We start from the raw sequence: 59,560 nt of genomic DNA, 5'->3' as shown, positions 1-59,560 counted from the left end.
TCTTTCTTTCTTTCTTTCTTTCTTTCTTTCTTCTTTCTTTCTTTCTAATGTCACTCTAAGACATTTGGATATCAACGGCCTTTCAAAAATGGCTTTATTGAGATATAATTCACATACCATACATTTCACCCATGTAAAGTATACAATAAAATGGTTTTTGCTATAGTCACAGAATTGTGTAACATCACCACAACCTAACTTTAGGACATTTTTGATCTATGTTTTTGCATAATAAATTATCAACTCTTTTTTTTTCAATTATTACATTCTAATTGCCTTTTTAGAATTCTTCCTACAGTCCCTATAAAGGTTATGTTGACCAATAGAAGAAACCACTTTATTAATGGAACCACTTGTATTTTTTTGAGTTGGCGAGGTACACACACTTTAATTAATGTGAGGACAGTACTGGATGAATTCTGTCTTCCTGGCTGTGTCACAAAAGACCTAAGATCCTAAGATTAGGCTGGTAGGAAAGAGAAAAGCAATGGCCTAATTATCTTTTTCAATAGTTGGCTTGTAAGCTGGACTTGTGCCCTGAGAATGAAATGAATTCCCTTACCCAAGTATACATTGTATTTTTAAAGGGCTTGGGGAAGGGGACATTGCAAACCTGCACTTTTAAGTGGCAGAGAGAGTAGTAATAAAGTGTCACATGATGGGGGATCATAAATGTCTTTAAAATTCTGAGATCTGAAGGACAATGCTAGATAAAGTACCTTCTGAGGGGGAGAGGCAATATTGTTTATTTCATCACTTGGCAAAGCCCAGATGGACTAGGACCAGCTACTCATGACTGGACATCTGAGGGACAGAGCTCTGTTTAGTATTAGCTTGCACAGGGCACAGACTGTGAGTATACCTGGGCAAGAAATTAAACTCTAGCGATGGTATTCCAGAGTCATGGTTCTGAAATTGAGGTGAGATGGACTGAAAATGAGGTTCAAATGGCAAATGAAGAAAAACTGGAATCACTTCACAAACTTGCCTTGGTCCAGCTCAGTTCAAAACACCCACAAACACACATCAGTCTGTATTCAGATGCCTTGGTTCATACACACATATTGGACTTTGGATTTTTTTAAACAAGTCAGTAGGCTCAGAAAAAGCTGAACATGTATATCACTGCCAGTCCCCAGAAGTTTCCTGGATTAGTCCAGGCAACAGCTGCATAAATATTTCTTACATTGGCTGCCTGCCTTACTCCATTTCTTTGTGGGAAAGACCTTTGCAAAAAGACCTTTTTTTTGGCAAATCAGTTTACTACTTGTATCTTATGTGGATTGACTAAAGAACATTATTTCTAGAACTAGGAGTGTTCCAAGCATAATTATGACTCCTGGAAGCTAAAGAGACACGACCAATCTTTCTCTTTCTCGGTCTGGCTTACTCCTATTCATCCTCCAAGAATTAGCTCAAAATATTCAGTATCAAGAAATGAGAAGAACCTAAAAAATAAAACCATAAACATTTATTATGTGATAGAAGGAAACACTTGAAGGAAACACTCAAATAAATGGAAAGACATACCTATTTAACGGAAAGAAAAATTCAAAATTATGAAGAAATCAATTTTTCCCAATAGTATATATTCTCTAAAATGACAATCAAAATCTCAATGAACTTGTTAGGAATTGACAGAATGACTCTAAAGTTTTTCTAGAAAAATAAAAATGCTAGAAGAATTAGGAAAATTCTGAAAAAGAATGAGAGAACTTGTTCACAGGTATGTTATAGTTAGAATTGGTACTGACCAATGAACGTCTAGACTCCAGTGAGTTTAACAGAATAGGGTCTAGAAACAATCCCACATGACATATGAATTTGGCACCCAATAATAGTTACTATTTTGTGCGCTCTCATAATGTGCCATGTAGTCTCCTAATCCCTGTACATGTACTAATGTATGTAGTCCTGACAACTCTAAGAGATAGATATTTAACCCCATTTTATGTATGAGAAATCAGGCCCAGTTTGTAAGCAGTGGAAGTTGGACCCAGACAGCCTACCTCCAAGACCCATTCTCTTAATCACTACTCTACATAGTATTTTAAATCAACAAGGAAAAAATATCACTCGAGACAGGTGGCTAACTGAAACCCTACCTCAGTTTTTATATCCAGCTTATTTTAGATGGCTTAAATATTTAAATATAAAAATAAAACCATAAGAGTTACTGAAGAAAATATGGGCTTTTAGAAATCTTGATGTGGAGAGGCCTTTTTACCACCCACACAAAAGTCAAAATCAAAATAAAAAAGACTGATAGGCCTGATTCAAACATTTTAAAAACATAAAGTCAGGCGAAGAGGTGAAATAATAATCGTAGTACATATGACAAGCAAACATTAACATCCCTAGTATCAGAAGATCTTTTACAAATCAACCAGATGGTGATAGACATCCAACGAAAACATAAATAATTCAGAAAAGTCTTAAAAAGAGACAAAAACATGTGAAAAGATGTTTAAACTTACTAATGGTTAAAGAAATGCACACTGGAATAAAGAAAATTTTCATGTATCAGACTGGCAAAGACATGACATAAAATCCCATGTTGACAAAAGCACAGGAAAACATGGGAACTTGAATTGGTGCTTTTCTGGAGAGAAGTTTGGCATTTGTAAATCAAAATTTCAGATGTGTGTCATTTATAGTGTAGCAATTCTTCCAGAGACTTATCTATAGAGATCGCTGCCTGAGTAACCAAAGATATATATACAATGATAGTAAGTACAGAATTATTTAACACAGCAATAAGAGGGAAAACAACCTAACTGTACTTTGATATGAGACTAGCTAAATAAAGGTACAAAATATAGGGTAGTATTCTATAGCTGTGAAAAGCGATGGAATTTCTAATTCATTGATATGGAACAATCCAGGATATATTCTTGAGTGTAAAAAAAAATCAAGATACAGAATAACATGTGGAGCATAGCCGCATTTATATAAAATTTCATCTATTCACACACATACATGCACTTGCCTAGAGGGGTATTCACCAAAATAGCAAACTGTGACCATCTCTGCATGAAGAGATTTGGGGTGAATTTTACTCTTTTGTTTATAGTTTCATGTATTACTTGGAATTTTTAAATAAGCAAACAAATACCACTGGACAAAGGAACAGAAAAGATAGAACTGAAGCATTGCCTTTTTAGGAAGACTTCCATAACTCCAGGCTGCACTAAGAGCTGTTCTCTGAACTCCCATAGCACCCTATGCACATCTCAACCACAGCAAAACCATATTACAATGTAAAGATATCATTTCCCATGAAATCGTCAGCTTTTGAATATCCCTGATATCCTATGTGTTTTGTTTTTCTTGTGTGAAGATCAGAGACTTAGCACATACCGGCATTCCATGACTCAAACTATCTGGGAACTCAAAAACATCCTATAACTGTGATAGATCGTAAGAAATGTAGGTGTCAGTTTTATTTGATTAAGATGTGATTTTTTCAACAGTTTTAATGAGATAAATAAATTGTGGGAAAAATGCAAACTAATGGCCTTTTTTTTTTTTTAATGGCTCTCTCTCCCTTCGAGCAAGATTCAGGGTCTCAGTAAATTAACATTCTTCAGAATATTTTGGGTACTTCTGTTTAAGTCTTGACAATGGCCAACATTGATTTATGACTGGGAACACGTCTACTTTTCTGAAACTCTCAGTTTCTGCATCTGCAAACTTGAAATGGGAGGATTTCACCCAGCAACAGGCATCTAACCTCCAATGAGGGGTGATGAGGAATAGCTAAGAGTATTTGCTCGAGGGCTCTGCTTTTGGCCTGCTTTATTTCAGCTCCAAATTTTCCAGTGAACTCTGTCTCTATTTTGACATTGAAAACAATGTTTCAGCACTGAGGGACACTCAAAAATGTTTCACAATAAACTCCTCTTATCTGTTTGTTGACTTCATCATGTGAGGTTTTCCCTTAGCCAGATCACGAATTATATTCCAGGGTTAGTGCTTTTGAACTATAACCACAGATATGAATTGAAAGTAGAAAACGGTCTCTAGTAGATATTATTAGATATTCCCATGAAATATAAAATACATGAAAAGGGGAGTAGGTAACAAATCAGATAAGCCCAAGAGTAAAAAGGAGCCCTCTAACTGAAATTAGTTAAAAATTGAAAGACCTATACTTCATATCCAAACTATTAATGTATTTTTTTTAATTTTTTATTGTTATGTTAATCACCATACATTACATCATTAGTTTTGGATGTAGTGTTCCATGATTCATTGTTTGTGCATAACACCCAGTGCTCCACGCAGAACGTACCCTCTTTAATACCCTTCACCAGGCTAACCCATCCCCCCACCCCCTCCCCTCTAGAACCCTCAGTTTGTTTTTCAGAGTCCATCGTCTCTCATGGTTGGTCTCCCCCTCCGATTTCCCCCCCTTCATTCTTCCCTGTTAATGTATTTTTAAACCTATGCTAGAGGACGGTGTCGGTTTTGTGATGTTAATGGTGCTATTGCTACTTAAATTCAAACAGGACAGAATGGTAGTAAATGAAAAGTTACAGCTTTACCCCTCATTACACCAACTAGAGAGAATGCCTTCTCATTATTCTTAGGTTTTCAGGTAGTTACCTCATCATTAGGCTTGTTTCACTGTGTTGAGGCGGGTGTGATTTTCACATGCTCCTCCAGCCAATGAAAGCACCAGCTTTTAATGATCATGTGAAATCTGTGACTCTTATTTTATAAATATTGACACTTCTAGGTCAGTCAGTGTCTTTCTGAGTGTTTATTAATTTTTTGTCAATTAAGCTTAGAGTTTCTACAACGTGTTACTTTAAGCTTGTGTCATCGTTTTGAATTTAACATATTACATAACACTGTTTATAAGACATGTATGCCTGGCTAAGCATTTATTTACTTAAAATCAATGGACCAAAAGTTTTAAGAAATGTAAAACACTGGTGAATATGAATGAAATACTGTCAGGAAAAAGAAGGATGGGGGAGAATTAAAAGATGATCAGGAATTAGAAGAATGAAAAAAGAAGTACCAGATGCAAATAACCTATAAGCTATAGTCAAAACAATTGCATATGATGTAAATAGTAAAACATAAACCATTATGACATGTGATAACTATTTGATAAATACTGTAATTAACTTAGATATAGTTCCGAGACCACACAGTCTTTTCCTCCCACTTTACGCAAATATAGTTTTCACTTTCAAAGTAAGGCAATCTGTTATACATTTAATCAAATCAATGACCACTGAGACTTTTTTGAAAAACTCTGCTCACGCCCTCCTAAACTTGAATTTCCAAATGAGCAGGATAAGTTTGTTTTGTTTTGTTTTGTTTTTTTGATAATTCAATCACTGGGCTCCTTAATTAAGAATTGTATTTGAGAAGAATGAGTTGATAATATAGATAAGAGACTTAGGTAACTGTTAGAATCTGCTAGAGTGGCTCACGTAAGCCAGCTATATCAAATTTTCAATACTACTGATACCTATTTCTTGATTTAATAATCTGAGACATTATCTCTCAGTGATGTATTATAACAGATAAGGAATTAATTTCACATTATGTCCTGCTTTCTCTTGCTTTCAAATGATGCAATTTATATAATTTCATATAACATGCTTAACGTTACTTTATTGTCATCATTTTTAGATAGTGTCTTAATTCCCTCTCTATAAAATGAGGACATAAGAACCCTCCACTATCTTTCACCTCTTTTCTACCACCAACTCCTAGCTTTTGTCAACTACACCAAGACTTTTAACTTATAAGAATTTATAACATTTACATTTACAGCCACACTGTCCTTGTCTTAAAGCTTTATTAAAAAGCTTCTGAGTTTTGCTTAGTGGTTAATTCTAAAAATTAAAAGCAAATGACATATTATTATATCACCACTCGAAGAAAATGATCTAAGAATCAAAGTGAAATTAATTATCTTATTCATTTATTTGAGAGAGAGAGAGAGCATGCATAAGCAGGAGCAGGGGGGAGGGGAAGAAGCAGAGGGAGAAGCAGGCTCCCCGCTGAGCAGGGAGCCCAACATGGGACTCCATCCTAGGGCCCTGGGATCATGACCTGAACTGAAGGCAGATGCTTAACCAACTGAGCCACCCAGGCGCCCCTAAAATTAATTATCCTTTCTTTTACTCCAACAATTCCTCAGAATCTTGCCACAGTTGACTTTGTGTCACATATGGAAATGACTCTCTTGTACAAGTTTTTGGGGCTTTTTTTTGAATTTTCTAGTTACCTTTTTTTTTCTCTTGGACAAGAAACATATGAACCCTCATCATATCATTAAGTAATCCAACTCCTTCTCTTTCCTCTCTCCCCATTCATCTCCTCCATTTTTTTGCTTGGTTTGTCAGTAGAAAGATATTTGACATCCCTGACATCCATCTTTAAGGTCACTTATTTTTCTCTTATACTTTATTTTTGTCTCTTTGCTCTACTTTTAAATTCATCTTTTTATTGAATTTTGGGGAGAGTCATATTTTTAATTTCCAGTAATTTCCTCCTGTTCTCTTTTTGCATAAAACTTTGTACTTACTTTATAGATAGCATTCCTTTTTTAATCTCTCTGAGGATATTAACTAGAATTGAAAAAAGCTATTTTCTTTCCTAAATTATCTCTGGGTTTTCTTGGTTCATCACTTTTTTTATTCATCTTAGTCCCATTATTTGGAGTTGTTGGTTTTTCCCAGGTGTCTTGTCATCATTGATTATCTGTTCATACACATGAAAGGCAGGCTAGGTTGATGTATTGAAGTAGCTTATGTAGATTTCCTCTACTGTTGAGTAGGTTGTTTTTTCTCAATAGATGCCACTCTGGGAAGATTTCTGAGTAAGTGGGCAAGTCATGTCAAGGGCTAGGCTTCTTTAAGACACAGGCAGAGAGCACAAAGACAATCAGGGTTTCACTTCCAGTATCAGAACAGGTGGGCTTCTCTACGGGGTCCACACCTTCACTAGAAGCATTAACCCTCTCCAGAACTAATTGTTCACTTTGCAAATGTCCTCATGTCATTAGCACTGCATACATGCTCTCCATAGGTGGAAAGGAGCAGCTGTTTTGTATTCAGTCCTTCTGCCCACTTTCCTCACTGGCTCCCTATACCTGTCAAGACAAGCTAGTCCAGGAAAGGTAGCTCACACCTGCGCTACAGTCTTTTGCACCAGGGTTTAGATGTCAATATGTTCTCACCTGCTTAGCTCTTTATACCAGAAATGTACCTTTTATCCGCTGGAGATTCTACTCTAGGTTGAGAACAAGCCAAGGAAAAAGCTGAAGGTTTTTAGAACTCATTTCCTGTCATTTCAATGACATCTGAGGAAGAAGAGTAGATAAACATACAGACTCTGTTGACTGTCCCTAAGAACTTGCGTTGTGAATTCCCTTCCCATTCTCCCCAGTATCTTACCCTCTTTCCTTTCATCTGTCTTCTCTTCATCCTGCTAGTCTTCTGTCCCCCTCTCCTTCTAGCCACAGAGAAGTGCCTAGAAGTTTAGGAAATATTATAATTAAAAACTGTGATGAGAATTTTCCTGTTTTTAAAAATAGATGTTCTTTCTGATGTCCACAAAAGAAATCTCAGCCAATTGTTTTCCAAAGATCTAAAACTAAATGTAAATTCAGTGTACTTTTCTTCTAGACAGATCTGCTTATAGACTTCCGCTGTCAAAGGGAATATGCTACATTTGAAGAAAAAAAATGAACAGGTAAAATTAACTGGTATATTTGACTGAATAGTCCATCCAACATGACACACTTACTTAAGAGTAATTCAGGTAAAAATAAATGATATTGAAACAAAGAATATCCTTAATTCTTTCTCACGTGAATTTGGGAAACACTTTACTGGGGGCTTTATATCAGGTATTGGGCTAAAAATGCTGATCCCATATGAGATAGGTATTAATATTCCCATTGTGCAAACAAAGGTTCAGGGAAGCTAAACAATTTACCTAGGAGCACAGAAGCTGGTAAATGACAAGGCCAGAATTTAAACTCAGAGCTCTGTGCTGCTCCTAATCATTTTTCTATTCCACCTCATAGAGCTGTTAGGAAATATAGCTTATATATAAGAAATATACCTTATATACCTAATATACCTTAGTCATACATCCCACAGTATTGTAAATACCGCACAAGGACCAACCAAGACGTTTTAAATGGGTGTGGTGGCTATGAATTGGAAAAACTTTAGCTTCCTGGAAATGCAATTCCAATTAGAAATCCTCTTGTTCAGTGAGTCAGTTAATAAAGTTATACCCATTTCCCTGTGTAAATTAAAATATGTTTGCCATAAAGAAATAGACCCCTGAGGGACATTAAGGATTTTCTGGCACTTCCCACTAGAAAAAGCCCATGCTAGGGTTGTATGGCATGGAGAAAAGATGATAGCTTTTGTTATAGACAGAAATGGTTTTAGATTCTACCACTTCTTGCTGTGCAAGCATATGACACTTAATTCTAAGACTCAGTTTCCTCATCTATAAAACACAGATAATAATATCTTCTTCACTGAGTTATGGTGAGGATTAAATAAACAAAGTACTGACAAATAACAGATGTTAAAATGTTAGTTCCTTTCCATTGTACTGTCTTTTATTTAAACACTTTATAATTAGCAGATAAGATATCTGTCTGTACTTGGTCAAATACATAGTAGCAAATAAAAAACAAACCTATCCATGGATAACCATTCTTTCTAGACTATATATGTATATGTTAGGTTCAAATATTCCTTTCGGTATGAGTTGTTATGTGACTATGTCTTGCTTATTAGGGATTATCTTGTAAGAAAATCAGTTCTTCAAACATATATTTATCCTGAAGTGTTTTAATTACCATAAAACATTTATCCTCTCACATTGTCAATCAATTTAATTAGATTAGAATTTGTAATCGCCACTACAACTGCCTACATGAGTTGAGGACCACCTCTTTCTCAGACAGTTTAGAACATAACTACTTCAGTGTACTTTTCTCCCAGTAAAAGGCAATAAGGAAAATGTTCAAATAGAAAAATATATACTAATTCGCATCAAGGCCAGGGTGAAGAATGTGGAAAAAAAGCACTTACTTGTACTTTGATCTCTCATTTGTCCGTCCTTTAGATAAAATATTTGCTCCCTTTTGGACTTGGAAAATGTAAACAAGTCTCCATATAAGGAAAAAAGTCACTTAACTTTTAAAGTGTGACTTATATGTAGCCGGTTCAAACTTGTTTGAGATGAATGTGTATGTGTTGTCACAAGGTTCTTCTAACATTTCAACTCTACTCTTGAATTGCTATGTTGTAAAACAAAAATGTTCTGATAGCAAAGATTACTCTGAAAGGTGGATCGAGACGGGGAAAAAGGAGATGGGAGAGCAGTAATGTTTAACTGAAGTAATAAAGAGTTTCAAGTAAGTGTCATTTGGGGGGAAAAGGTAAAACTCTGTGGCCTTTTGTCTTGGCTGAAAGGAATCTCAGACTGAATTTATTTCTCAGGCATTATAAATATATTTGACTAGAGATTTGTATACCTACTTCTATGTTTTTAAAGTTTTTAATCTGTTTTATGTTTTAAAAATTTTTTAATTGCTATATCAACAGCCTTAATGCAAACATGACTTTAATTCAATTTGGGGGAAACAGATACACTTATAAATCAATGAAGGGATATAGATAGAGATCAACATAATCTTAGTGAAGCAACCAAATGATGATATAAAGAGTTATTTTTTAAACTTCCTTACAAAAAAATTATCTGTAAGGATATACCCTAAACTGTTCACAGTGAGCATCCTGAGGACTTAGGGAGTGCGATGGGAAAAGGTACCTTTTGTCAATATAAAATTCTGTGCTTACTTTTTCTTTTTCAAAACAGGAGCACAATATATAATTCAGAAAAACTTTAAATTTTTTTTTTTTTAATCATCATTATCCTTTAATCCAACAGTGTAAAAAACAACACATAGAACAAAGAACTTTGGGGCAAAATGGTCACTGACATCAATATGGCAGGTAATAAATGCATAGATTATCTGACCTTAAATGATCTCCAATAAAGGATGTCTTCTGCCCAGTTCTTTCTTGTCCTCTGTACTCCACAATTTTTGTATATATACCTGCTCTCCTTACACTTTATTCAAATACCATTCTCTTGTTCACAAACCATCCTCTTAGAGAAAAACTCAAAACATGGCAGCCCATGGTGGCTCATGGGTAGCCCATAGGTAGAGATTGTTCGGCAAGAAAGATGTTTTAGCACTTTTAAATTATTTGCCACTATTTACGAATTTGGAGATTTCACACAAAATTCCAGATTCCCAGCTTCTCTGGAAGGATGCAAAGATGTTAACACAGGGCCCACGTACCTGCCCGGCAACAGGAATTGCTCCCAGCTGCCCCTTTAGCTCACCAGAGCCTCACCACACCATTGCCTCCCAACAGCACTTCCGGGGCTATGTTCCATTTAGTGCGCCTCTTGCATTGCTTTTGTCTTACGGTAAAAAGGAAAGAAATTTCTTATACCCTATCTTTCTTTTCCGGGGCGGAGGGAGGTGGGGAGTAATGCAAGGAATATCAAGCAAGCCAGATGTTTCAGGAAATAAATGGAAGAAGGCATTATTTCTTTACGGGAAGGAAGACGGACGGCTTTCTGCTTTTAGTCCGCAAAGAATGCCTACGTTGAAAGAACGAACTGAATAACCACATATGAAGCCCTTATGGAACAAAGCATGAAATTTGTTTTTGACTGGGAACAAAATGATTCTTTTATGAAATGTAATTACAAGTTAAATGAAAGACAATTTCTTCTATCCAGGCCAATTCACTCATTTGTGTGACCTAAGTGACCGCTCAAGTGTTTGAGTTTGTCCCCCTACTTAGAAACACACCCAGACGCAGGACTTGTCATCCGCCCCCGGGGCCCTACTTCGGATGCCTGGGGTGGTAAACAGTAGAGGTTGCCAGGCCCACAGTGACGCCCCTCCCCTCCTCTTCCTGCTCTCAACAGCACTCGGCAAAGATAAGGGAGGCCGCTGTAAAAATTCCTATCGATCCTCCAACTCCATGCTCCTTCCTCCTACACAGGCCTCTCTCACCCCAGACCCGCAATTTGGCAAAATGCCCACATGACGAGCCTTGACCTTCCTTTGCTAACATGCTTCTATTTCATTTTACAAGGTCACAGGCCTTGCATTACAGCAGCAAACACTAGGGCCAGAACTCCAACCCCAGCTCAACCCACCCCCTGGGGGAGGGAGCAGAGGAAGTGTTCAACACAGCCGCCAAACCTTACAGACACATCGACTCTCTGTTTAAAGGTCACGAGCAGATCATAGCTCGGGGGTGACATCAAAAGTTCTCAAGTTCCCAGTGTCAGGGGAAAGGAAAGGAGCCTCTCATCAACCACGTCTGAGTCCAATCTGCACCCCAGGACGCCTCAGTCTGGGGTAGAGAGAGTCTTCAGTACACATTGGCTGAGTATGGGATGTGGCTCTCCTCTGGGGACTACAGCAGGAATCTAGCTTTAACTGTCATCAGTTAGGCCCAGCTCCTGGTCCTAACACCACCTGGTCTGAGAGGCACAAAGTGCTTCCACGCGACCTTCTCTGATTTGACTTGGTCAGGAAAGCTGTGAGGAGGGTAGAGTTGGCTTTATAGTAGCATCTCCACTTGATAGAACAAATAATAGAACTCAGGGCACCTGGGTGGCTCAGTTGGTTAAGCAACTGCCTTCAGTTCAGGTCATGATCCTGGAGTCCCAGGATCGAGCCCCGCATCGGGCTCCCTGCTCAGCAGGGAGTCTGCTTCTCCCTCTGACCCTCCCCCCTCTCATGTGCTCTCTCTCTCAAATAAATAAAATCTTTAAGAAAAAAGAAATAATAGAACTCAGTTCAATGGAACTTCAAGGGCAAGGAATGAGGGCTGGGCTTCACGGTTACTGTATTTTCATCAAAGCTACCATAAACTGTACATACGAACAGTAGGGTAACACTACAAATTATAGTGTTATATCCTTTATAGTTATAGAGAGGAAAAAAATACCTTATCCAAAACCGATGTTCTGTAACAAAAACAGTATTAAAGAATTGGGGAGCGCAACTCAGGAAAAAGGAATCAAGATTTTAAAAATGTTTTTATGTAGAAATATTTTACAAAGATTTTACAACCGGAAATCATTATGTCATAGATAGAAGGAAGAAGATTAAACCTCAAGGATAAAGAAAGTGCTCATAGCAACGTATTGCAGTCTCCATGAAAGTGCATAAACGGTTAAGGCAAAGTACCGTGTTGGTACTGGCATGTCGCAAAATGACTTGTAAAACAGTTTTTTTTTTTAAATACATACAAAAGTGTTTCTTTTTCTCCATTCTTCTCAAAGACATTTGAAAGGGATACACTGATGAACAGTCTTGCTCTACAACTGTGTAAAAATAACTCCAGGGTACAAAACAGTGAAAGTAAAAATGCTCTACCCGAGCACATTTTGAAGTAAATCAGATGATTTTAAAAAACAAAACCTTCCCACATGTGAGCTTGCTTTCTACATTTCATTTACCAGGCTGGAAGCTTACTCCCTCATATTCTAAGACAGAGATCATAAATGACAGTGGTGTGAGTTCAGTTCAGATCTTGCCCTTCTGTGTGACTTTTAGCTTCTAGTTTCTATGGCCAAACTATCAGTGTATTTGAAGTTCTTATGCGTTTTACTGTGTTATAAATCTACAGCTTTGCTTCTACCTGCAGCTTATGTGATAGCCATTGATGAAGTGCTACATATGCTTAATACAATATTTCACCATGATAATAAAAATACAAAGGTGCTCTCTAAAGTTACAACCATAAATCCTATTTGGGAATTCTAGTTAAGGATTTCATTTTTCCATATAAATGTAAATTCCTTATAGTCAATAGGATCCATAAGAGTAATACTGGTTCTCAAACTCTCATCTTCATACGTGAAGCAGAATTTGTTTTTTATAATGTGAATAAGATGCTAAAAGAAAGTAAATTAGCTAGACCGGGACATGAATGAGTTTTAGGGAAAAATGATGTATCTGAATTCTTGCACAGATAATAAATATCTGCCAAAGAATAAGTTAAATCCCATGACTAACCGCTCTTCATGTAAAATTTTATCTACTCATGAGAAATAGGGAAAATCAGTGCTACCATTCTACTCTCTACGGTTAAACTGAGTTTTTTTTTTCCGAATTTTTTTTTTCCATCCTTAAATGTAAGGGAAATTAACCAGCTCACTTCCTCTGACCTAAGTTTCCTAAATAGCTTTTAGCCCTCACAATACAACTGGGGTAAAACCAGAGAGAAACACCTAGCCATTTCTTGGGATGCTGAAGTACAAAATAAGCATACGTGCTCTATATAACCTAGTAACAAGGGCAGCAACAGCTCAACTGTCTCACACCACAGATGTATTCGTTTGATTTTCATTCGCGATTTCTTCTTCATCAGTACCACAGGCAAAAAGCTTGCTGCCCAGAGTCTTCTGGGCAAATCGAAAATACATGATGTGGCCCATCGCCACAAAGGAGACTGAAATCAATACAAGCAAGCCAAATGCTTCAGGATTCGGAGCCAGGATGACCATGATGAAATGCAGAAGATCAAGAAGATAGTTCATGGAGTTCTGTACACCATTTATAATGCCTCGTTCAGATTCAATTACATTTTCTTGCAGCAACTGTGTCACAGTTAAATCAAAGGACCAAAGACCTATTAATAAAAGATAATTGGTAAAGACTGAATTTTAATTTATAGCTTTACATTTCAGATTTACAGTTTAAAAATGTTGACATGTGCAAAATATACATTTATCCCTAGTACCTTAAAGTCACTGTGTATATATATATTCCTCATAGCCTTGTCTTTGAGAATTCTTTTTCATCAGTAAATACTGGTGTGTGAAGGAAGTATTGAATCACTAAATTCTATACCTGAAACTACTATTACACTGTATGTTAGTTAACTGGAATTTAAATAAAAACTTGAAAAATAAAAAATAAAATAAGATACAGAATACTGGTTTACTAATGGCTTTAAGAAATGATTTTTATAGCTACCACACCATCCAAAAATAAGTCTAATCTACAAACTTAATTCTATTTTTCTGTGATTATTTGTACAAAAGCAAAACTCTGAAATCAGAGACAATAAATCTCAAGTTTAGAAGGCTTAAAGTGAATGTATTAATATAGTCTTATGGTTAAAGTTTAAGGAAACTTTAAACCATTATTACATTTACTGCTTGGGTTCTAAAGCTGCTACAATAAAGCTGTCTTGCTTGAATATTAATTGTCTTTGATAAATTAATGAATTGCTTTGTATCACAAGATAAATATGGTTTCATTTCAAGAACAAATTCAGGTAGAGATAATTCATCAGTACTCTATTAATAATTACTTAAATTTTGCCTTGTAAGAAGTCTTTATAGTGTGTTTCCTTCCAGAGCTATAAAATCCATTTGTTTGGCAAAGTATACTATAAACACACATAAGCTAGAGAGACTTTTTGAGGGATTTTTTTTTCCAGCTACTGTGTCCTTTTTTTGAAACCAAAACACTATCTTTTTTACTTTGTCCTATACAAATAATCCCTAATTATAATAGTCCTTTTGGCAGAGTTATAGCAATATAAAGATTCCAAATGACTAAATGGCATTATAATTATTATAGCTCCTATCTTTTTGAAAATTAAATTACAATAGGAGTAATACTTAAGATGTTCATTTATTAAAAAAAAATTTCAAGCCCTAACAAGTACCTATATACACACTATATTTTAAACTATAAAATAAAAATTTCATAATTAAAGACTGGATCATACCTAAGGATAAATAATGGATTTTGCTTAAATTAACACTCAGGGAATATTCCAGGTCATTTATTGTAGAATTTTCTGAACCTGCATTGCAGAAAGACACTTTAGCTCTTCAACACACAGAGAGAGGACTTACCGATTCTAGCAGCAATGACACCTGCAAACAGCAGACTGACAGAGATTATGGGCACAGATTTAGGATTCATCTCTGGGACAATATTAGCAGGGTCAGACCCATTTGACATGTACATTTCAGTTGTCAAGGTGACTTCAGGTATTTTTGTAGGGGTCATCGTGGACAGTGGTTCTGCTTGAATGAACCTAGAACGGATATCTTCAAAGGGAGAAACAGACAAGTCCAAGGGGCTTCCAGGCATGAACACAGAGATGACACACAAGATCAGACAGGAAAGCTGTGCAAATCCTGAGATCAGACCGGTCCGAACCAGGCCACATTTTCTCCTGAGCCAAGTAAAAGCCACGGTTCCCATTATTCCAGTGACAGCTGATGCTCCCATCAAAATACTGAGGATAGACCCGCTCAGCCCCTGAGTGTAGGCGTACCCTGTGGTGATACAATCAAAGCCCAGGACAGTCATATAGAGGAAAGCAAGACCCATGCCCGCCAGAAACACCGGCTGGTTGTAATAGGAGACCCATCCATCTCGGAAGGTGCGGAAGGGCTCAGCCATCTGGGAGGCGCAGCTCAGCTCTTGCTCAACTTCAAGCTCATGGACATTAGGGCCTTTCTCACCCATTAGATGAGTTCCCTCCAGGGATTTTGGCTCAGTTTCTATTAATAAAAGACATCATTATATATATCAATATAATATGTATTTTCTTTTACTAATCTAAGAATTTCAGCCAAGGAACAATCTCCAAGTAGCATTTATGTTAAATAAACATACTATTGATAGCCCTCTCTCCTATGGTCTGCCTCCCTTTCCCCACTGACCCCCTTAGAAATTATACTCCCACCTAAAAAAAAAAAAAAAAGAAAGAAATTATACTCCCACCAAAGTAAGTAACAGGAAAACCCATCAAATAAAAATATAGTAATTGTCTGGAAAACCACAGCATCTTATTTTCTGGGGCCCTGTTAAGATTCTATTTGCCCAGAAGCCCAATTTCCTCTCTCTTTGTGGGAAATGCCCACCTTCATGTCCGCACTCCCTTCTACTGTTCTGCAAATAGTCATGTAACTCCCCTTCACAGACTCTTATGAATTCTCTTATTCCCTTTTCCCCCCATTGTTTTTCCTATTCCTATGGCTCAATTTTTCCCAGCCATCCAATTAATTTCCTTTCCATGTCTACTGCTCACATTAAGGAAAAGGGTCAGGGGTCCCATTCCAACTCCCTGAGATTCAACCCAGAGTTGCTCCTCAGGCCGTGAAAAGCCTGGGTTTGGTTCATATATTTAACTCCTTCAGCAGTAATAATCCGGACATAAATTCAAAGTAGTTTTCGTCTTCATCAACATTTAAGGTCTGAACATCAGAATAAAAGGAACTGACCATTGTGTTGAGCTTACCTTTATGTAAATTCAGCTGTTTCAATTCAGCTTCCTCTACTTTAAGAGCAGCTTTCACAGCTAGAGCAGGTGTTTTCTGATAAACCTTCCAGAGCAGAAAATATTCCACACACATGGACACCAAATTCCACCCCGAAATGAAGCCACAGCCAATGACTGCAGAGCCAAACGTCATAATCTGGCCAACAGCCATGGGGGCCAAGATGTTGGTTAACTGGTCAATTCTTCGTATTGTAGCATTCATATCTACAGAGGTAGGTAAAAGAGGTAGATAAGTGTGCAAACCTATCAAAGAGAGACTGCCCACTTATATAATACAAACTCATAATCCAAGTATATAGATTCCTAAAATGCAAATTTCCAAAAGAATTCCAAGCAAACCATTCTGTTTGCAAATAATCTAATGTTTGGAACAAGTCATATTAAATTTGCCTCAAAAATCATGAATCCCTTGGGATTGCATGAATTAGTCTAACATCAGCTTTTAAAATGAATAGTGATTCTTTATTCATTTTTTCAACAAAAATTTATTAAATGCCCATTATGAGCAGGGCACCAATTCTGTCACTATAAGGAACATGAAGAGTATTCTGCCCTGTCTTCACTGAGTTTACCTTCCCATGGGAAAAGAAAGAGTAAATCAACAAGCATATACATATACAGCATGTCAGATGTTAATTAAATATCAGGGTGAACAATAAAGCACAAAAAGGGCATAGAAAGTGCTCAGGGGAAAAGAGAAATTTCAGTTTTAAATATGGCAAGGTCAGGAGAGGACTCACTGAAGAAAAGAGCATCATAGCAAAGACATGAAGCAGGAGGAGGAAAAAGAGCCAGTCATGTGGATATTAGTAAAAAGAGGATTCCAGACCAAGGAGGGTACAAAAGACCTGGGGCAGGAGGAGCTGCCTACAGTGTTAGAGGAACAACAAGGAGGCTGGTAGGGCTGGAGAACAGTGAGAAAGAGATGAGGTCAGAGAGGGAGGGCAGACTGGCCCAATCATGTAGGGTCTTGTGAACATTATATGGATGTTGACTTTGACAATGAACGCATCAGGAAGCCTCTGAAAGCTAATGAACAGAGAGGTGGCACAGTCTGACTTATATTTTTAAAGGTTCATTTTGGCTTCTGTGGTGTGAAAAGACTGGGGCACGAGAGGGAGAGATCTGCAGTCAAGAGCAAAGGCAAGAAGAGAGGTAGAAAATGATGTGGCATACACCAGGACAGTAATGGAGATGGAGACAGGTGCTGGATATACCTCAAAGACAGAATCAGAAAGACTTGCAAATTGATTAGATATGGGGTGTGAGAGAAAGAGAAGAATTAAGGAGGACTCTAAAGTTTTGTTGTTGTTTTTTTTTTTCCTGAGCAACTATTAGAAGGATAGAGTTGCCACTTACTGAGAAAGGAAAGACTTCAAAAGGATCAGGTTTGGGGCAAAAGAACAAGCATTTAGTTTAGAGAAGCTGATTTTCATAGGCCTACTGACAGTCAAGAGGCCACATCAAGTGGCAGTTAGATATGTCTGGACTTTAAGGAAGAAGTATGTGCCAGATTCGGTAGTCATCACCTGGTTGAGTTTTGTTTTTTTTTAAGATTTTATTTATTTATTTGAGAGAGAGAGAGAGAGAGCGCGCGCGCATGAGCGAGGGGAGGAGCAGAGGGAGAAGGACAAGAAGACTCCATGCATGACCCTGAGATCACGACCTGAGCCAAAACCAAAAGTCGGATGCTTAACCGACTGAGCCACGCCGGCAAACCAGGTGGCTGAGTTTTAAAGCAGTGAGACTGGATGAGGTCAACCAAGGAACTGAGTGTTGATCCAGAAGAGATAAGATCTGAGGACCGAGTCTTAGACATGTCAATGTTTAGAGGTCAGGAAAATGAAGAGGAACTAGTGAAAGAGGAGAAAAACCAGGAGAGGTGGTATCCTAGAAGCCATGGGCACCACTGTTTCTAAGAGGAGGGGGTCATCAACTTGCAAGTGCTGCGGATAGGTCAAGGAAGACGAGCACAGAGAAGCAGCTCTAGACTGGTCACATGGCAGGTACTGGGGACTTCAAAAAAGAGTGGTTCTGGTATAGCAGTAAGGACAAATACCTGACTGAAGGTGGTTTAAGAGCCAACTCCAGGAGATACCATTTATGTTACATTTTAAGTGAGTGGCACTCCCTGGATTCACAACATGAATGCTGCCCCCTGGCATTATGGAAAGCAAAGCCCTGACCAAGGAGAGGAATTGGAAAGAGTGAGCATAGACATCTTTTTCTTAAGTTTTGTTGAAAGAACAAAGAAATGGGCTGGCAGAGATGTAGAGAGAGGTAAAAATGTTTAAGAGCAAATTTATTGCACATTTCTATGCTGCTGAGAATGGGCAGATGAGAAGGGATGGACTCTGAACCATCCTGGAACCACAAGTAGAAGAGTAAAAGGCTTATTCTTAGATGGGAGCAAACCCATCACTATGAGCAAGAGTGCGGACCACATACACGGCTTCAGGCAGATGTGACACTGAAAGCACATTTAACTTCTCGTTTCTCCTATTTTCTCAGTAAAACACAAAGCGAGATCATCACTGAAAGTGAGGATGGGAGAGGAGGTATGGAATGGATGAGCTGTATGAGGGAAAAGGAGAAAGTGAGACCTAGTCCTTTAGGAAAAGGGACCACAGAAAGTGGTCTGATCACCGGGCAGCATGAAAGGGCCAACTTGAACCCAATGGTCACAAACTTTAAGTGAGCACAACTGTGCATTTTTCTCCAGCCATGCTCTACTGTAGAGTTGGATTTAACCAGCATCTTACAAAAGAAAAGTGACAGAAGGAAGAGTGGCCAACTGAACCGACCTCTCTGCTAGGAGGTGATCATAGGTGGTCGGAAGGCCTGACCTTGGAATTTCAGCTGGGTAAGGAGGGAAGACAAGAGGGGTCACAGATAGTGAAAAGGAAGTGGATTTAATCACCTGTAGGTGACAACCAGGTTGGAAGACTGTGGGGTAGGGGTCCCAGAAGGAAGGAGCTGGAAAGACAGGAGGTGGCAATTTAAGACACGAATGCCTAAGATCAGGATCATCAGAGGGGAGGCTCTAGTGGTGACGACAAAGGCTAGGGTATGACCACGGGAACATATAGCTAGGTCAGAGTGGAAGACAAGATGAATGAAAGAGTCTCGAAAACGATCTGTTTTCTTATTCTCTATCTCACAGAGTAGAGTGGAATTAACGAGACAAATCCTTATCAATCATGTCGGGCACCTTAAGGGAAAAGCAATGCGTGACTAATAAGTGCATTAACAGAAAATTGCCTTTATTCCTTCTCTAATTCTTCCTGGTCCTCAACTGCCTTCCAATTAGTCCCATGAGTGTATAAGATTACATGATAACAGGAGAACTTTGACACGGTTCACCTTTCACTTGAGAGGCAAAGGCAGTTTGCATTGATCTTACATGTGACCATTTTTTGCAGAGGCCTTGCTAACTTCCATCTGCCCCCCCACCAATAAGTTTCCAACTCCTACGCTAACAGACAAATGCAGAACTGATTCAAATAACTCAATATTTTGATTCCAAAAATTGAGGACTACTGAAAGTGTATGCATGTTCTGAAAACCACAGAACAACAACAGCAAAATTAATTTAATTATAATGATTTGCTATTCTTGCACTACCTCAGGTTTCAAGTGCTCTGGAAGCTTCCTAATGCCACCAAATTCTGTCTTCTATATTATGCTTAGGAGGCTGACAATGTTTAAGTGTAATGTAGCATCAGGAAGCAGCTTTTATCTCTCTGAAGCAGAATGAATTATATAATGATTTTTGAAAAAGACCTAAATCATTTTACTGGTAGCAGGCTAGAGAAGAATCAGCCCTCTGAATATGCAAACACGTCCTTTTCACAAATTTCTTTTTATTCCTATGCTAACACACAATGTGTGCTCATTTAACTCCAACTTAACTGTTTTCAGCTACAGCTGAGGCACAGAACATGACATTAAATAGCTACTTGCTATTATAAGGTATATATTCAATCTCATAAGATAAAAAAAAATAATAATAAAAAGACCTGCTGAACAAGTAGCAGCTAGGACGTCTGTCTATCTTAAATATGAGATTAATTTTTGGTCAATAGAGTTCAAATAAGAAATGTATCTGCTATACGTGAACAAGCTAACCAGATGTTTCTTCAGGACGGAGGACAAAAAAAAAAAAAAAAAAAAAACCTCAGAAGCTATTAACAAAGAGTGGTTAACAAAGAAAACAGGCAGGGAAATAAAACAGAGGAAAAAGTCTGGGAAAAGGAAGTGAATTTCAAACAGGTTTGACAGGCTAAGGGTCATGGCACAAGAGAATGTTTTAATAAAATACTAAAGCAAGTACCGAGGCACATTAGTTAACTGGTTAATTAATGGTATTTAGGTACAAAACAATTCATTTTCTGGAACTGTCCAAACTAGATGTTAACAGCTACAGTTTGGCTGGATGCCACTGAAATTCTAAAATTTTTTCACCTTCCAGGGAAAATTTCTCCTGCGTTTGTTTATTTTTTTACCCTTGGTGATATAACTTCCAACTTAAAAACCTACTCTGAAATCAAGAAACACTGGGGTAAGGGAATGGGAACAGTTAGCATCCAGCTCACAACCTCCCCTCTTTGTGCTCACAGCCCTTTCCCTTCACAGACGGGCACACACAGGGCGCACCCAGGTTCAGCATCCCTGCCTAGTCCCCTGCTGAGGTTCCTCACAGTTTTGGCTGGGGAACCGCAAAACTCGGCCTGCAGAAACATCCATGATTCCTGACTGGAGCAGGTGTGTCTGTGTCCAGAGACTCAACCTCAGAAGTACCCGAGGTGGCAGTTTGAGTCCCCTCAATGTGTACGTTTCCCCTTCTCTGTTTTTCCTCTCTTCTCCTCCTTTCTGTCTCTTCTATAACTCTCCCTTATAGCAGAACTGGCACCAAAAATCCATGGTTAGACCCTTCCTGACCTTCTGAACTAAAAAAGTTTCTTACTTTGAAGCATGGTTTTTAATTAATTTTTTTAACAAATGCTGATGTTAAAACTTGAAGAAAGACAACACGGAGGTTTCCCTTCACTAGGCTACTAACCTGCACTACTAGCTGGATGCAAAAAAGCACCGCTTACTAAAAGCTAATTCACAGTGAACCGAAGTTCGACAGGCAGCTTACTTCCTTTCTTAAACTTGAGAAATTCCAGGTTAGAAAATAGGCTGGTTGGCCTAGATTCTCCCACTCTGCAATTATTCCTAATAATAAAGGACAGTTGAGAAATGGCCCTGTTTTTGTTGTTGTTCGGGGAATCAAAAAGCCCACAAAGTTATATGGAATCTTTGTTTTTTGTTATTTATTTATGTACAAATTTAGAACAAATTAAAGATTCTGAGTAACTTTCACTTTACTCTGGATTTTTTTCCCCCAGAGTGTAGAGACTTCACAGAGTCAAAATGAGTTAAGAAATTCAGATTAAGAGAAATAAAATCACTTTCAAAGCCAACTTTTTCTCCCAAGTATATTCTAACAGATATGTATGTGATCTCTTTTCAAAACACATCTTTTTATACCCTTTGAATTTTAAACCATGGACATGTATTACATACTTAAAATAGTAGGTTAAATATAGAAAGTAAATAACAAGGAAAAAAACAAACAAAAAAGGACACAGCCTTATCTTAAGTTCAGTGCGACAAAAAGAGACATGGAATTATTTCCCATTAGTAAATGACTACAGGAAGAAAAAAAGAAAAAAAAATCAATGAGAATCCTACTTCACCTCTAGAAAGAATGTCATATGGTATACTCACACGTGCTAAATTCATCCTATTCAAACATCAGCCTCTAAAATCACTGTGGTATTTCTGTCTCGATTATAACGTTACTATAACAAAATGATGATTTTTTTTAAAAGATTTTATTTATTTATTTGACAGAGAGAGAGAGCACAAGCAGGGGGAACAGTAGAGGGAGAGGGAGCCGCTGAGCAGGGAGCCCGAGATGGGGCTCGATCCCAGGACCCTGGAATAATGACCTGAGCCGAAGGCAGCCGTTTAACCATCTGAGCCACCCAGGCGCCCCACAAAGTGATGATTTAAGCAAATTCCCCTCTTTCCTCATTTGGACCTTCCATAGATTTCGCTTCCTTTCTGTCACCACCTCCTTGCCTTTTTTCAGCCACATGGCCCAAAGTTGCTTGCTATCCCCAGCACCTAATCTTGCCTTCTGTGTCCTAGGATAAGCCATTTAAATCATCAGCAATGGCTTTCTTGTCTGTCAGGATTGGGCAACAGCTTTGTGATACCCATTATCTCAATGACTAGCAGAACTGATTCAGCTGATCTGTTCAGTAGATAGGTGTACCCTTCCTCCTTCACCCTGTGTAATTATCAATCCAATGTATGTCTGTGTCAGGGGGCAGGTAGGGAAGATTGAAGTGAGTTATTCTGCACCCAAGTAATATCGATGTGATAGGACATGATGCTTTATAAGCATTTTTTCATCTTTCTCTGGCCTCTTATATGTTTCCAATGGACAACTAAGACTGTAAGCTTCTTGAAAACCATATTCTGGCCTCAATTTTCTTTAGTTATTTGTAACAGCAATTACACTGCATCGTATATAATGTAATAAAAGTTATAGATTGTAATTTTAAAGTTGAAGGAATTAACTATTAGATTCTCTTTTAGGACTAAGATGTTTCCATTTGTTTTGGAGAAAAATAAAATCCATAGTATGACCAGTTAGTACTGGTAATAATATCCATAGTATGACAATATATTCTCATGTCAGATTTTCACTGTTCTAAGTATTAAGCAAACATTTAGAGACCGTGAGCAGAATTTAAAACAAAGAGCTCAAAAGGAATGTTCTTCTACTTGCCAGGTTTTCATAAATAAAAGATAACTTCACTATCTCATAAATCAACTTCCTAACAGTGAGATAAATCATTGCACTGAGACTGATAATGTGATGATAAGACAAAGACTGTTTTCAATTTATCATTCTTTAAAAATACTTAGAAAAGGGGCGCCTGGGTGGCTCAGTTGGTTAAGTGGCCAACTCTTGATTTCGGCTCAGGTCATGATCTCAGGGTCGTGCGACATCAGGCTCTTCACTCAGCATGGAGTCTGCTTGAGATTCTTCCCCTCTCCCTGTGCTCCTCCCCCCGCAACAAATAAATAAATAAATAAAATATTTTTTTAAATACCCAGAAAAAAAGGCTTAAGCTTCATTTACTACCTCTGACTTAAAGTGAATCCTTATATAACCCATTTAGTTCAAAGAGAACACCAAATTACCTGCTAATTTGCTTCTGTCTCCTCCTGCAACGACAACAATCCAGTCCCTTTGGATCGTGATGGCAGTGGCTGTACTGGCCAAATTTGCAATATTGGCAATAGTGATGATCAAGATATAACAGGAAGTCTAAGGAATTACAAGAAAAAGCGGAGTTAAAATGTCAGTTTGATCACACGGTATCTACTTCACTGTACAATGTAGTTTAAAATGGTGTTTGATGGCATAATAATAAAATTTTAACTTCATTTCATAAAATCATAAGAAATCATTTTACATTGTACACATGAAGGTACACGTTAAGGTACCAGTGGTCAAGTTAAAGGGTTCCTAATCTGTATCATCTATAATACACATCATACAAAAATTGTAAAAATCATATGTACTTTCATGTGACATAGTTATCATAATAAGTGTTAACATGGGGGTAAGTTTGTAATTTCTCCCCAGAATATCTCTTTTGGAAAAAACCACTGAAGGGGAAGTGAGAAGACCTGTACTTAAATCAGAGTTCTGACACTTTCTAGTTGCATGACAATGGGTAATCAACTAACATCACTTTGCCTTAATTTTTTCATTAACAAAATAAAGGGAACACTCTAGAAAATTTCTAATGTCCCACCTGGCCTTGAAGCTCTATAATATCAGTCTAAATTTTTAAGAAGATCCAAGAGTGACATCAAATCTGTTGTTTTCCACCCCCTCCCCAAATCTTTCTCCTTTTTTCATCAAGCTATCACGAGACCCTAGTATAAGAAGTTACCTAGTCCATGACCCCAAACATAAATACCAATTATTACTGGAGGAACACAATCATGACACATTGATAAATATATGGATAACATTTCTTATATAATGTGAACAAATTACAGGTTAATACCTGTGAGCTGAAAACTAAAAACTGAATTATATAATAAACTCTTAGAAATGCCATTAAAAACAAGTAAGAAAAAAACAACTGAGCAAAGTTAAAATTCAAACAATACTTAATGAGTGCCTACTATGGACAAAAAAACAATCAAAAACAAAACATAATAACTGTAGGGGATGTTAAAGTGGACACAGAGATCAATAGTGTCTTTGTGAAAAGATATTCCCTAGTCTCAAAGGGTTTTCATTTTTTACCAATACCAGATGTTCTATTTTCTGTCATTAGGAATCCCACTGGGAACTTACAAGAACCCATCCATGGTACATGGCCAGAAGCTCGTTTTTATGTAAGAAAACCATCATCAGAATGATCCCACACAGGATGACCGAAACATTCTGTACCACCAGCGAAGTCTGAGCCACTGCACAGAGGGAGAAACAAAGTATTCACTGTACCAGAACATCTCAATGGACTCGTTTTTGTCCACACATCCCTGTTCTACTACATTCATGCATATGAAAATTATTATAAGAAAAAAAAAATTCCTGAAGTAAACCTTGAACGAACTATTTCCAGTAGGACCCACCATATCACACCAGACCAGTAAAACTTGCAGAAAGAATGAAGTATTCACCATTTTTTCCTACTAGTTGATGCCGTTCATAATGACCACATTTTCATTTAGTGTATTCTCTTGAAGGTTTACTGTCATAAACAGAACTATATTACATAGACAAGCTCCATCTTTCAACTCTTTGTTGCTTAAGCTAAAATAAGAATAATTAAGAAGTGAAAGAAGAGGTTAAGGAAGAAGTCATGGCATCCATAACCTCCCTCCAGGTAAGTGGAATCTGGTAAGATCAGATGGTCTGGATAAAGAGGAAAGATATAAAAATTCACCAAGAATAAAGAGCAGCATTCTGTTCCTCTGGGCATTCTAATGCTATATGCCATGCTATGAAATTCTAAGGTACACCTTTCTTCACAAAAAATGCTAACTTCCTTGGAGTGAGGCACCCATGTGGACTAAGTCTTGGAGTAAGGGCAGTCACTATACCAAGTAAGGACACCCACAGTCTTATTTGCAGTCTCTTCTCTGCCACGCCCAGAGGAGGGTGATCTAGGACAAGATATATAATGTCTCATACGTCCGTGTCCATGAGGTGAGGACGATAACCCATTCCTGCCTTCTTTACTTTACAAGGTCATTATGATGCTCAAATAAAATACTCATGAAAGTACTTTGAAAAATATAGAGTTGTATATGTAAGCTATAATCATAGCTCTTGTCTTCAAGAGCAGCAAAGCTCATTCTGGCTTGGAAGGTCATATAAAAGCCTCAAACAAACTGCTTTCTGAAATTAATTTGGAATGAAATCCCAACATGGAACTCATTCTTTCATTGCACAAGGATTAAATATCAACTGCATGAGGTCCTTTTAGTTTTTAGGAGCCCACAGACCGGAGGAAGGAAAGATATGTGAACAGATAATTTTAAGAGTATAAGTACAACAGCAGAGGTATTGACAAAGCCTTCTGGGAGCACAGAGGAAGAAATGATTAACTCAGCCTAGAAACATCAGAGATTTTCATGGAAGGTGACATAGGAGCTGATTTCATGGGATAAATGGGAGATTGCTAGCCCACCACACACTTTTTCATCCAACTTAACATTCCCAACCTCGATAATCGTTAAGGTTAAAAGGTCTCAATGTATAATATTCCTATGTTCCTATAAATAACGATGTAAACAACTAGGAATGTTTTTCTAGTATACAAAACTTCACTTTATATGTGTTTTGGTCTATCCATTCTCAAGACAAACAAATGTCATCTTGACCATTTCACTAATAGCATCAAGTCCTAGAATTTGATGATTCAAATTGCTCTCTATCCAGGGGCAGTCATCCTGCACTGAAAGAAACTGATACCTCAATCTTTCTCCAATGTCTAAGATGGACATGGCCAGGTCTCGGCATTACCAACTGCGTAATTCAGGAAAATGTTGCCCTGACTTATTATTTACATTGCCCTTATATTCTGCACAACTGAATTGTTCAATCACTTTCTATCTTTGTTGTATAAAACTGAATATTTCAGCACTAATGTGCTAGAATAAATGTCTTTATATTATCATTTCTTCTTTTTCCCTCAAAAATTTATAATTCAGCTCTCCATGATCCAGACTCAGATACTCTCTTAAATTTATAGTTTTCAATTCCCCTACACATGCCTCTATGTGAAACACTGTAACCCAGAGGACAGATGTTAGAGCTCCCCAGCAACATCACACTAGCAAACTTCAGTGCAGATCATGGTAAGAAAGAATGCCAGAGTTAAGCAAACTTTTAATGTTTAACATCATTCCCAGAAAAGAGCTATGGTGTTAATTATTAACATCTGGAATTTATGAACAGCCAAAGATCCAAAAAAAAAAAAATCTATAAGCTTAGTATCTTGGCATTCCAATTTTGTGCAGGGGCCTCAGGACCCTCTAGGCAGAGATTTCTCTTAAGCTCAGGCTTGGGTCCCACAAATACAAAGCCTTAGTTTACTCACCTCTAAGTCTGGCATTCTTATCCACCCAATCACCAATGATGGCTCCTAGGACCAGAACAGACCCTGCCACCACCAGCCCGTAGACTGCAGTCAAGAGGAGGCTGTTTCCATAGAGCTCTACCAAGAACACAGACACGGCAAAGTGCCACATCCGATCTCCCTTGAATGAGAAAAGAAAAAATGTTTTGATGAAATTATTTTTACTTTCTAGTCAAGTATACTCAGGAAGTTGCTTCCTTATCAAAAAGGTACTTTTTGGCTATGCCATGAGATTTTCAAAGTCAACAACTTCTCTATGAATTGAATATGGGTCAGGTGTTAAAAACCATCCATCATGGCCCAGTGGAAAATATTCTGGTCCATTTACTAAGTAAACCCAAAAAGGCATGATATTAATGAAACAAACACACTCCTTATCACTCTAGAAAAAATGTAGTTTCCATACCAAAGGCGGCTTTTTTTAAAATTAACATATAATGTATTATTTACACAATTCACAGCGCTCACCATAGCACATACCCTCCCCAATGTCTATCACCCAGCCACCCCATCCCTCCCACCCCCTTCCACTCCAGCAACTTGTTTCCTGAGATTAAGAGTCTCTTATGGTTTGTCTCCCTCTCTGGTTTCATCTTGTTTCATTTTTCCCTCCCTTCCCCTATGATCCTCTGTCTTGTTTCTCAAATTCCTCATATCAGTGAGATCATATGCTAATTGTCTTTCTCTGATTGACTTATTTCGCTTAGCATAATACCCTCTAGTTCCATCCACGTCATTGCAAATAGCAAGATTTTGGTTTTTTGACAGCTGCATAATATTCCATTGTATATATATACCACATCTCCCTTATCCATTCATCTGTTGATGGACATCAGGGCTCTTTCCATAGTTTGGCTATTGTGGACATTTCTGCTATAAACATTGGGGTGCATGCACCCCTTCGGATCACTACATTTGTATCTTTGGGGGAAATACCCAGTAGTGCAATTGCTGGGTTGTAGGGTAGCTCTATTTTCAACTTTTTGAGGAACCTCCATACTGTTTTCCCAGAGTGGCTGCACCAGCTTGCATTCCCACCAACAGTGTAGGAGGGTTCCCCTTTCTCTGCATCCTCGCCAACATCTGTCGCTTCCTGACTTGTTAATTTTAGCCATTCTGACTGGTGTGAGGTGGTATCTCATTGAGGTTTTGATTTGTATCTCCCTGATGCCAAGTGATGTTGAGGACTTTTTCATATGTCTGTTGGCCATTTGGATGTCTCCAAAGAAGGCTTTTGGAGACAAAACTTGTTCCCTTTCATGTCAGGTTTCTACCCGGGTCTGGAATTGACCTATTCTGATTTAAGAGGCATAGAGTAGTTTGCTACCGAACCAGAATGAAACTACAATCTAGTTCACAAATATTCATATGCCTTGAATGTCAAGAAAAAGCCAGCATCACAATATGTAAACTGTTAAGAATGAACCATACGATCTTTAAAGTTTCTTTTACCTCTAACATTCTAAAATCTATGCTCTATTTCACAAATAAATTTCAAAGTCAAAAAACAGCAGAGCTCAGAAAGGTGAAATTACTATGGGCAAATTCTGGCACCATATTTACAAAAATGTCAGAAATAAATGCATAAGCAGCTTTTCATTTGAACATTTTAATACAGATGGGTTTTGAAAGGAAAAAAAAAAACTACTTATTTCTTCACTCCAGACTATATAGGAAATTTTGGAATTCAACACTGGAAAATATAGAAAAAACAAAAACTTTTAAATGAGTCAGGGAAATTAATGTGTAAGAAATCTATAATGGACCTTATTATGAGATTTTTGGCTGCATCTTTGACCTCTGAGTTAACATAAAACAGGACAACAATGTTCTATTATAACCTATCCCTGGAAATCACTACAGGAAATGAAATTCCCAGGCTAGGCTCCTTATGGATTTGACCCTATGTGGAAGTACTGAGTCCTGGTTCTTTCCAAAGTCTCTTAAAATCTGTCTGATAAATTTAATGTATCAGGAGCAAAGTATTATCTTGGTCTATCAAATGATTTAAACAATTTAATAAAGCCAAGACAACAATCCTATGCATTCAAAATTTAAAACTGATGCACATTATACAATAGCAATCATGTACAATAAACTTCATGTAGACCAGTATTTCTCTGCAGGGATGATTTTACCTCCAGGGATCACTTGGCAATATCTGAAACTGTTTCGGGTTGTCACAGTTCTGGAGACAGGGAGTGGGGGTACTTCTGGCATCTACAATAGCTACGGCAGTCTCCCACAACAAGGAATTATTCAGCCCAAGATGGCAATAGTACCAAGGTAAAGAAACCTTGATGTAGGGGATTATGAACATAATTTAGAAATGCAATTCAAGGGGTACCTGGGTGGCTGTGTCAGGTTAAGCATCTGCCTTCAGCTCAGGTCATTATCCCAGGGTCCTGGGATGGAGCCCTGCATCGAGCCCCTCATTGGGCTCCCTGCCCAGTGGGGAGCCTGCTTCTCCATCTCTCCCCCTGCTTCTCCCTCTGCCTGTTGCACCCCCTGCTGTGAGCTCTCTCTCTCTCTCTCTCTCTCTCTATCTCTCTCTCTTTCTGTCTGTCAAATAAATAAATAAAATAATTTTAAAAAAAGGAAATGCAATTCAAAATTAACATAGTAGGGCCTTGGTGGATGGGGTGGATATGGTCAAGTAAATGTTAAAACAAACACTGGAAGCCAGTGGAAGCACCATGTCTCAAAGACTGATTCTAACTTGATGGCCTGGAATGTGTAAGAAATCTATAATGGACTTTATGATGAGATTTTTGGCTCCATCTTTGACCTCTGAGTTAACATAAAACAGGACAACGATGTTCTATTATAACCTATCCCTGGAAATCACTACAGGAAACTAATGTGAGCTCTAGAACATTCTGCACTCTCAAACCTCAGCGAGCACATGGGGCCCAGATTAGATACTGCGTAATCAACAAAGGAGTGGATATGCCGTGAATCCCAGTTGTGAATGAGTAAATATTATATAAGTGGCAAAAACCTAGACTGATTTATCAATCACATTGTTCTGATACATTAGATTTGTTCCATGAATGTTCAAAAGTTTGAGGATTAATCCGTACCATAATTAATATTTCTAACACAGCTTGTGTGTTTGCTTTGATAATAGAAAGCTTTTCCACTTAAATTAAGGAGGATTTATTTAAGTTTCAAATACCATTGTACTAAATGATTAAAAATGTATGATACACATACAATTTGTTTCAAACCAATAAAAAGACAAATTTATATTAAGATAAGGATGTCAATAAGAATAACAAACTTCTCTTAATCTTTAACAGGAGAAGCAAATCTAGACTGAGTTAGAACACAGTGGCATGCGGAGTGTTAAGTACCTACCATAAGAAAAGAATAAAGAGTAAGTAAAGTACCTCCCCTACTTTATCGTAATCTCCATTCCTCTGAACAGCTCCCAAGGAAAAGACAAAAAACATACAAATGCCCTTAATGACAGGTCGCCTCCACGAATGAATTTCCTTTCTCAACATAAAGAATAAAAGATATTACTCTATTTCTATTGCTTTTTTCTTTCTTTCTTTGTTTTTGGACTCCTATTTTTTACCCAAAAGATTTGTTTTAGATGTACAGCCAGCCTCAAAACAAGTACTACTAAGTGAAAATTTTCTTTCTTCTTTATCCTTGTGTGACATGACACCTCCTTGATGGAGAGGCATAAAATTGCCCCAGTTGCCCCAATTCCTAAGGGTTTAGGCTTTAAGTGGTAACAGATTCCATGCTCATAAAGCCCAAGAATCAGGCAAAGTCTAAGTAAATGTTGACCAAGTGCAATTTCGAGCCCACCCATTCCTTCCTTACATCCATTTCCTGCCCTCCTCTGTGCTCTCCCTGTACTTTGATGATTTGTTTACATACCATCTACCCCCCGCGGATTGAGGGCTGAGGGCCAACTGAATACCTGTGAATGAATGATCACAGTCATTAACCCACTCACTACTTATTGAGAGGCCACTATATACCCAATACTATGGCAAGCACTAGAAACGGTGGTACATAAAAGTCAAGGTCCGTACTTTCACGTAACTGGCATCTCAGGGAGCAGAGACCAAAAGCAAACCTAGAACAGTTCAGGTGGTATAAATGCCATGAGGAAATACAAAGTAGCGTGAGCAGGAAAGTGGCATTTTGCATTAAATAGTCAGAGACCTCTCTGAGCAGAGACCTGAAGGAAATGAAGGCTGGAGCCATGCAGACATCCAGGATATGAATAGAGACAGTCCATAGGATAAATGATGAGGGAGCAGAAGGGCAAGCTGAGGACAATGCAGAAGCTGACACCCCAACCCCACCCCCATGGGATATATGTGACATTCCTCAGGCACTCCTGGTTGCCCTAAAGCGAAGGGAAGGAAAAACAAATAGTCAACTTGTAGGGATCACTATCCTGCAAGGCATGAATCTCCCTCAGTTTACAAATGTCTTACCAATCTACAAGAACAAAGCATTTCTATCAATGGCCTAGCTTCCAGAAGGAAATGTAGATACAATTAAACGTCCCTATAACCTGCAGCCCACTGACAGATACTTGAAGTGGGCACCGTGTAATGTTCCTCCAGAAAGCTCCCAACTATCTTACTGTTAATGCCTTCCTAGAGGGAAAAACAACCTTAACTTGAAAATGCCAAGGCCTCTGGTACCTTTTGTGGGTCCTCTTTAGCATGTGAAAGTTCTTTTAAAACCTCCCTTTTCCTTACCTCCCCCAACTCCCAAGTATATAATCAGCCACCCCTCACAACCCCAGTGCAGGAGCTCTTTCTGCCCACAGGTCCTGTCCCCAAGCTTTAATAAACCACCATTTTGCACCAAAGACGTCTCAAGAATTCTTTCTTGGTCGTCCGCTCCGGACTCCACCCCACTGAACCTCACCTATATTTCAAAACCCCATCATAATGACGTAAGATATAAGCAACTGGCCACCTTTTCCCACTGCCTTACACTGTTGGTTATCTTTTTATGACCAGATACATTTTTTAAAGCCCATACTAAATCACATTATAAGCTCCTTAACAAGATCCACTTCTTACAGTAGTTTGTATTTTCATAGTATATAGAGTAAAATACATTGATCTACTGGCAGACAGAAATAAAAAGCATTCAACCCCACACAAATACAACCTTTTAAGCTAACACTTCTATTTTCGGTGTATAGGAAACCATGATTTGGCAGAGTTTGCAGGGACATGGATAGATATGTATATATATGTATATACATATACATAAGCACATATATTTTGTTCTAGTAAAATCAGCCAGTGTCAAACAGGAGACAAAACTCGAAAGGCAGAATTCAGATCTAGAGTTAGTGAGCATTCCTCTTTAGCACTCTTTTCCAACAAGAAGTAAAACTCCACTAAACCTTATATGGGGTTTTTTTTTTATTTTTTAACAAAAATAGTTGCTGTTTTTTTTAATTTTTTAATCCAACTTTCCACAAGAATTCCCTTTGCTCAACTTACTGTAAGATTGGGGTGTCTGTCCTTTTTCTTGTGGGACTCTTAATTAACATGACAAACAGACAAACATGACAAACACCTAGAGTTCCACCCTTCTGGTGAATCTGACCTCCCAACCTAATAACAAAAGGTCACATAAACATTAAACAAGGTAATGAGTATCTGGAAGTGAGGCACCTCATTCTCCTCAGAGGTCCAGATCACAGGATGACAATTTCAGATACTATCGTCACCACCTGTTATTGGTTTTTTAAAATATTTAATACTTACTAAATTAAATGGAAGAACAATCTATTGATTTAGATATAATTAAGAGTAGTTTCACTAGATTTCTACTTAGAATCATCAGCTACTGGAAACAAAACAAACTCAATTTGTTTACATGTATTTGCAGAGTCATCCCCGTCTAAGCCTCTGGGGAGATAGGAGCTGGCCTTTCTAAAAAAGCCAAAGCCATCTTTGAACTGCTATTTCTTAAAGAGCTGATAACCGAGCTTAATAATTTCCCAAGGGCATGGGTACAGATTTCCTCATGCAACAGTTTGCATTCAAGTCTTAAGGATGATCCAATAGAAGTTTCCAATTTAAAAAGAAAATAACATTCACAAAATTTACCCTAAAAATTCTCTCTCCTTATTTATAATTTTTTTAAAGATTAGATATCACATATGAGGCATAAATAGAATTTATTCAGATACTGCTTTTCAACAATAAGAACAATGGTTGAAAGATTCTAATCATTAATGAAACACATCCAGCATCCTTTTGGGATTATTCTTTTTTGGGGTGTTGATGAAGGAACCCAGGCCCACAGAAACACTGGCACTCTTCTGGGACCACATAGGAAATCAGAGGGAGAATTATGAATCATTTGCAAATTTTCTGTGGATGATGGTTTTTAAGATAGTCCAAGATGCCCCGTCGAGAATTTTTAATCACTCGGGTATTTGTTCTTGGGGCCAATTATATTTAAATTAATCTTAGAATGCTATTTTTAGCCTAAGTCAGTCACTCCGCTCTTCTACTGTATTTTCATAGTGCAATATGATGGAACTTATCATTTTAACAGAAGAAGAAAATGGAGAAATAGCTCAAAAAGTGAAATAGAAGATACATGAGACATTCATCCATTCTTAGTAGCAAATGTTACCATTTACTAAGCCTAGTAATGCAAAATACAATTGACAAGAATTGCAAATATTCCTGTCCTTGTTCATTTTATCTTTGGATAGTTCTTCATTTACATAAAGTATGATACTTAAATAGCATTTACTAACACCTATGGGAAAATATCTTTGATGAAAATAACTTTTTCATTAGAACATGTGCATTCGGATGATTTATTTCTTTAGCTGAGTGACAAACCTGGAAGATGGTTTAATAAAATTGGCCCAAATGAAACAAAAAATTACGCAAGAATGTTGTAAGAATTACTGTACATAGTCACTTACCCAAGTAGATAGAGAATGACCAAGGTAGAGAAGGAATTTTGCAGAGGTCAGGTAGTTTGCTATGGATCCTGCAAAGACACACAGGAGGGGCGGTGGATAAAAAGCGTATTTGTCACTTAAGTGAGCTGAGGTTGGAATGCTACTTCATTTTCTCTTATTAAACACGATTATTAAAAATTAATTTGTGGGGTAAACCATATACATTTTTATCAAGTCACCCAGGAATAAATGTGTCCAGTTTACTTAACACCACTCACTTAAATTCACCACGACCCATTGGTCAATAACTGCAAAACCTCACATACAGTTAAGAAAGCTCTTGTTTCAACATTCTTTAACTCCCCTTTAATAAGGAAAAAAAAGACAATCCAAACCTCCCAGTCTACTCTTTGTCTGCGTGCAAGCCCTTTCCCCAGAATTTGAAATTCCTTTCTTCCTCGACCCTCACCAAAATGAGTCAAAGGAGCTACAAAGCACTCTGGTTAACAGCAGAGCCGCATTCCTCCCCAACCTCCGCGCTCGTCTCCACCGCCCACCACATGCAGTAGGTCTACTCACCGCAGCATCCTCCCTGGTGGTTTTGCTCTCTTGCCTTGGTCATGACACCAGGCGCCCCCCGCTTGCTCTTCTGCTGCTACTGTTACTGCCGCTGCTCTTGGGGAGGTGCTTGTTCACAGGAGTGCAAGGAACCGAGGAGAGCACCGCTAAAAACACAACAGCCGTGTGCAAAAAGACCCCAACGACTGCTAAGGCAAAGAACAAAAGAGAAACGGCCCGGGGGTCTTCTTGTAGTCTTCTTTCCAAACTTAGCTAACACTGTAGCTGAAGTTGGAAAGGCAAAGCCTTATGGAAGCGGGTGGGAGGCTCCACAGGCCGTCCGAGCCGGATCGGGAACCCTACGCCGCTGCCGCCGCCGCCGCTGCCGCCGCCGCCGCCGCCGCCGCCGCCGCCGCCACAGCCTGCGCGGCTCAGCCCAGCACACTTATACGGGGCCGGGGCGGAGCTCCCTTTGGCCGCCGGCTCGGGGCCGCCCCCTCCCTTTCAGGGCCAGCCGGGCGTCCCCGCGGCGCGAGGCCAGGCGCCCGCCGGCCTTACGCGCCGTGCCGCCCTCCACGCCCTTCCCAGGAGGAGTCTTTCGCCGCGGGCGCAAGCGGCCACCTGCCCACAAACAACCTACGCGGCCTGCGAGGACTCTGGCCCGGCGGACCGCAATGGCCGGGGTGTTCGCCGCGGGAGGGCGTCGGGAAGGGCGCGGGGAGGCCGGGAAGGGGAAGACGGAGCGTGGACCCCGCAGGGCCGGAGGGGAGAGGCCCAGAGCCAAGCGAACCGGCAGGTGCGGAAGGAAAGCGCTTCGCACCGCCTACCTGCAGTTTTGGGGGAGAGGGAGGCCGCCGGATGGTCACTGTGCAGAGCTCCTACCCGGGCTTGGGACTGGGGGATTATTACTTTTTTAAACGGCAGTCGTTTTTAACATAGGAATCTAAATAAATATAATCCATATTACAGGGGCCGGCTTTCCCATTCCGGCCCACCTGCGGCAGAGAGAATCATTTCTTCCCAAGATTGCATGGCGGGGCTTCTCTCAAAGAACAAGAATCAAAAGGCAAGAAAGGGCGCAAAGATCAGAGTTGAGCCCTCTCCTGAGAAGTAAAGGTAGGCGTGGAAAGGTCAAGGCCCGCAGGGTGTTAGGGACCCACCCCCAGCCCAGAACCTGGGTCTCCAAATTCTTCCTGGAGGTGCAGCAAGGAGGAACCTGTGCAAGCATTTCCCTTCACCATCCTTCCTTCTTCCTCATCAACTTTCACTCCCACCCCCACCCCTGCGTCCCTTCCCCACCTCTCCAAATGTCCCAGTATCTGACAGGCAGTTACCAGGAATACCGGTTGTCCCAGTTGTGTCCCTGGGTCTGTACCTGTCCAGATAAAGCCTTTCGGTGGCCTCCTGAAGTGGCAGGTGAATGACTCTAAAGAACATCATCAGGCTTAAGCCTTCCATGAATTTTACACTGTTTTCCCCCTCAGTGCCGAAGCCCCTGGACATACCAGCCCCTATTGCCAGCCAATTACCTTACCCTTCTCAATCTTGCCAAACCCCCAGGAGTGGATCCTACACAGTGAAACTCCAACCAGATTCCACACCCTGAGCACAGGCCGGACTGACACCCAGCAGTGAAGGGAGACTCGGATAAATATATGCCCAGTATCTGGACTATCAATCAGAAGCCTCACAGGTCCACCAGCGGGCGGGGCACAGCTGGATTCAGTTGGGATGTGGTCTGGAGGGCAGAGATAGGGGATTTACAGTTTAGCTTCTGCTGGTAACTGCTTTTTTTTTCCCTTTTCAAGCCCTTTTCCCCCTTTTCTTTCCACAGGACTTTCAAGCCCTTTGTCTTTACTCCAAGAGAAGTTTTGGTTTGTCTTCTTAAGTTGGAGAATAGGTTCATGTAGCCACACAATAAGAGGGATCTGAAGAAGGAGGGAACTGGCCAATTAAACCCCTCCACCTTATGGCCAGTGCTTACTGGAGATGAATTTTGTTGATAGGTACTCAAGCAAGGCAAAAAAGATAATGACACTTTGCGCATTTGCCATAGCGTCTCTCAGCAACAAGGACCTCCAAGTGCATTACATTAATTTTAACGTGCCATAAGAGAAGTGTTGTGCTGTCCCCGACTTCCAGGTGGCTTAAAGGAGGTTCAGTTGCTTTAAAAAAAAAAAAATGCTTCCGGTTGACACTGACTGAGAGGTATTTGTGGGAACAGTAGCTAAGTCAATGTATACCTCAAAATGTGACATAGAGACTGTTTTCTGTTGTCATCAAGGAGTCCCCGGAAGCCCAAACTGAGAGAACGAAAAGAAGAACAAACAAATGGGAGACTACAGTGAAGCACATACAAAAGATAGTCTGGAAAGAAAAACAGGCAAGATCTATAACATTAAAACCAGTGAGGTGTTTGAGCTTTGGCAGGGGAATCCTAAGTCCTTATTAATGGAAATAGTCAGGATATATTAGGTAAGGCTCATGAAATGAAAAGGAATTGAAAATGAAAATGGAATAAAAGTCCTCAAAATATGTACAAAATGCAAAATGACAGTAATCTCCTGGCCTTGACATTCAAGATTATAAAGCACAGCTTAAATCACAAGACCCAACTGGCTATTCTTCCTTCCAAGGAATTATTTGGCTGACAATTAAAATTTCTCTCAGAAATACGTATTTTTTCCAGAACTCAGAAAACATAATTTCTCTATCAATGTAATCATAACTAAGAAAGCCATGCAAATTTTAAATCAGTTTACAAAGAAATAGATGCCCTAAGAACCATTTTCTAGTTCATTTTCAAAGTTTTTAAGTTTGTGAATAGGTTAACTTTTTATAAATTCCAGCCAGAATGAAATGTGTATTCTAATTTAAAGTTGATAAGTATTTATGGTTGGAGAAAAAAGGGGGTTTATTATTTTTAAGTTGCTTTTTCACTTACCGCCAGCATCCTGTTTCCTCCGCTGTATCTGATGTGTTTACCAAGACAAATGCAGAATAAAGAATGGTCACCCCTACACTGCTCTAAAGAAAAGTAATAGGGTTATCATCAACTATTACAGGAAGAGCTCAGATCCAGAACAGAGCTTCTGATGCATGTGAAACTTTTTAACCTAACTTAGGAGCTATAAAGCCACATTGCATTCAAAAACCCTTTTCAGTGTTACATATTTCAAGAATTATTTGATGTTTCTATAACCTATAACTGACTGAACCCTTGAGAAATTTAAGTTGACACCTAATTTAAGTTACAGACATCTAACTGAAAAATACATATCCTCTCAGGTTTTCATTTTGTTTGGATATTTTAAATAGACTTGACCTTGCAAAGTTTCTCATGAATACTGACTCTTATTCCTCTCTCTCTTGCTCGCTCTCTCTCTCTCACACACACACACTCTGTAGTCTACAGTTTCCAGTTGGAAAATTAAATGCAGAATTCAGAAGATACCAAAAGAAATACATTCCTACAGCAAATCCATACAGACAGAAAACATGTTAGTTGTTGTCAGGGGCTGGGACTGAGAGGAGGGAAGAGTGGGTAGCCACTGCTTAATATGTACGAGGTTTCCTTTTGGGATGATGAAAATGTTCCGGAACAAGCAAATTGTGCTGGTTGCACAACACTGCGAATGTACTAAAAGTCACTGAAATGTGTACTTTAAAATGGATAAAATGGTGAAATGAATGTTATGTGAAGTTTACCTCAAAAAAAAAAAAATCTATTCCTATATAGCAAGTTTGCCATTTTTCTGTAATAGTGTTCATTGGTATAAATGTAGGCCAAATGTTGTGTTAGGTGATCTTAGAAAGGATTTGGAAAGAGGAAAAGAGACTTCTTGCCCATCATACTCACTGGAAACTAAAACATGGAACTGGGTTCACTGGTTCATTTTCTCCATGTGCAGTCAGAAAACACATACAAATTTCACTTAATAACTGTTTCAGTCACGTAACTTTGGCCACAAGTCATTTCTTTAGCTGCCTAACCTAACTCTCTCCTGTTACAACTTAACATACACTCTCTCGTATTTTAAAGTAACAGAAGACACACACAACATCACCACAATAATCCCTTCACATTTTCAAGACCTTTCTTGGCCTTACCTTTCACAGGCTACATAAACAGGGTGGCTTTCTCGGCATTCAGTCATTTTAGCTGATCTTCTTGGCACCGTTTTCAATAGCACGGTTTGCCTGCAAGCCCCTCACAGAAGACAGCACAGAGGGCCTCCCCCATCTAAGCAAAGGGCTCCTGTGTTATTTACTCTGATAGCCTCAATCTTTTGTCTCAGGCACTCCACACTGCATACCTGTTTCTAAGCAGCACCTTGAAGTTGATTCCCACTAAGCTGGCCATGCACTTATGCATGATGTTTGCCTTCTGGGCTCTTGATAAAAATTTCAGAGTTCCTTAATGTTCCCTTTGGGACATTGTTGACCTGTCCAGGGCAAGAGTCCCTGTTTTCCAGCTCCCTCCTGACCCCAAACTATTAGTGATGTGGTCATTGTGTCTGCTCTTCTATTTTGTTTGTTTTTAGAAATACTACTTCCATTCTGCTGACTTGTCCCTCATATCTCATAAATTACCTAATTAATATGTCAATTATGAGTGCAGCATAGTAGAAGATAATTGCATCTCACAGACATAAAGTCCTGATTAGACGATATTCCTCATCTTGGGTCCCTGAATTTGTGCTCAATTTGTGGAATAAGAAAGATCCTGATACAATAAAGAAGATCCCTTATCATGTGTCCTGGACAAAGCTTTCCTCTCTGATGCAGTTAGAAAATAGTGATTGGAGTGATTATTTCAACATTTAAGGATAGTTAAAAATCCAGTAAAAAGGCCCCTCCCAAGGTTGTCTGTCAGAAATGTTTTACTACATTGTTATCTGCATTGAGCCATGTATATAACAAAAGGCACCATATATTTGGAGCACAATACAAGTGGCAGATGTTCAAGAAGGTGCTTATCAGATATCTCATTTTATTTTCACAACACCCTTATGAAGTAATAGTGTTATTATCCCTATAGTGCATATAAAAAGACTGAGACTCGGTATTTGCTAACTGCAAATTCTCTTCAAGAGCATGGATCCCTAAAATACAAAGTAAACTAAACTTTTTAAGAATTTGAGATGTGGGGCGCCTGAGTGGCTCAGTCGTTAAGCATCTGCCTTCGGCTCAGGTCATGATCCCAGTGTCCTGGGATAGAGCCCTGCGTCGGGCTCCCTGCTCGGCGGGAAGCCTGCTTCTCCCTCTCCCACTCCCCCTGCTTGTGTTCCCTCTCTCACTGTGTCTCTCTCTGTCAAATAAATAAATAAAATCTAAAAAAAAAAAAAAAAATCTGAGATGCCATAATAGTTTTGAAAGAAAGCTCAATAAATATGTTCTGTACTTGATTTTGCAGTTGAATTGATTCCATTATGATACCTCTAGGGAATTTTGAGTTATTCATTAAGGCAACATATAATCCTTGTTTATTTTTAGACTATCTACTGGATCCAAATTTTCATAACCTGAAAAATAGGATCACCAAGTAAGGGACATTGGTTTGGTAACTATTTTGGTGCTTCTGAACTTAAATTATTGTTCGAGTTGAATTGTTTAGTCCATCTTTTATCTGAAATGTAACAATGGCTATTTGAAATTTTGCTTCCTGAAGAACACCGCATTTATGCATGAGATTGATTTTCAATATATGTGTAGTTGCCAAAAATATATAAAATATGCTGCTCGAACTGATTGGCAAAAATGTTTTCAAGGCTGTCAGTCTCAAAGAATGTGTCTTTGCACTTCTAGGTTTCATCTGATTTTGAAAGTCCACCTCAGGCTGGCTTCATGTTGTTGCTTTAGGTTTACCTCAGGTTTACCTCACCCTCCATCTGTACTGACTGTGAGTCTTTCCTTTTCCATCCCCACCCTTTCCTTCTGATAGACAGCACTAACCAATTATGGTGCTGTAGCAAGCTCAGCCTCCCATTTCTTGTGGTCACAAGGTGTGTGCTTTTTGTATAATCTACTTTGTGTTCTCGTCAGCATTAAGATGGTTCCATCCTTTGAAAAAAAAAATAATGCATTGCTAGGAAGTCACATTAGAAAACATTAATGTTTTGACTACTTTAAAACTGCAAATGAACAACACCTAGACTACAATTAACAGTTTATGAGGAGGTAGGGTATCATTAAATGAGTTTAGTTGTTTCTCCTTAGTACCAATTACTTTAGACATGTCTAATTTGTTTTTCTTTATATATGCAATTGATTGCCCTTTAAGGTAAAGTAGACTGATACAGAATAATGATTGTGTGTCAGCTCTTCATAGGGTGGGCCTTCTAAGCTAATGTTGAATACCGATGATAAAATGGTTTAGGAAAGATTCATATTTGTGTCACAAGAATCTCTTCTACTAAAAAAGCCTCCTTTTTTTTAAGCAGTTGACCAGCTCAAACGACACTTTAAATCATAGCAAACTAAGTGTATTCATCTACCTATTGTGAGCTTATCCTGAACTGACTATTTGGATATTCAGGAAAGAATTCCTCACTAAAATCTCAGGGGTTACATTAAATTGATATGTATATTTATTTGAAGGTGCTATCTAGCCCCAGGGAAAATCTGGCACATTTTGTCTTTCAAACTGTTGACGTTTTTTTTAAGTAAAAGTATAGGACAATTCTGCTGATTTCTCCTGTTCACATATTTCAGAGATTGCTCAGGTCATCAATGCCATTTGTTCCAAACTGCTTTGTAAACCATAACGGTATATAAAGCCTCCATGGTACAAATATCCCAGAAGTGCCGTAACCGTGCCTTTTAGTCAAATTAACTAGATACTATCTTCATATAGAAAGAGACTAAAATAACTTCCAGTTGTTTTGATACTTCCAGTTCAAATTACTTTCAGTTCTCTGCCAAACATATCCGTAAAAAGACCATTAAGCTTACACAACTAAACCTAAAAGTCCATCCAGATATATAAACTGTTGGCTCAACCAACAGAGGAGTGGATAAGCATTTCTGAGGTGTTTTTTTTTTTTTTAAAGATTTTATTTATTTATTCATGAGAGACAGAGAGAGAGAGAGAGAGAGAGAGAGAGAAGCAGAGGGAGAAGCAGGCTCCCAAGGAGCAGGGAGCCTGATGCGGGACTCGATCCCAGGACCCTGGGATCATGACCTGAGCTGAAGGCAGACGCTTAACCATCTGAGCCACCCAGGCGCCCTCTGAGGTGTTTATAAGGCTTACTGGTAAAAAAAAAAAAAATCCTTCTGATATATATCCAGATTAATTCTGGATATAAATATTGCTCAAATTATCCTTATATAACTATTGCCCCTTCAGGGGAAAGGAAATTTATCTATTGGAATCCTTTTTTTTTTTTTAATAATTAAAAAGGGTAGGGAGATCCTTCTGACATTTAGTCTAGAATCTTTGAACTTAAATTTTATTTGCTGGCTCTGTTGTTAAGAAGATAGTCTCTTGGGGTGCCTGGGTGGCTCAGTTGGTTAAGTGTCTGCCTTCAGCTCAGGTCATGATCCTGGCTGGCATCCTAGGATTGAGTCCTGCATCAGGCTCCTTACTCAGCAAGGAGCCTGCTAGAAAAGCAGGCTCTGCTGCTCCCCCTGCTTGTGCTCTTTCTCTCTCTGTGTCAAACAAATAAATAAAATCTTTAAAAAATATATTTAAAAAAAAGAAGTTAGTCTCTTACTGTAACAAGAGATAAAGAAGGACAATTTATCATCATAAAGGGGACAATACAACAAGAAGATAGAACAATTGCAAATATTTATGCACCTAACATAGGAGCACCCATATACTCAAAATAGTTAATAACAAACATAAAGGAAATAATAGATAGAAATACAATAATAATAAGGGACTTTAACACCCTACTTACATCAGTGGAAAGATTAAAGAGAAAATCAACAAGGAAACAATGGCTTTGAATGACACACTGGACCAGATGGATTTAACAGATATATTCAGAACATTCCAACCTAAAACAGCAGAATACACATTCTTTTCAAGTGCATACGTAACATTTTCCAGAGTCAATCACATATTAGGTCACAAAACAAGTCTCAACAAATTCAAAAAGATGGCAATCATATCATGCATCTTTTCTGACCATAACATTATGAAACTAGAAATCAACCACAAGAAAAAATCTGGAAAGAGCAAAAGTACATGGAGGTTAAATAACGTGCTACTATACAATGAATAGATCAACCAAGAAATCAAAGGAGAAATCAAAAAAATGCATGGAGACAAATGAAAATGAAAACATAGTGGTACAAAATCTGTGGGATTCAGCAAAAACACTTCTAAGAGGGAAGTCTGTAGCAATACAAGAATACCCCAAGAAGCAAGAAAACTCTCAAATAAACAACCTAAACTTACACCTAAGGGAGCTAGAAAAAAACAATAACAAACAAAATCCAAAACCAGCAGAAGAAATGATATAATAAAACTGGAGCAGAAATAAATTATACAGAAACTAAAAAAAACAATAGAACAGACAAATGAAATCAGGAGCTTGTTCTTTGCAAAAAAATCAACAAAATTGGTAGACCTCTAGCCAGACTCCTGAAACAAAAAAAGAGGACTCAAATAAACAAAATCAGAAATGAAAGAGGAGATCTAACAATCGACACTACAAAAATACAAAGAATTGTCAGAGAATATTATGAAAAACTATATGCCAACAAATTAGACAACCTAGAAGAAATGGATAAATTCCTAGAAACATATAAACTACCAAAATTAAAACAGGAGGAAATATAAAATTTGAACACCATTTACCAGCAATGAAACTGAATCAGTTATCAAAAAATCCCAATAAACAAAAGTCCAGGACCAGATGGCTTCATGGGTGAATTCTATCACTTAAAGAAGACATTTAAAGAAGAGTCAACACCTATTTTTCCTGAGTTTTTTCCAAAAAGTATAAAAGGAAGGAAAACTTCCAAATTCATTATATGAGTACAGCATTACCCTGATACCAAAACAAGACAAAGATAACCACAAAAAGAGAGAACTATAGGCTAATCTCTCTGATCATCATAACTGCAAAAATACTCAACAAAATACTAGCAAATTGAATGCAACAATACATTTAAAAAAATCATTCACCACGATAAAGTGGGTTTTATTCCCAGGATGCAAGGATGGTTCAGTATTCACAAATCAATCAATGGGATACATTACCTCAATAAGAGAAATTATAAAAACCATATGATCATTTCAATAGATGCAGAAAAAGTATCTGACAAAGGACAACATCCATTCATGATAAAAACCCTCAACAAAGTAGGTTTATAGGGAACATACATCAACATAATAAAGGCCTTATGAAAAAACCCACAGCCAACATCATACTCAATGGTGAAAAACTGAGAGCTTTTCCCCTAAAGGAAGGAACAAGACAAGGATGTCCACTCTTAGCACTTTTATTCAACATAGTACTGGAAGTCCTAGCCACAGCAATCAGGAAACAAAAAGGAATAAAAGGCATCCAAATTGGTAAGGAAGAAGGAAAACTCTCACTTTTTAAAAAAAGATTTTATTTATTCTTTTGAGACACAGAGATACAGAGAAAGAGAGAGAGAGAGAGCATGGAGAGAGGCAGAAGGAGAGGGAGAAGCAGGCTCCCTGCTGAGCCAGGAGCCCGAAGTGGAGCTTGATCCCAGGACCCTGGGATCATGACCTGAGCTGAAGGCAGATGCTTAACCATCTGAGCCACCTAGGTGCCCCAGGAAAACTTTCACTTTTTACAGATGACATGACGCTATATATAGAAAACCCTAAAGACCACCAAAAAAACTATTAGAACTCATACATGAATTCCATAAAGTCTCAGGATACAAAATCAATATATAGAAATCTGTTGCATTTCTATACACTAATAATGAAGTAGCAGAAAGAGAAATTAAGAAAACAATACCATTCACAATTGCACCAAAAATAATAAAATACCTAGGAATAAGACTAACCAGGGAGATTAAAGACCTCTAGTCTGAAAACTATAAAGCATTGACAAAAGAAATTGAAGACAACACAAAGAAATGGAAAGACATTCCATGCTCATGGATTAGAAGAACAAATATTTTTAAAATGTCTATACTACCCAAAGCAATCTACACATTTAATGCAATCCCTACCAGAGGACCAATAACATTTTTCACAGAGCTAAAACAAACAATCCTAAAATTTGTATGGAACCACAAAAGACCCCAAATAGCCAAAACAATCTTGAAAAAGAAAAACAAAACTGGAGGCATCACAATTCTGGACTTCAGGTTATATTACAAAGCTATAGTAATCAAAACAGTATGGTGCTGGCAGAAGAAGAGACACATAGATCAGTGGAACAGAATAGAAAGCCTATAAATAAACCCAAAATTATATGGTCAATTAATCTTCCAGAAAAGAGGCAAGAATATGCAATGGGAAAAATGTCTCTTCAACAAATGGTGCTGGGAAAACTGGACAGCTACATTCAAAAGAATGAAACTGGGCCACTATCTTCTACCATAAACAAAAATAAACTCAAGATGGATTAAGGACCTATATGTGAGATCTGAAACCATAAAAATCCTAGAAGAGAACACAAGCAGTAATTTCTTTGACATCGGTCGTAGCAACATTTTTCTAGCTATGCCTTCTGAGGCAAGGGAAACAAAAGAAAAAATAAACTACTGGGACTACATCAAAATAAAAAGCTTCTGCACAGCAAAGGATACAATCAACAAAACTAAAAGACATTCCCTACTGTATGGGAGAAGATATTTGCAAGTGACATATCCAATAAAAAGTTAGTATCCAAAATATATGAAGAAGTTATACAACTCAACACCTGAAAAACAATAATCCAATTTAAAAAATGGGCAGAAGACATGAACAGACATTTCTCCAAGGAAGATATTCAGATGGCCAACAGACACATGAAAAGATTCTCAACATCACTCATCATCAGGGAAATGTAAATCAAAACCACAATGAGATTCACCTCATATCTGTCAGGACTGCTAACAGCAAAAACACAAGATATAACAAGTGTTGGTGAGGATGTGGAGAAACAGGAACCCTCTTGCACTGTTGGTGTGAAGGCAAACTGGTGTAGCCACTGTGGAAGACAGTATGGGGGTTCCACAAAAAATTAAAAATGGAAATTAAAAAATTAAAAATTAAAAATCCCATATTACCCAACATTTGCACTACTCGGTGTTTACCCAAAATATATGAAACCACTAACTTGAAGAGATATATGCACCCCTATGTTTATTGCAGCATTATTTACAATAGCTAAATAATGGAAGTAGCACAAGTATTCATCAATAAATGAATGGATAAAGAAGAAGTGGTATCTATATACAATGGAATATTATTCAGCCATAAAAAGGAATAAAATCTTGCCATTTGCAACAACATGGATGGATCTAGAGAGTATAATGCTAAGGGAAATAAGCCAGTCAGAGAAAGGCAAAGTCCATATGATTTCACTCATTCATGTAATTTAAGAAACAAAACAAATGAATAAAAGAAAAATAAGAAAATAAGAAAAAAAAACAAAATAAAGGAATAAAAGAAAGAGAGACAAATCAAAAACCAGACTCTTAATTATAGAAAATAAACTGGTGGTTACCCGGGAGAAGGTGGGGGGTGGGGTGGATGAAATAAGCAAAGGGGATTAAGAATATACTTATCTTAAGAGCACTGAGTAATATATGGAATCGTTGAATCACTATATTGTACACCTGAAACTGATATAATACTGGATGTTAACTATATTGGAATTAAAATGAAAAAAAAAAAAAAGAAGTTAGTCTCTTGGACTTTTCTGGGTTGCAAGATCATTTCAGGAGTCCCAAACATCACATCCTTCGGTAACCAGGTTCAAAGACAGAAATAGCTAGTGGTACAGTCCAAGAGCTTCTCTTAGTACCCTGTCTCTTATCAGAAAGGAAAATATTCCCTAGAAGACCGCTAGAGGATTTTCCCTTACACTTCATTGGTCATAACTGGGTCACATGCTTGTTCTTAGGCCAAAAACTAGAACCATTTTCCCTGAGATCATAACATTTCCAACAAATATCTAAAAAGGGATCTCTTAGCAAAGAAGAAAAAGGAGTAGGGTGAGAATGGCTTTGCTAACCCCAAACTTACTGCGTTACTAGAATCAAGTGGACAGCCTGCTAGAAGTCAGTGTTCTGTTGATACTCCTTGGCTATAACTAGAGACAACATTGGTACTTTTAGGTATCACTGCTAAGGTTGATTGCAGAACTAAGTAAATGTTTAATTAATATGGTGTGTAAAATTCAAGGAAAAGAACTAATAATCCTTCTAAATTTTTGTCAGTATCTGTGATTTTGTCGGTATTTCTGAAGAACTGTAGTTGAATGGCTTTTTGCCTTCATAAAGAGAGTAAAATCTATTCAAACAAATATAAATAGATTGTGATCTAGACTGTTTTTAAAACATGTCTTTTATTGTGAATATAAGAATATTTAGAGTTCGTGTTTGCCCTACTACTTGGTCCACAAGAACAAAATCATGGATCAAAAAGTGAAAAATTCAAACTGCTTTTGAGTATCACAGAAGTTGTAGATACTATATCTAGTTTATATATCATAGAAGCTTTGAAAAAAGTGGAAACCTAACCTTTTGAAATTTAATTTAAACTATTTGTTTATGAAAACACTAGCTTGGCCTCAAAAACTGTTTTCAGTTTAAATGAGGAAGTACAGGGTTTCAGGAAGTAGTAGTCCCTGTAGTAGCTATGACTTAATGGGGTATTACTGCTTTGAAAGATTCTCCAGACTGTTAGGATTAGTAAGAATAACGTTGCATAGTTTTCAGATATACTTTTTTAGGTGATAGGCATCAAACATCAACAATACTAAAAACTGTCCACATCATACTAAGATATCTCAGAGTAAGATGTCCCCACAAAAAAAAAACACATCTGTTTCCAGTAATTTTCAAATGATTATTAAAGATTATAATTTGGGTAAAAGGATAAAAATATAATTTGTCCATTTCTCATTATAACTGAGCCTCCAAATGTATCTTATATTTTATAAGAGACAGACATATCAGAGTAAACCTGGCTATCAAACCAAAACTCAACTCCTCTCTACCTTTAAAAAAAACATAGCCAAGGGGCACCCTTGTCCTAGGGTGGCTCAGTCGGTTAAGCGTCTGCCTTCAGCTCAGGTCATGATCCCAGGGTCCTGGGATTGAGCCCCGCATCTGGCTCCCTGCTCCGCGGAGAGCCTGCTTCTCCCTCTCCTTCTGCCTGCCTCTCTGCCTACTTGTGCTCACTCTCTCTATCTCTCTGTCAAATAAATAGATAAAATCTTTTAAAAAAATAAAATAAAAATAAAAAATAGCCAATACATTAAACTAAATTTAATACATAAAATTAAAAGTCATTTACTTTTAAATATTGTATCCTCTAAAAGGTAACTGCTAAAAATATCTTCAGTTATTCATGGATAGGTTTTCCATACTTTTTATAGTATATGCCAGGCAAAAAAGAGGTGGTAATGTGATAAGTCATCACTGATAACTTGTTTTATCACTCTAGTAAATAATAAGCATTTATTTAGATATGAAGTGAAGTTTATAAGGTCTAAGATTTTCTTGGTAAGATTGGAACAATTCCACAGAATGCAGGATGGGCGGCACCTTACGGTTTCCTACTAAGATTATATAAAATCTGAAGATTTCCAAATTTGATTTTTTTCTCCTTTGTCTGCTTACTCTTTTTTTTTTAGAACTTATTTTCCACATTATAATTTATTTGGGTGTTAAATATTGTCAGGATGTAAGAGAATATCATTTCTGAATTGGTGCTTATGAAACGAAGCCTACCTCGGTCAACTTGTCAACCGAGCAACAAGAACCCTGACTGGCAGTGGGTTGTTGACTAGCGGGTTCATTTGTTTATTTTTGTTTGGTAATTTTTTCTTTATATTTTTTAAGTGAGACACAAGCCCAAGGAACAGGTCCCATTGCTCATGAGCATTTAAAAATGGGATTTGAGGACTATAATTATGAATGGGCTGAATTATGTCCCTCCACAACTCACATGTTGACCCCTAACCCCCTGTACCACAGAAAGTGACCTTTATGCAATAGGATTCTTGTAGGTGCAATTAATTAAGATGAGTTCATACTAGAGAGAGGTAGGCCCTTATTCCAATATGACTGGGAAGGGTAAATTTGGGAACAAACACACACTCAAGAAGAATGCCATGTGAAGATAAAAGTAGAGGTCTGTAAGTTAAGGAACCCCAAATATTGCTAACAAACCACCAGAAGCTAGGACGGAGACAGGGAGCAGACTCCTTTGCAGCCTCCAGAAGGAACCAAGCTGGCCACACTGTATTTCAGACGTCCAGCCTCCAGAACTGTGGAACAATAAATTTCTGTTGTTCTAAGCCACCCAGTTTGTGGTACTTTGTTACAGCAGCCCTAGCAAACTAATAATCATAATTAAGTTTCTTTCATCAGAAAGAAACAACTTTTGACTTTTCCCAGGCACTGATTTTTTTCAGGATCAACCACAGGATGAAAGTGGTTGTGACTACAGAAACAAACCACTCATCTCATTCCTACCACCCCCTTTACAGGCAATACTTTATAATAAAAATTCTTTGGAAACTGGTTAAATTTTGGTTATCAGTTATGTATACCTAATATGAATGTCACATATGGCAGAAACAGAGCACTATGTGACATTGATGGAGTGTGCCCACAAGTAAGGGAAAAGTTATAACATCCAATAATTAAGATACATTTCAGCAGTACAACTGGAGAGCTAAACCTTTTCATATGCAAAAATAACATGAAAGATTATATCTAAGAAGAAAAGGTATCAATTTCAGTAATTAAAAAAATAGAAGTGGTTGAAGAGTAATTATTTTATGAATTTTTCTTCCCATCTTCATAAAGCCAATAAGGGCAAAGTTCACACTTCCAATTCTGTCCTCCAGTTTAAAGATTTGGATATAATATAGCACACTGTGTGCCCATTTGGCAGGTGGCTAGAGAACCCAAAGTAGTAATAGTCTAAAATCTAGACCCAAAGCCATCATATCTCTGTGGCTCTCTTAAGGTATGTTAAGGCTCTCTAGCAAGATTAAACCCTCCTATGGAAGAGGTGGTCCCTTCTGAGGAGAGGGGAACCAAGGAAGGAAGGGAGACGAGACAGAGACAGAGACAGAAAGAAAGTCATCGGCACGATCCAAGGAAAACAGAACTACCTGACAGGTAGCCCTAGAAAGCTCATCATAGTAAATATATCATTTGGCTTTGCCACACTTACTTGAAAAATCCTTTAAAGTCATCTAACTTACTTTCTTCTATTTAATTTTCACCAAGTAATCTAGTATTTATTCATTTAGTTTTGCACATCACATGGTGCTGGACAGAGAGAGTATTAAGAAATATTCTTTTCCCTGGAAAGGAATATGGCTCTCTGCAAATTAAAATAGCAGTATAAACCAGATCCCTTGAGTTTAGCAAGTATGATCTAGTTATAACAATAAAAAAATAATAGCTAATGCCTACAGAGCATTTGCTATGTGCCTGATGTTCCTTTAAACACTTCATATATACCAATTCATTTAATTTTCACAGTAAACCCCGTGAAGTAAGTAAGTCTAATTAATTATTATGCCCATTTTATAGACAAAGAAATTAAGGTTTAGACCTTTGTGGAAGCATTTTACTGAGTTTCTGGACCTGAGAGGTAAGAAACTAAAACCTTAACTAGTAGTCATTCCCTAATGGACTCTAACCTTCTCACATTTGCCTTAAAATAGACAGCTTCATCAATCGTGTTACCATACAAGGTAGTACCTGCACCATCTCAGCAACTCTGTACAGAGCTCAGCTCCCTCTTGAGAATGAAGTAAAGAACTGCAAACAAAATCTATTATCTTCTCAGATCAACCATGGCTGAGGGATTCTCCACAGTAGTCATCTACCTAGCATCCACAGAGTAGAGATAGTGTGAAATAGCTTGAGCATTTAGGGCATACAGATTATGGGCAATTTTGTCTTGACACCATTACATTGCTGGTTTAGAAGTAGTATTGTAATCCCATAGGCCATTTTTGTAAGGGTGCATTTCTTTTGCAAGTACTAGATATTCAGACTGCAAGTAATGAAACCTTACCCCACTGTGTCATAAGAGCCTTCATGCATTCCTCAGAACCACTATAATTCCTAAAAATGTATGAGTAAAGCTTCAGTTTGAGGTGCCTGCTTTTCTTTAATAATTCTCCAGATCTTTAGATGAACTGAAATCAACACTAATAAAGTATAGGCACAGAACAATTCCCTATTGTTTACCTCTTACCTTTGACCAACAAAACTTACTTAAATTTTGTTATTCTGTTCAGAATAAGATTTTTTAGGAGTTAAGACTATGGAATTGGGCAAGTATTCTGTTATATGATCAATGTTAAAGAAATAGACATAATCAAATTAGAGAGCAATGAAAGAAGAGGTAAACTGAGGAAAAACATGAAGTATGGTTTACCATCTCTGTATGAAGTGCAATTTCCTCCTGCCCTTATCAACCCTGAGATGACCAGAGAAGTCAGGAGAAGAGAGGAGGAGAGGAAGTGGTACTTACACAGAAGGGTCAGGGAGAAGAGCACTGCCTTCCACAGGTTCTCAGCAGAGCTGGGAGGGGGAGCATCTTGGCTGCCTGTCCTCACTCATTTATGCAGCTCCTACCAGGTAACAGGCACTCTGTAAGAAATAGAAATACATAAGTGAACAGAACAGACAAGATCCCTAGCCGGTGAGGCTTACATACACTTTGACAAACTCAGGGTTGGGGATATTAATCCTTTATACCACAGGAGAAGAGAAGTTATGGAGGGGAGGATACAGAACTGACATTTCCTAGGCACATGCTTTGTTCGAGGCTCTGCACTTTCCCTCAGACCCTGTTGCACCCCACTGACTTGTGGACCTAACATACAAGACTTGGAGAGCTACTGGAATATCCTGATCTCCTCCCTGCTTTGGATCCTAAATAGACAAGACTACCTTATGGACTACAATCAGTAGTCTATAAAAATAGAAATCATTGAAATACTTAGAATCTTCAAATTGGGATAGTCTGAGCACATAAAAGACATTTCATAAGTATTTTTAGGATGAATGCATGATTAACAATAATTTTTAAAACTGCCCAAAACTCAGCTTCATTATTTAATCATTTATTGTATGACATGAAGTTATTTGACACTATAAAAGTGTCTTATCCTCTTAAAGGGAACAATATCTGAATATTACCTAAATAAAGAAAATGCTTAGAGAATTTAAGGTAAGATGAAAAGCTATTGTAGGCAAGGACTCCAGGTTCTTATATCCATGAGAATTCTTTATAAACAAGCAAACAACCGAAGTCACAAGAGGTCATTCACCTGAGTAGCACCATATTATCACAACATAAATTCCAGGAGTGGCTGGCTGACCCTTATCTTCAAAATGAATGATGTTGAGAACCCAAAAAATAAACAATGGAGATTGTTCTCCTTTCTGAACTCAAGGAAATACACTTTGAGGAGCAGAAGTAAAGAGGAAGAATTTAGTTTGCTTAGTCAAAACAAGAGAAATTGCCCAGTGGATTTGCATTCTAAATGGATTAAGTGTGCCATTTGTTGATTGGCTAATTTCTTTGGAAGAAATTCAATATGGAGGGAAAGAAATGTAGTTGTATAATTCTCTGTCAAATATGAAGAATACTCAAATATAATACAAATTTTTGGCTAGTTAAGGAATATGAATAAATGTTAACTGTTCCTATTATTGGTAGCAGTGCAATATCTTCATGATATCATCTTCCTGCTTAACTTCTTCCTCAGTAGTCCACTTATAGCCTAGCAAAAACTGAAGGGAAAAGACTTTATTACCTCTATTTAGAGTAAAAATTTTAATTAACCTTCCTAACAAACATGGAAGTGAAAAGCCAACAGCAAGTCATCTGGGTGGGAATAGAGGAAATCATCTCTGCTTAAGCTGATGCTTCTTTAAAGTGAAGATGCTGGTCAATCCCCAACATGAGGTAGAGAGCAAGGGGGAGATAAGCAAAACCTAGGACATGAAAATGGAAAGCTTCTGTGTTTTAGAGTCTGAGCTTCATGGTAAAGCTTCATTTTTTTTTTTTTTAATCAGAACTACTGTAAATTTCTAGCACAACATACCCACATTAAAATATATGTGCAGGGGCGCCTGGGTGGCTCAGTTGGTTAAACAACTGCCTTCAGCTCAGGTCATGATCTTGGAGTCCCGGGATCGAGTCCCACATCAGGCTCCCTGCTCAGCAGGGAGTCTGCTTCTCCCTCTGACCCTCCCCCCTCTCATGCTCTCTCTCTTTCATTCTCTCTCTCAAATAAATAAATAAATAAAAGCTTTAAAAATATATATATGTGCAAAACTCATTCCAGAGAAACGTGTAACCTACAATCATCTCTTAATTATCTCTGCTAAAAGGGAACAGTGGTAAAAATACCCCCCAATATCTGTGGGGTTTTTTTGGACATGACTTCACTCCAAATTTAATTTTTTTATTGAGGTATAATTTATAAGTATCATATTTTCAGGTATACAACATAATGATTTGATATTTGTATATATTGTGAAATGATTGCCACAATAAGTCTAGTTAACAGCTGTCACCATACATGGTTGCAGAATTTATCTTTTTGTGATGAGAAATTAAAAAAAAAAGATTGTATTTATTTATTTGAGAGAGAGAATGTGTGAGAGAGAGAGAGAGAGTGCACATAAGTGGTGGAAGGGGAGGTAGAGGGAGAAATAGACTCCCTGCTGAGCAGGGAGCCCAATGTGGGGCTCGAGTCCAGGATCTCAGGATCATGACCTGAGCCAAAGGCAGACACCTAACCAACTGAGCCGCCAGGTGCCCCTCTTGTGATGAGAAATTTTAACATCTACTTTCTTTTTTTTTTTTATGAAAATAACTATGGTTAGTTTTATTTTTATTTGCTTATCAATCCTTAAAGAGAGGACCTCTAGTCATTAAAAAAACAGTATCTTACATTTGGTCAAAACTTTGTAGTTTTCCAAATATGTTCGCATGGTTTACTTTTTTAAAAAATTTTTTTATTGTTATGTTAATCACCATATATTACATCATTAGTTTTTGATGCAGTGTTCCGTGATTCATTGTTTGTTCATAACACCCAGTGCTCCATGCAGAACGTGCCCTCCTCAATACCCATCACCAGGCTAACCCATCCCCCTACCCTCCTCCCCTCTAGAACCCTCAGTTTGTTTTTCAGAGTCCATCATATCTCATGGTTTGTCTCCCCCTCTGACTTACTCCCCTTCATTCTTCCTCTCCTGTTATCTTCTTCTTTTTCTTTTTTCTTAAAATATGTTGCATTATTTGTTTCAGAAGTACAGATCTGTGATTCAACAGTCTTGCATAATTCACAGCACTCACCGTAGCACATACCCTCCCCAATGTCTATCACCCAGCCACCCCATCCCTCCCACCCCCAACCACTCCAGTAACACTCAGTTTGTTTCCTGAGATTAAGAATTCCTCATATCAGTGAGGTCATATGATACATGTCTTTCTCTGATTGACTTATTTCACTCAGCATAACACCCTCCAGTTCCATCCACGTCGTTGCAAAAGGCAAGATCTCATTCCTTTTGATGGCTGCATAATATTCCATTGTGTATATATACCACATCTTCTTTATCCATTCATCTGTCGATGGACATCTTGGCTCTTTCCACAGTTTGGCTATTGTGGACATTGCTGCTATAAACATTGGGGTACACGTACGCCTTCAGATACGCCTACATTTGTATCTTTGTGGTAAATACCCAGTAGTGCAATTGCTGGATCGAATGGTAGCTCTAATTTCAACTGTTTGAGGAACCTCCATACTGTTTTCCAGAGTGGTTACACCAGCTTGCATTCCCACCAACAGTGTAGGAGGGTTCCCCTTTCTCCACATCCCCGCCAACATCTGTCGTTCCCTGACTTGTTAATTTTAGCCATTCTGACGGGTGTGAGGTGGTATCTCACTGAGGTTTTGATTTGGATTTCCCTGATGCCGAGCGATGTTGAGCACTTTTTCATGTGCCTGTTGGCCATTTGGATGTCTTCTTTGGAAAAATGTCTGTTCATGTCTTCTGCCCATTTCTTGATTGGATTATTTGTTCTTTGGGCGTTGAGTTTGATAAGTTCTTTATAGATTTTGGATACTAGCCCTTTATCTGATATGTCATTTGCAAATATTTTCTCCCATTCTGTCGGTTGTCTTTTGGTTTTGTGGACTGTTTCTTTTGCTGTGCAAAAGCTTTTTATCTTGATGAAATCCCAATAGTTCATTTTTGCCCTGGCTTCCCGTGCCTTTGGCGATGTTTCTAGGAAGAAGTTGCTGCGGCTGAGGTCGAAAAGGTTGCTACCTGTGTTCTCCTTTAGGATTTGGATGGACTCCTGTCTCACGTTTAGGTCTTTCAACCATTTGGAGTCTATTTTTGTGTGTGGTGTAAGGAAATGGTCAAGTTTCATTCTTCTGCATGTGGCTGTCCAATTTTCCCAACACCATTTGTTGATGAGACTGTCTTTTTGCCATTGGACATTCTTTCCTGCTTTGTCAAAGATAAGTTGACCATAGAGTTAAGGGTCCATTTCTGGGCTCTCGATTCTGTTCCATTGATCTATGTGTCTGTTTTTGTGCCAGTACCATACTGTCTTGATGATGACAGCTTTGTAATAGAGCTGGAAGTCCGGAATTGTGATGCCGCCAGCTTTGCTATTCGTTTTCAACATTCCTCTGGCTATTCGGGGTCTCTTCTTGTTCCATACAAATTTTAGGATTATTTGTTCCATTTCTTTGAAAAAAGTGGATGGTATTTTGATGGGGATTGCATTGAATGTGTAGATTGCTCTAGGTAGCATTGACATCTTCACAATGTTGATTCTCCCAATCCATGAGCATGGAACGTTTTTCCATTTCTTTGTGTCTTCTTCAATTTCTTTCATGAGTATTTTATAGTTTTCTGAGTACAGATCCTTTGCCTCTTTGGTTAGATTTATTCCTAGGTATCTAATGGTTTTGGGTGCAATTGTAAATGGGACAGACTCCTTGATTTGTCTCTCTTCTGTCTTGTTGTTGGTGTATAGGAATGCCACTGATTTCTGTGCATTGATTTTATATCCTGCTACTTTACTGAATTCCTGTATGAGTTCTCGCAGTTTTGGGGTGGAGTCTTTTGGGTTTTCCACATACAGTATCATATCATCTGCAAAGAGTGAGAGTTTGACTTCCTCTTTGCCGATTTGGATGCCTTTGATTTCTTTTTGTTGTCTGATTGCTGTGGCTAGGACTTCTAATACTATGTTGAATAGCAGTGGTGAGAGTGGACATCCCTGCCGCGTTCCTGACCTTAGGGGAAAAGCTCTCAGCCTTTCCCCATTGAGAATGATATTTGCTGTAGGTTTTTCATAGATGGCTTTTATGATATTGAGGTATGTACCCTCTAACCCTATACTCTGAAGAGTTTTGATCAAGAAAGGATGCTGTACTTTGTCAAATGCTTTTTCTGCATCTATTGAGAGGATCATATGATTCTTGTTCTTTCTTTTGTTAATGTATTGTATCACGTTGATTGATTTGCGGATGTTGAACCAACCTGGCAGCCCAGGGATAAATCCCACTTGGTCATGGTGAATAATCCTTTTAATGTACTGTTGGATCCTATTGGCTAGTATTTTGGTGAGAATTTTTGCATCCATGTTCATCAAGGATATTGGTCTGTAATTCTCCTTTTTGATGGGGTCTTTGTCGGGTTTTGGGATCAAGGTAATGCTGGCCTCATAAAATGAATTCGGAAGTTTCCCTTCCATTTCTATTTTTTGGAACAGTTTCAGGAGAATAGGTATTAATTCTTCTTTAAATGTCTGATAGAATTCCCCTGGGAAGCCATCTGGCCCTGGGCTTTTGTTTCTTGGGAGATTTTTGATGACTGTTTCAATTTCCTTAGTGGTTATAGGTCTGTTCAGGTTTTCTATTTCTTCCTGGTTCAATTTTGGTAGTTGATACATCTCTAGGAATGCACCCATTTCTTCCAGGTTATCTAATTTGCTGGCATAGAGTTGCTCATAATATGTTCTCATAATTGTTTGTATTTCTTTGGTGTTGGTTGTGATTTCTCCTCTTTCATTCATGATTTTGTTGATTTGGGTCATTTCTCTTTTCTTTTTGATCAGTCTGGCCAGGGGTTTATCAATCTTGTTAATTCTTTCAAAGAACCAGCTCCTAGTTTCGTTGATCTGTTCTACTGTTCTTTTGGTTTCTAGTTCATTGATTTCTGCTCTAATCTTTATTATTTCTCTTCTCCTGCTGGGTTTAGGCTTTATTTGCTGTTATTTCTCCAGCTCCTTTAGGTGTAGGGTTAGGTTGTGTATTTGAGACCTTTCTTGTTTCTTGAGAAAGGCTTGTATTGCTATATACTTTCCTCTCAGGACTGCCTTTGCTGTATCCCAAAGATTTTGAACAGTTGTGTTTTCATTTTCATTTGTTTCCATGAATTTTTAAAATTCTTCTTTAATTTCCTGGTTGACCCATTCATTCTTTAGTAGGATGCTTTTTAGCCTCCATGTATTTGAGTTCTTTCCAACTTTCCTCTTGTGATTGAGTTCTAGTTTCAAAGCACTGTGGTCTGAAAATATGCAGGGAATGATCCCAATCTTTTGGTACCGGTTGAGAGCTGATTTGTGACCTAGGATGTGATCAATTCTGGAGAATGTTCCATGGGCACTAGAGAAGAATGTGTATTCCGTTGCTTTGGGATGGAATGTTCTGAATATGTCTGTGAAGTCCATTTGGTCCAGTGTGTCATTTAAAGTCTTTATTTCTTTGTTGATCTTTTGCTTAGATGATCTGTCCATTTCAGTCAGGGGGGTGTTAAGTCCCCCACTATTATTGTATTGTTGTCAATGTGTTTCTTTGCTTTTGTTATTAATTGCCTTTTATAATTGGCTGCTCCCATGTTCGGGGCATAGATATTTACAATTGTTAGATCTTCTTGTTGGATAGACCCTTTAAGTAGGATATAGTGTCCTTCCTCATCTCTTATTACAGTCTTTGTTTTAAAATCTAGTTTGTCTGATATAAGGATTGCCACCCCAGCTTTCTTTTGGTGTCCATTAGCATGGTAAATGGTTTTCCACCCCCTCACTTTCAATCTGGGGGTGTCTTTGGGTCTAAAATGAGTCTCTTGCAGACGGCATATGGATGGGTCTTGTTTTTTAATCCAATCTGATAGCCTGTGTCTTTTGATTGGGGCATTTAGCCCATTTACATTCAGGGTAACTATTGAAAGGTATGAATTTAGTGCCATTGTATTGCCTGTAAGGTGACTGTTAACTGTATGTTGTCTGTGTTCCTTTCTGATCTTTGCTGCTTTTAGGTTCTCTCTTTGCTTAGAGGACCCCTTTCAATATTTCTTGGAGGGCTGGTTTCGTGTTTGCAAATTCCTTTAGTTTTTGTTCTGGAAGCTTTTTATCTCTCCTTCTATTTTCAATGACAGCCTAGCTGGATATAGTATTCTTGGCTGCATATTTTTCTCATTTAGTGCTCTGAAGATATCTTGCCAGTCCTTTCTGGCCTACCAGGTCTCTGTGGATAGGTCTGTTGCCAATCTAATATTTTTACCATTGTAGGTTACATATCTCTTCTCCCGAGCTGCTTTCAGGATTTTCTCTTTGTCTCTGAGACTCGTAAGTTTTACTATTAGATGTCAGCGTGTTGACCTATTATTATTGATTTTGAGAGGGGTTCTCTGTGCCTCCTGGATTTTGATGCCTGTTTCCTTCCTTACATTAGGGAAGTTCTCTGCTATTATTTGCTCCAATATACCTTCTGCCCCTCTCTCTCTCTCTTCTTCTTCTGGGATCCCAATTATTCTAATGTTGTTTCATCTTATCATATCACTTATTTCTCAAATTCTGCCCTCGTGATCCTGTAGTTGTTTCTCTCTCTTTTTCTCAGCCTCTTTATTTTCCATCATTTGGCCTTCTATATCACTGATTCTCTCTTCTGCCTCATTTATCCTAGCATTTAGTGCCCCCATTTTTGATTGCACCTCATCAATAGCCTTTTTGATTTCGATTTGGTTAGATTTTAGTTCTTTTATTTCTCCAGAAAGGGTTTCTCTAATAACTTCCACGCTTTTTTCAAGCCCAGCTAGTATCTTTAAAGTCATGATTCTGAACTCTAGGTCCGACATCGTACTAATGTCCGTATTGAGTAGGTCCCTGGCTGACAGTACTACCTCTTGTTCTTTTTGCTGAGGTGATTTTTTTTTGTCTTGTCATTTTGTCCAGAGGAGAATAGATGAATGAGAGAACAAAATGCTAACAGGTTTACAACGTCCCCAGCAAATATACTGTATACAAATCAGAAAAGACCTGAAACCAGGGGAAAAGAAAGGGAAAGAAAGAAAAAAGAAAGAGAAAAAAAAGAAAAAAAGATAAAAACAAAAACAAAACAATCCTAAAAAAGCAGAATATGATCAAATATGATCAGGCTAGTGCATAGATCAATGCCACACACTAGATTTTGGGCGTATTTTGGTCTGTTAGAAAAAAGTGCCTCCTAAAATTTTAAAGGAAGAAAGACATATATGTACAAAATAAGGGTTGATACAATGAAGGGATGGAAGATGACTGTAAAGATGAAAATTATAAAAGATTTTATAAAAGGACTTGATAAGATAAGAAGTTGTTTGAAAAAAGAAAGAAGATTTAAGAAAAAAAAAAGGAAAAAGGGAGAGAATGTGATCAGGCAGGAGACTAGAACAAAGCCATACACTAGTGATTTAGGGTATATTTTGATCTGTTAGAAGAAACTGTA

At 38.1% G+C, this 59,560-nt stretch overlaps 1 protein-coding gene and 1 long non-coding RNA gene across 3 annotated transcripts; one reads left to right on the top strand and one right to left on the bottom strand.

The window, feature by feature from the left end:
- Positions 1-12,116: 12,116 nt before the first annotated feature.
- SLC40A1 (solute carrier family 40 member 1) lies at positions 12,117-35,045 on the bottom strand. The gene is made up of 8 exons (XM_025848757.2): positions 34,647-35,045; positions 34,089-34,156; positions 27,107-27,266; positions 24,853-24,968; positions 23,679-23,805; positions 16,371-16,616; positions 14,974-15,630; positions 12,117-13,733 (listed from the first exon to the last, which is right to left on the bottom strand). The coding sequence occupies exons 1-8, from the start codon at positions 34,687-34,689 to the stop codon at positions 13,420-13,422; spliced, it is 1,731 nt and encodes a 576-aa protein (XP_025704542.1). The 5' UTR covers positions 34,690-35,045; the 3' UTR covers positions 12,117-13,419.
- Positions 35,046-35,233: 188 nt separating this feature from the next.
- Positions 35,234-38,008, top strand: LOC141370664 (uncharacterized). Of its 2 annotated transcripts, none has more exons than XR_012374920.1 (3): positions 35,234-35,421; positions 35,595-35,741; positions 36,460-38,008. It is a non-coding gene; the product is annotated as an uncharacterized lncRNA (long non-coding RNA). The 2 variants fall into 2 exon arrangements; XR_012374915.1 differs by having other exon boundaries at positions 36,434-38,008.
- Positions 38,009-59,560: the final 21,552 nt, after the last annotated feature.

Source organism: Callorhinus ursinus, unplaced genomic scaffold (genome assembly GCF_003265705.2).
Source record: "Callorhinus ursinus isolate GAN/ISIS: 27379988/994484 unplaced genomic scaffold, GSC_fseal_2.0 scaffold2, whole genome shotgun sequence".
NCBI classification, from domain to species: domain Eukaryota; kingdom Metazoa; phylum Chordata; class Mammalia; order Carnivora; family Otariidae; genus Callorhinus; species Callorhinus ursinus.
This window is presented reverse-complemented; position numbering and strand designations above follow the sequence as displayed.

Coding starts and splice junctions, on each gene's coding strand:
- SLC40A1 (XM_025848757.2), bottom strand. CDS start 34,689: ATGACCAAGGCAAGAGAGCAAAACCACCAGGGAGGATGCTGCG. Junction 34,157..34,646: donor CCACCAGGGAGGATGCTGCG/GTGAGTAGACCT, acceptor GTGTCTTTGCAG/GATCCATAGCAAACTACCTG. Junction 13,734..14,973: donor TGTCATTGCTGCTAGAATCG/GTAAGTCCTCTC, acceptor TTTTATTAATAG/GTCTTTGGTCCTTTGATTTA.